General features: G+C 38.2%; 2 protein-coding genes across 2 annotated transcripts; one reads left to right on the top strand and one right to left on the bottom strand.

Annotated features, from left to right (window-relative positions):
- Positions 1 to 32577: 32577 nt before the first annotated feature.
- On the top strand, positions 32578 to 34254 carry DCI1 (delta(3,5),delta(2,4)-dienoyl-CoA isomerase 1). The gene is made up of 2 exons (XM_090015213.1): positions 32578 to 33315; positions 33898 to 34254. The coding sequence occupies exons 1-2, from the start codon at positions 32676 to 32678 to the stop codon at positions 34086 to 34088; spliced, it is 831 nt and encodes a 276-aa protein (XP_089871339.1). The 5' UTR covers positions 32578 to 32675; the 3' UTR covers positions 34089 to 34254.
- Positions 34255 to 35821: 1567 nt separating this feature from the next.
- On the bottom strand, positions 35822 to 61865 carry LOC149851485 (putative protein S-acyltransferase 7). Its single transcript, XM_090000910.1, has 6 exons — positions 61510 to 61865; positions 47671 to 47850; positions 37501 to 37746; positions 36695 to 36928; positions 36095 to 36593; positions 35822 to 35979 (listed from the first exon to the last, which is right to left on the bottom strand). The coding sequence occupies exons 1-6, from the start codon at positions 61597 to 61599 to the stop codon at positions 35933 to 35935; spliced, it is 1296 nt and encodes a 431-aa protein (XP_089857036.1). The 5' UTR covers positions 61600 to 61865; the 3' UTR covers positions 35822 to 35932.
- Positions 61866 to 72089: the final 10224 nt, after the last annotated feature.

The raw sequence follows: 72089 nt of genomic DNA, 5'->3' as shown, positions 1-72089 counted from the left end.
CGATGCAGCAATGTAGGATCGTCTGTTGGATGTGCACAGAAGTAGAGAGAGAAGGGAGAGAGAGTGAGAGGGTTGATGTTCATGGCCTTCTCCAGGAAGAACTCTTTGTTTTCCTTGATTTCTTCTCTAGAGAGAGAAAGGGTTTTACAGTGTTTTACGGACAAAGAAGAAGAAAACATGTTTGTCCTTTTTTTGAACAGAAAAAGAAGAAGACTTTGAAGAGTCAACATCATCCTCGACTTTCTGGATGGAGGACATGTTTGTCCTTTTTTTGAACTATTTGTTTTTTCTTTTTTGAATGAAAGGCATTTTTGTCATTTTCTCAAACCATCACTTTATGAGAAGAATAACAATAAAGGGTACTTAAGTCTTTGCAACAACACCAGAGTCCGATGCAAAGTTATGTCAACATACACGGGAATACGAGCCCCATGTGCTTGTATACGTGGTGCTCATTCAAAGCCCCGAACACAGACGTGGGATTCAGTGAATCATCGGGGGGGGAACATATAATCTGCTTTGATCAACAGGCAGGTGCATAATTTCATGATAAACGTGAAATTCAAGTTTAAGGAGTTTCTTAAAGCATTTTTCTCAGCTCCATCATTTTTAGATCCATTTGTGGCCATAATTTGTTTTTTATCATGGAGGTTAACAAAGATTGGTCTATCCAGGTGGAGCTCTTTGTCAACTAGGGATGGCATGAACCGGGGCCGGGGAGGGGGAAAAGGACTCCACCCCTGCCCCGTCTCAAAATTCTTCCCTCCATCCCCATACAGGTCTTGATTTTAATCTCCATCCCCGCCTCCATCCTCGATTCATGTCCTCCATCCCTAGTTCAAACAGAAGGAGGAGGGGCGAGGCCCCATTTGCTCTCAGTCCACTGCCATCCCTAAAGAAGGATCGGGGACAGGGTGGGGGCGGGGATTGGAGACGGGGCGGGGCAGAGAAAAGCGTAAGTCCATCCCCACACGAGTTTTGATTTTAACCTCCATTCTCACCTTCATCCCTGTTTCATGTCCTCCATCCCCAGTCCAAACGGAGCAAGGCAGGGCTGAGCCCGTTTTCTAAGGTCCGCTGCCATCCCTATTGTCAACCTATACGTTAAACAAGCTATAGTACATGCTAAATGCCTTTTGGATCCTTTTGTGATGGAAGCCTCTCAGAGCCAATCATCTTGCAGAAACTGAAGGAAACCGTTTGTCTTCAATTTGTCATTAATTATCACAAACTCATGTTTTCTCAAGTTCAAGGGATGCAACTTTGAACACATCAAAATTGAAATTATGGGAATGACATTAGATAAAAAAATTTAATTTACTCAACTTGCACAGACTTGTATGAAATATAAAAAGTTTGTAAAAAAAAAGACAGCTATTGGCTCTTGAACAACTAATCCAATAATTCAAGATTGAGGAAGAGGCATTTGAGAAAGACAAGTTCAAACTAGTTATTGTGCAGAGATTGCTGACTTTGATAAGGATGTGTCATTGTCAAGGCTAAATGAAAAGGAGAAAAAAAGGCAATGATCTTGCAAAATCATGATGTATAACAATCTTTTACCTCCCAAGCCACAATTTATTTAGGCCATTTTATGTTACAAGGACACGCCATTCAGGGTCTTGTGTTAGGGGACACGACATGACAAAAAGGTACACTCAAATGTGTGACACATGCAAGTATTATTTTAGTAAATTCTTGATATTTTTATATTTTTAATTAATAAGTAAATATTTTTAAAGTAATGCTATGGTGCTCCGGGAGTACCTACTCCCACCTACTAGAAATCATGGTTGTAGGTTATATGTTCTCAATTAAACCTGACGGATGTACTCAATATTTGATAGGAATCATGCTTTGGATCATGTTTTTTGGACATAGAAGTAAGATTTTTTGTCATAAAAATTTGATACATTGTCAGCCCTTGATTTTTAAAGATCTTAAAAAACATAAATATATGATATAATCACATGATCCAAAACTTGTTTTCTACTAAATAATGCTTATAGATCATATCTATTGGGCCTAATCACCTAAAAAAGTTTAAGAAATTTGACAATCTAAAGCTTTTATTAGGTGAGACAGTACCATTACCAATTTTTTTATATGTAAAAAATGTCACAAATTTATACCAATTAGGTAATAAAAAAACCTGTGTCCTGTTGTCCTATCTTGCAAGAAATCTGCAATTGCATGTCTCATTCTGAGGCCAAGTTCATGTCCATGTCTTTGTGACATATCTCTTAAGATTAATATGAAGATTTTGTCCATTAACAGTGACTACCATCCAAACTTCTCATAGGCAATATTTTTTTTTTACTGTGATAATTTTTCTTGCTTCCAAACGGGTCAAGTATTTCATGTGAACAACCGGAATCTCAAAGCTAGTTCTCTCATTTTCTCATCATTAATATTCAAGGTCAAATGGGTACAACTTTGATGAGGTATGCTGTGTTTATAGAGACAAGGTATAATCTTGAAGAGATTGATTCTCAATGGGTTATTTTGTATCATTTGGATTGTTTGAGCGGGGAGTCAACAATTGACTCGAGCAAGAGAAATAACACTTACACACCTCTAAGGCATCAAATTCACAAGAAGTTTCACTACATGGATGAGGGTTAAATGCGGCAACTCTTCAAAATCTCATCCATATTGATAAAGCAATAACGTGAGATTTTTTTTTCGCTAATTGATAGGCAATAGAAGAGACATAAGTATCTCGCCGGTATTACTCTACTACGGTCATAAATCTCGCCAGTATTAGCTTATCAATATCAGTCAGATAGATATCCCTGAAATGCCTTGCCCCAGCACATGCCTCTCCATTATAGGTTTTACTCTATAATAGTGACACTTATATTACCATTATAGAGTTATAAATAACAACAAGATTACCTGGCCACTAGATATTGCCTTTAAAACACTTATAGCTATATTTAATGGCTAAAAAATCTCATTGTTATAGATCAATGATAGTTATGTCGTAGTTATAGGTTTTAATATATAATGACAACAGTTATGCCACTGTTATATACTTTATAAAAGGAGCTTGACAGGCCCTTTTCATATTTTTCTCTTTGTGATCTGCCTCTCTCTAATCTCTCTCTCTCTAACCTTGCACCCGCCAAAATGTCAGACCTCCCGCCACCTCCACCCGATGCGGGATTCCGGCCACCCTCTATGGGACCACCACCAGTCATTCTCTCCCTCTGGTCTGCTCCCTCCGTCACCCGAATCTCTCTCTTTCTCTAACCCTCCACCCGCCCGACCACCTTTTTTTGTGTTTTTTCTATTTTTTTATTTTGCAATTGTTTGCATTGTTGTTTTTTATGACAGAATTCTAGAACCAAGTTTGAGTGCACAGTAGTTAGTTCTACCATGATTGAGTTATGTAGTTTTTGTCTGTTTGGTGGCTGGATGTGTTTCCACGAAGAGTTGTATTCCGGACCGGCTGGCCTCTTTGAGATTTGAATATATATGTTAGAACCCTCTTAATGTTGAAGTATATTCTTGTTGCATAATCCAAATAGTATTGGACACCCACGTTTTTTCTGCCTTCTCCACAAGTGGGTGAAGTCCTTGGCACAAAACACCTTATACATCCAAAGATGGTGCATATGCTCATTAAGGTCTTGGTATGGGGCTGGTTCTGTTGGGATCAAACCATGGCAAAGACAGGGTTGCATGAAAAGGTTATGTGAAACAACTTGAGCCCCAAATCTACAAACATATAATTACAACCTCTGGTTTAATTTCCCATTTGCATGTTAACAATGATATTAATGTGTTGTTCACCTTAATCTTGCTTCTTGTGATTGTGAAGCCTATGTGGCTGATCATAATTGTGAACTTGTCATTTCCTATTTTGCATTTGACCATACATTTGAATAGCTTAGTAGCTAAACATTTACTGTATGAACAATTTCTTCACAGGGTTGCTGATCTTACTCTTTACTTCTGCTGATATTGTTTGAGAACTCCAAGCTGCTCATATAGGAGCAGGTAATCTTTTTATGACATGTGTTTGTGTAATCTTCTATTACAGAAGTGAGGTGAACAACACATCGAACACATTGTTCACTATCTTCTAATTTTAAACTCAACTTTGGAAAGAAGGGGCTGACTCAAGAATATTCCATCCATGCTGCTAAAGTTGTAAAAACTGTGAAATTTTTGTGAATTATCTAATAAATAAAAAAAGATTTTACTGCAATTTCTGAATTAGCAACTGTTCAAAACTGAATAGGAATCTAAAAATATCAGTTCGAGCGAAATTAAATTTTTCAAGGAATTTAAAACTTGAAATTTAAGTTTGCAATTTAAAATTCATTTATATTTGGATTTTTAGATCTGGATCTCAAAAAGATCCAGAATCCATTATCTAAGGTAAGTGGATCCAGTATCTAGATCTGGATAGCAAAAAGATCTAAAATCCATTAAAGAAAATTATTGGATTTGGGTATTTGGATTCAAATATCAAGAGGATCCAAAATCTACATTGGATTTGGATATAGGATTGGTCTGATCCAAATAAAATCGGATCCAATATAGATTCAGGATCCAATAAAAAATATAAATCAAGGTTTATATTAATTATTTAATAATATATTGATATATTACTTAAGAACTAACCAATTATCTAAATGAATGTTCATAAAGATAATACAAGCTATTTAATATATAAACTATATGATTTAAACAAATAAACAAAGAGGGAAAGAGAGAAATAGTGGTCGCCCCTCCCTAGTGGGCCCCACCTTTAGTAAATAACCACACATGCTTTTATGGGTGTTAATGAAAGGAAGAGGAATGATAAAAAAATAATAATATAAGATATATATTAATAAAAGGTATTGAATATAATAAGTGGTCTTAAATACTTGAATGATGTGGGAGGTCAACCAACCCACATGTGCTCTTCCCCTTCCATGGATTCCGTATAAATAGGAAAGTCATAAAATTTTGGGGTCTTACTCTTTCAACCACTTCTCCCTCTTCTGTCTTTATCTCCATACCTCTCTTCTCCTCTCTCTTTCACCTAGTGGTGGCAAAATCTGACAGGACCCGCCAACCCCCTTCTTAGGTGGGTTTGGGTTTGGCTTAAACAAGTTTGTGTCGTAAATGGGTCAACCCGCCTAACCCATTTATTAAACGGGTTGGGTTCGTGTTAGGGGTATGTCAACCCGCCATTCCGGCTCACCTGTTTAATAAACGGGTTAGGCGGGCAAGTCAACCTGTTTACCCGAACCCGACCCGCCAACCTGTTTACCCGACACCGACCCGCCCGCTAACCCGCCAACCCGTTTACCCGACCCAACTTGTTTATTAAACGAGTTAATCGTGTCGTGCCGGGTTACCCGTTTAATAAATAAGTCAGGTTCGTGTTTGCCACAGCCGACCCATTTAATAAACAGATCGGGTTCGCGTTGAGGTATGCTGACCCGCCGACATGACCCACCAACCCGACCCGATTGCCACCCCTATTTTCACCCCACTATACTATACAGCTAAGGAGAGACACATTGAGTATAACTTGGCGGAGTTATCCGGAGCCATACATGTGATGCGATCGATTGTTTGTTTGTTCGGTCAAGCCGGAAGGTAGGGATCTTTTTCTAAGAATGCGTAGGTAATGAGCCAGCATGTAGGATCATGTTGGACCATCCTCGGCTATGCAGGCCAATCAGCCTCTTGGTTGATATGGACGACATATAGAGGATGTTCGAATCCCCGAAATGAGAACGGGCAATTCAAATTCTAGAAAAAAATATAGAGATTTATTTTGTTATGTAAATTTCTACTGTATCATCCTAAGCATGTTTGATACTCCAAACTAAGTCTCTCTCTCTCTCTCTCTCTCTCTCTCTCTTATATATATATATATATATATATATATATATATATATATATATATATATATATATATATATATATAAGGACTGTGTTTTTTAGTTTTCTTACGAAAAAAATGAAGTATTTTATCCATGGATCCACTAGCGTAAATATTATTGCTTCAATTGCACGCACTTAGCAAATTCTAAAATTTAAAATATATATTTTTGTGGCCCACAGTTTTAGGTATTTTCATCAGACCTGACCAACTTGGTCAGTCTGATCCGGTTTGACCCTATGTGACTGGCTGGACCTGGTTTGGTCTGACCGGCTGGGCCAGGTCAGTCACGCCAACCTGGCCCAGTGGTGCGACAGGGTGTGCTGCACCTGTGCCTGGTGCCACTGAAGTGCACAGAGTGATAGTAAAAAAAAATTTATTATCAGTTATGAAATAATCGGCTAACCGGCTGGGGTTAACCCCAGCCGGCTACCCATTTCATATACAAAATGGTGTCTGTTGCTACCCAGCATCAGACCGTTACCTAAAAGAAAATATTCATAAAAACATATATATATAAACTGAATAGTATATACAAAATGGTGTCTGTTGCTACCCAGCAGCAGACCGTTACCTAAAAAAATATATATTAATAAAAACATATATATAAACTGAATAGTAAAATAAACATACTAAAAAAATGGATAGCAAATGACTAGCTGGGTTGCCGACCCCAGCTGGCTGCCATTTAGTTGCAGCCGATTGGGGCCAGCTGACTCCAACTGGGCTCAAACTAAACCAGTGACCAGTAGGGGTGTGACATCCTGCTGGTGCACCATGGCTGTGGCTGCAGCAGGCTTCATGCCTGCCACAGGTCACCTGACTGCCAACCGGAGGCAGCATAGTGTTGTAGCACTGTTTAACACAGCAGCGTCAGACTGTGTTGAGCAGTGGCAGCAGGAGCTACACCCTCAGCAGAGCAGCCAGTTGGGACCCTAAAACAAAGAAAATAATAACAATAATGTATAGATATATATAATAGAATATACACATATACCATGTATGTCAAGTGTTTACGTTTCTGTAAGAAATAATATATATATAAAGCACATGGAAGAAAATAATTAATATAATATACATTTGAATTGGACTCTAAGAGAAATATAAAAGAAAGTTCATTTTGGTTGGAAGCGTATGACATCTACCCGAATAAGCATAAGCTCGAGTAAATTCAAAGTCCTGAACGATTATTATTCTGGATGATAGTCCAAGAAAATTTACAAATCAGATAAGTTTGCCAGTCATTTCATGCGAAAAGCTGCATGCGGGTGTAAGTTGGCAAACATGGTTCGATGACTGCTTTATGCTCAAATGAATATGCATTATTTAATGGTTTGCAAAACATAGAATATGAAAATTGTGATGTTTGCTTCTTCTACAAATGCTTTAAAGGTCATAATTGGGTTTCACTCACGGACCCTGTTCTATGGAATGTTTGAATTATGGATTTGCTGCTTTGCAATGAATCATTACAGGGTCTTGTTAAGACCCAAAGACGAGTATAAGGTTTCGCAGAACCTTTAGGGTGCCACACGAGTAGGGGTGGCAATCGGGTCGGGTTGGCGGGTCGGGTTGGCGGGTCAGCATACCTCAACCCGAACCCGACCCGTTTATTTAACGGGTCGGCTGTGGCAAACACGAACCCGACCCGTTTAATAAACGGGTAACCCGACACGACCCGCCAACCCATTTAATAAATGGGTTGGGTCGGGTAAACGGGTTTTCAGGTTCGCGGGTCAGGTTGGCGGGTTGACGGATCGGGTTGGCAGGTAGGCAGGTTGGCGGGTCGGGTTGACAGGTCGGGTTGGCGGGTTGACGGGTCGGGCAGACGGGTTGGCGGGTTGACCCACCCGCCTAACCCGTTTATTAAACGGGTCAGGCGGGTTGGCGGGTTGGCATACCCCCAACCCGAACCCGACCTGTTTAATAAACGGGTTAGGCGGGTCGACCCGTTTATTAAACGGGTTGGCTTAAGCCCAACCCGAACCCGCCTAAGAGGCAGGTTGGCGGGTCGGGTTGGCGGGTCGTGTCAGAAATTGCCACCCCTATACACGAGCACTCAGGATAATTTGTATGTGTTGCCTGGAATTGGGCAAATGATTAAACAAAATCAACGGGGTACGAAGTGTACGCCCAAGTTATTCAATTAATACGTACACACAAACCTAAGTAAATGTATTAAGGCACTCATTGATAAATATACCATGAGCTCACTTGTTCAGTGATTTAAATGTACTAAAGATAAATGTAATATTCTCGATTATACCATTGATGTAGTCTGCATTTTGGCATTTCATGTTGATATAATTGTGTACCCTTAAGAGGTACTCGGGTTTTTGAAACCATGATTTGCCCAACAGAGGTTATGAATAAATTACATTAAAAAGAAACTCAACCAACATTGGGCTACTTTAGACAAGTAGATGGTATAAACTTTGTCGCGCTGTTGTTGAAACATACAACATTTATTATTATGTTACGAGCGACAATAGCTTGATGGTCCTCCCACGGAATTAGGAAACCTAGACTACTCAATCTTTGTCCTAAATGTAATATTCTCGATTATACCATTGATGTAGCCTGCATTTTGGCATTTCATGTTGATATAATTGTGTACCCTTAAGAGGTACTCGGGTTTTTGAAACCGTGATTTGCCCAACGTTATGAATAAATTACATTAAAAAGAAACTCAACCAACATTGGGCTACTTTAGAGAAGTAGATGGTATAAACTTTGTCGGGCTGTTGTTGAAACATACAACATTTATTATTATGTTACGAGCGACAATAGCTTGATGGTCCTCCACTCACGGAATTAGGAAACCTAGACTACTCAATCTTTGTCCTAAACAAACTGTATGCTATGACCATATAGCAACCACAAATTCCACACAGTTTTCCCTACATCAAGAACTACCAATAAGTGACTCTTGAGCCTTGATTAGCTATAACCAAAGTACAACACATTGTGTAAGCAGCTACGCATGAAATCAATTGGGTGACTTGATTAGACTGTCAGTATACTGTGGGTGTGGCTACAACAGGCAGCATTATGCCTGTATTTTGGACATATATGTTATGACCATATATATAACAACCAGAAATTCCACAGTATTCCCTACATCAAGAACTACCAATAAGTGACTGTTGAGCTTTGATCAGCTATAACCAAATACAACACATTGTGTAAGCAACTACACATCACATCGATTCTGTGACTTAGCACTTAGATGGTCAGTTTACATTGGCCAAGCTTACAACATCTTGAACATGTGTGTTATGACTCTATAATTAACAACCAGAAATTCCACACTGTTTTCCCTACAACACATTGTGTAAGCAGCTACACAGCACACCAATTCGGTGTCTTGGCCCTTAAACGGCCAGTTTACTCTGGTCATGCTTGCAACAAGTAGTATTATGCCCATATCTTGGACATGTGTGCTATGAACAACCAGAAATTCCATGCAGTTTTCCCTACATCAAGAACTACCAATAAGTGACTCTAAACCATTGATTAGCTATAACCAAAGTAAACACATTGTGTAAGCAGCTGCACATCATGACAGTTGGGTGACTTGGCACTCAGGCAATCGGTTTACTGTGGCCACACTTGTAAGACTCTGCAAGTTGAGTTGTAAAGTTTCGTGAGCATTTTAATTGAAGAGAAAGGTAACATGATAATTTAAATCGGTTTCTCCATACACGAGAACAAAAATCTAACCAACTATGAAGCTATCTAATAATATCTAAAGAAAGCTGAAAATTAAAAGAAAATGCAAGTAACAGGAAATGAACTGAAACAAGAAATAATTGAACTAAATGAAAATAATAAATGTTGAATTCCAACTTAGCGCTCTCATGAATTCTTATCTCTCATCTATATATAGATGAGATGTTACAATCCCAAATTTATCTCGATAAACACCCAACCAAAGAAAGCAAATCATAATCCTACTAAACTATTAAAATAGAATACATATCAATGACTTTGATCCAATATCCATTAGGTCAAACCCAAAATGTGAAAATGTCTAAACTAATAAATATGGATATCAAATTATCCAATAAACCATGTGGACCGCATCATTCCCCTCAGGATGGAGAAAACTTGCCCTTTAAGTCTGGATCCCGCTTGTTTTTCTTCCAATCTCATTCGACTTCTAAGAACCATGAAAGTGATGCAATCTTCAATAGGTGTGGATCTATTAAACACCGAGCTAAAGAAGTTGTCAGTTCATCTGGAGAAAACTTGCCCACATACCTTGTTGCTAATCCAGTTTTTCACTGAAAAAGCAAAAACCTTGAGATTGACCTCCATTATGTGAAGGACCGTGTCTTCAAATGGTAGTTTGTTGTACGGTTCATCTCAAATCAAAATAAACTTGCTGATATTTTCACAAAACAATTACCCACTCCTCGGTTTCTTTCTCAAAGACAATTGTTAAGGAAAGTAAGGTGAATACAATTTTGCCTTGTCACCAAAGACGTGTGGAGACTTTCCTTCAAGAAAGGTCTAATGAAAGGACCTAGAGATCCTAATGAAGATAGAAGTCCTACACCTATTTCTGTTTTGAACTGCAATTGTTATTGGACTTCTATTTACGTTTTAGACTCCTCATAAGGAATCTGTTGATTGTAAACTCTGTAAGAGATCAATAGAAATCAAGCAAGCTCAGTGTGAGGGTTCCCACGGTGGTCGTAGCTAGGTTCTTTCTCAAGAACCGAACCATATTAAGATCATGTGTTTAGCTTTTCTCTAGTCACGCAGCTCGTTTACTTTGGAGCCATTTTAGGAGAGCTCTGCAGCATTGTGGGCAAGATCGAGGCCTTACTCTGATGTCAATTGATGTAAATCGGTTTACTGGCGTATGAGAAAAAAAATTAACCAACCATGAAGCTATCTAAAAATATCTAAAGAAAACTGAAAATTAACAAAAAATGCAAGAGGTAACAGAAAATTAATTGGAACAAAAAATAATTATGGATTCCAACTTAGCTCTCTTCTAGGTTCTTAACCCTCTCATCTATATATAGATGATATGTTACAATCCCATATTACTTAGGTTTCTATCTAGATAAACACCTAACTAAAAAAACGAATCCTAAACTCACTAAACTGTTAAAATAGAGTATGGATCAATGACTTGAATCCAATATCCATCACATTAAACCCAAAATGAGAAAATATCTAAACTAAAAAACATGTATCTCAAATGATCCAATAAACCAAGTGGACCCATATATGTGTCGCTTTGCTCCTACATCACATGAACTAAGCATTTAAAAACCTACATATGGTGTGGAGAGCAAGAGTAGAAAAGCTCAAGGAGATCTGTTACTTTCAATTGGCTGCAACTCTCACTCAAAAGAACGAAAAATGATTGTATGATAAAAATGATGCATTTTCAAAAAATGCTCTATAATTTACCAAATATGCCAAATGCATAAATTTGCAAGTTCTTGGTTTTTTAAGACCTTTTTACCCTTCTCATGTGTAAACCTCACGAATTTCGCAAACCCATGCAAATTTTCTCAAAAATCTGCAGAACAACCTTTGTTCTCACATTTATATCTCAGTCATCCGACATTGAAAACTCATATTTTTATAGTTGTTGGAAAGTTGAAACACATATCTCAAGCTTTTATATTTTGTGTTACAACCAAAAGCCCCTCTAGGGCTCTCATCTCTGAGATCCAAAACCATAACAAAAAAATATTATGCAGACTGTTACAACTGAAAAATCCATGTTTCGTAAGGTGTTTCTTTCCAACCGTTAATCATATCAATGTGATCTTGGTGGCATTGAAAAGTTAACATCTTGATCTTTATTTATAATTTTTTTTATATTTTTTCAAATTATTGGCACAGGTGATCAAAAAATAGCATGTAATCATCGGGATAGGTGCAGTTGCACCTGTTCATCTTTTGTTTTAGGAACATTCTTAGGGTTATTTCTCAGCGCCCATTTGTTGTTTTTCAGTGAATAAATATCGTTGAAAAGATATTTTTGTTTAGAATCTCTATTTTTTATATTTTTTCATATTCCTTTATTTTCTGGGTCAAAAATCAATGCCAAAATGAAGTATTATCGATGATGTGTTGTTGATTTATGTTTCATCAAAAATAGTCACCATAAACGAAATGTCTCATTTAATGTGACAGTAATTTTGCATCACCGCATGCGAAACTTCATGGATTCTGTAAACATTTTAGGAATTTCACAAACTTTTCAAGAATTTTGCAACCAACAACGTGAAACTCTTGATGAACTTTACAAGTAATGTCATGATTTTTTTACTATAGATGCAAAAATAGTGAAGAATTTTACAACCCTCATGCAAAATTCAGAATTTCACATGAGAGTTGCGAAATTACTCATGAATTTCACACAAAGGTTGCAAAATTAATCAAGAATTCTATATGAATGTTGTAAAATTCCTTTTTCTTGCAAAAAATCTTATTCACCTTATTCACATGAGATTTGCCAAAAAAATTTGTTGGAGGGGTCCAAAATTTGGGGTTTACGAAAATAAGGTATCTAGATGCAAAAAAAGGGTTAAGAAATGAAGTATCGCTTTTTCACAAAATGAAGTCGCTCATACATTTTACATTCATTTCATTCTTTTACAAAATAAAGTTACTCATACATTGCATTCGTTTCATTCTTTTACAAAATGAAGTCGCTCATATGTTGCATGGGAAGAAACCACCGTTGTTGTTTAACACATCTTAGGAGCTTTCACAATTCATTAGAACAGAGGCCCTCCATCAATTCTATATCATCATCCTTCACATTCTTTATGATGGAAACAGATTTTCAGCTGATCAACTTTTGCAATCATGAACAACTCACGTACGTTTGGTTTTCTATCCAACTCATACCATAACATCTCACCCCCGATGCTTTTACCGAAAAAGCTCACTATCAATGAAGTATCATCGATGCTTTTATCGAAAAAACTCATTGTCGATGAAGTGTCAGCGATCTTCTTATTAATGATGTTTTTACCTGAAAAAAATCATTGTTGATAAAGTACTACCTCATGCTTTTACAGAAAAAAAAACTCACTGTCGATGAGGTGTTTCCCATGCTTTTGGGGTTTTTTACCGTCGGTAAACCGTTGTTGATGAACCATCATCAATGAGGAATTTTCACAAAGCTGAAATATCACTGAAAGGATTGCGAACCGCCTCTTGAGGACCAAAAGAATCTTAGGGTTGCGAAAATAAAGCTTCTGCATGCAAATAAGGGTTCGAGAAAATGAAGCGTCATTTATATACATAAAATTTTGACAAGAAAAAAAAATTGCAATATCATTGTGATACTCCTTGAAAATATTGCAATATAAGACTTTCCCAAGTTTTTATTAATTTCGCAATACTTCATGTGATACTCCTTGAGAATTTTGCAAGGTAAAGAATTTTTGCAATAATTTTTGAAATATCACAATATCAGTTGTGCTTTTGTTGACAGGTTTTGCAAGTCCAACTTTTAGTGCCATGTCCTACGAAAATCAGAAATTCCACTACAAGAAAATAGGGGATTAGCGACGGATATTAGCGACGGAAAAATTTCGTCGCTAATTTGTGATGGATTAACGAGAGAAACAAATATGTCGCTATGAACCGTAATATTGACGAAAATATCGACGAAATAGATTTCGTGGCACAATCTATCGCAACGTAGCGACGGTGTAACATCGAAATGTTTGGTCGTAATAATCACGTATTTTTATGACGGATTGGGCGAGGGAAAGTGTGTCGTCACTATATAGCGACGGAATAGTTTCATCGCTACGTAGTTATATTATTTTACGATGGCTTTGCAACGGATTTAGGCTGTCACTAAATCCGTCGCTAAATGTCGCATAAATCCTAATCGGAGCCCTCTTTCTCTTTTTTGTTCCGTTGTTCTCGTCGGTCGCCCTCTCTCTCCTGCCGCCCCCATATCTCGCCTGTCGGCGTCTTCCCGGCCCCCACCGCCTGCCGCACGTCGCTCCCCGGCCTACCGCATTGCCCGTTGCCCCTGGTCTGCCGCCCCCGACCGACGTCTCCCAGGTTTTTCCGATAAAAGACATTTTTTTCTGATAAAAGGGGTGGATGCATCTTTTAGTTTTTCTGGCAGGGGGTGGGCCTCTTTGCCTCGTTAGTATTTTCTGGCACTGGGGGTGACCCCCTATCGCGTGTTGTGTTTTCCGGCAGGGGGGGTCGACCCCTGCCGCGTGTTGTGTATTCTGGCAGGGGGGCGACCCCCATGCCGCGTTTTTTATTTTCCGGCAGGGGGTCGGCCCTCTGCCTCGTTAGTATTTTCTGGCAGGGGGGGCGACCCTATGTCGCGTGTTGTGTGTTCCGGCAAGGGGGGCGATCCCCTTCCGTGTGTTTTGTTTTCCGGCAGGGGGGCGACTCCCCTGCTGCGTTTTTTGTTTTCCGACAGGAGGGTGCCCCCCTGCCGCATTTTTTGTTTTCTGGCAGGGGGGGCGCCCCCGTGCCGAAAAAAATAACCGAAGCAGGGGGCGACCCCCTGCCGTGTTTTCTGTTTTTGGCAGAGGGGCGACCCCCTTGCCTCGTTGTTTAATTTTGGCAGGGGGTTGCCCGCTTGCCCCTTTTTTTTTTGCCGTTTATTATTTTTTTCTGGCAGGGGGTCGGACCCTGCCCCTTTTTTCGGTATGTGGGGCGACCCCCTGTCTCTTTTTTTCTGGCAGGGGGTCGCCCTCTGCCTCATTTTTTTATTCGGGCAAGGGGTCGCCCTCGTGCCTCTTTTTTTTTTGGCAGTGGGGCGACCCCTGCCTCGTTTGTTTTCTTCGCCAGAAGGTCGCCCCTGCCTCATTTTTTTATTCGGACAGGTTGTTGCCCCCGTGATCCTCTGGTATAGGGGAGGGGGGCGACCCTGCCTCCTTTTTTTTTCGGCAGATGGTCGCCCCTCCGGCCTCTGTTTTTTTTTTTCGGCAGGGGGCGACGGGTCGTGGTTCAGGAACCCGACGCTCGTTGGGTTCTTAAACCACGTCATCACGCTGTGCCTGTCGCTTCGGGAGACCATCACTGCCTCTGGAGTGTCTTCATTTTAACACAGTATCTCTTGCAGATTTTTCAACGTATCCCGCTTGTGCTCCGTCACCCATGGTAAGTAATTGACAAAAATAATGCAAATCAGGTAAATACCCGTAGTGAGTAAGTGATGCAAGCCCTTCACATGTTATTTAATTTATTAGATGCAATATTTTATTGTTCACACACTCACTTAGTTGTTGATATCTAGGACTGCTTTGTTGGAGTTTAGAGATCATGCTGAGCATGATTTTAATGTACGAGAATAGAAGTGTTCTTATTTTTGGAGTACGGATTCCATGTTAGGCATGGTAGTAGTTAGCGAGATATTGAAGTGTGTATGTTGCAGGTACATGTTTGACATTTTTTTATATGCATGATTTCCATGTATTGCAATATTTGATGTGATTATATACATGCTTGCATGTAGTTAATTTCAATTTAATTATGACTTTCATGTGAAATTGTATAATGAAAGCATGTTTCAAATGATTGTATTGTATCATTAATAGTTTTGCACATGAAAATATTAAGTTATCAATGCATGCATCATAATTCTTGTGATTGTATGACACCATATATTGCATGATAAATTTGATATTTTCTTCATCATAGCATTCTGATGGTTCTCTTTTAATTGGTTAGGATACATTTCATAACATCATACGACAAAATGACTGCAAACCGTGAATGGATGTACCGTAGGGTAGTTGACAATGAGTTATCGCATAAATATATGGATGGTGTTAAAAGTTTTATTGAATTTGCAACTGCAAGTGTGAGTATAGTGGATCCCACAGGTCGGATTAGGTGTCCCTGTAAGATTTGTAAGAATAATCGATTTGTAGAACCTTATGGCGTTAGACATCACCTATACAAGAAGGGTTTTGTGAGTGATTATCAGAATTGGACGTTTCATGGAGAAGAATTTAGAAACAATTTTGATACACGGGTGAATGTGGTGCACGATAATTCATATATGAATTTGATATTTGATGCCGCAGGAACAGAACTTGGTTCTGCTATGGGTCCTAGTGATGTAAGAAGTGCAGTAGATGAAGAATCACCAAACGATGCAGCTAGTAGATTTTATGATTTACTTAGAGACGCTGATGAACCACTTTGGAACGGTTGTAAGAGTCACACTATTTTCTCTGCAGTTCTTCAACTAATGAATTTGAAGTCCGAGTATAATTTGAGTCAATCATGTTTTGACCGTTTGTGCATGATTGTGAAGAGTATGTTGCCCAAAGATGAGAAATTGCCACAAAATTTCTATCATGCGAAAGTTATGGTCAACGCTTTAGGTATGGGGTATAAAAAGATAGATGCTTGTCCAAATCACTGCATGTTGTATTTCAAGGATCAGGAAAATAACATATCATGCCCGTCATGTGGGCATCCTCGGTTCAAGCCAAAGACAAGAGGCAATGGTAGCACGAGATCAAAAGAAGTTGCATACAAGGCGCTCTGCTACTTTCTTATCACTCCTAGATTTCAACGATTGTATATGTCTTTAAGGACAGCTAAACACATGATATGGCATGCAAATAAAGTTTGACATGATGAAGACAAGATCACGCATCCTGTTGACGTTGAAGCTTGGAAGCACTTTGATCGTACTCATCAGAACTTCGCAATGGAGGTGAGAAATGTTAGACTCGGTCTATGTACAGATGGATTTAATCCATTTGGGGGTAGATCAACTCCAAACTCATGTTGGCCAGTATTTGTAACTCCATACAACCTTCCACCAAGCTTGTGTATGAAGCGTCCAAATCTTTTCTTGTCTCTATTGATCTCTGGTCCGACCTCACTTGGCCAAAATCTTGATGTATATTTAAGGTCATTGATTGATGAACTAAATGTACTGTAGTATGACGGTGTTACCACGTATGATGCCCACAAAAAAAAAATCAATATGAAGGTCGTTGTTCTATGGACAATTAGTGACTTCCCTACATATGGTATGTTATTTTGTTGGAACACACATGAGAGGTTGGCATATCCGTACTGCATGGAGGATACAAAAACTTTTAGATTGAAATACTTGATGTGATTGATTTGAAATAATTTGAATATATATTTTAACATTTTTTATTTGTTAGAATATGATTCATGGAGGTTACAGTGGTCGATCACCCAGTGGTAGCTAGTCTCAACCTTCATCTTCACGGGCTCCTTTGATAGGTATATCATTTAACTAATTGGATACTTGATTAGTTGAAATATGCATTCTGAGAATTTCTAACATATTTTTTTACAGATGATGTTGCGCCTATACATGACCCACGTACACCAGTTGGTCATACAAGTCAGGAGCCAAGACAGGATGCAGGGTCTTCTCAGTCTGACACAAGAAGACTCATTCGAATAGTGTATATCGATAATCGACCGTAAGTATTTCATTTTCACTTATTGCATATCTTATAAATATTGTATATTGATATGTATTATGTATCAATTCATGTGCAGCACGAGGTTTAAGCCACAAGAAGTAGTACGCGATATTAGGAATTCACTACTTCAACATCTACCAGGACCGGTCGCTCAATGGAAAGAGTATCCAAAAGAGGTGATAGACAGATTATAGTCCTCATTCACGGTATATAGTTGTTTGTCATAGTTAATGTGTTTCATATTTAATTTTTTGTTAAAGTCATGTCTACTAACTTTCTGAAAATATATATAGGTTTCGAATCGCTTCGCGACTACGGTTGAGGAACATGATGCAAGGAAGGTGTGGCAGAAGGTGGCTGCCAATCAATTTGCAGACATAATGCACAATATGAAGACTGGAGCCAAAAAAGCATCTGGCGGAATAGATGATTCATTACAGTGGAAGGGCCATGGCCCTATTACTATCATGAGAGATTATTGGGAGGGAATGTGTGACAAGTGGGCGAGGGATGCATTTTGAAACCACTCAGCGAAGGCTACACAAAATCGAGCGAAAATGCCCGGAGCCCATCTACACACAGGTGGATCTAGGACTTTTGAGAGCTACCAGAAGAAAATGGTTACTCATCAATATATATATATATATTGTCAGTTTTATAAATATTGTTGCAAACCTGTTAACTAAATCTTTAATCATTTTACTTTACAGAAAGCAGAAAAATATGGCATTGTGCCATACAAGGATGTGTTTGTTGAAACACATAAACGTAAGACCACAAGAGAGTTTGTATCAGAGAAGGCGAGAGCGACAGTGGTATGTATTTATTTTATTAATAAACATTATAATAGACAAGTTACTATGAATTACGTTATCACAAATATTGTAATTCTTAATTATTAATTCATATTCTAATCATTACATTGTAGGAGTCATAAGAGCAGCAAATGGTACAGCGATATGGCGATGACTCCACTCAGCATCCGCCTTTTGATCCTACAGCATGGGTGACTACAACCGGTGAACCCCAAAAGGGTCGTGTATACCAGTTTGGGAGTCACATGAACACCACACCAGTCGTTGCCTCCTGCAACCCGGGCCCACAGAGTTCTCCCACCAACATCAACTTTCAACGTCCAAATGACCCTGCTATGTCTTGGGATGGTGTCTTTCAGCGTCTTAAGAACAAAATACAGTATTTTTTAAATGAATTCATTCCCAACATTGTCCGTAATGAGTTATGCAACTTTTTTCAGGACAGAGGAACTTCGTCTGCATTCAACATGAGCTCCGGTGCCCGACAGGTATACAGTTTTTTTACTGCCTTAGAACACATATGAGCAAGATATAATCACATATGAAGTGTTTTTACTACTTAATAACACATATGAGGATGATGGAATCATATATAAAGTTATTTTACTGCCTTAGAACACATATTAGCATGATAGAATCACATATACAATTCTTTTACTGCCTTAGAGCACATATGAGCATGATAGAATCACATATAAAGTTTTTTTACTACCTTACAACACATATAAGCATGATAGAATCACATATACAGTTTTTTTACTGCCTTAGAGCACATATGAGCAAGATAGAATCACATATAAAGTTTTTTTACTACCTTATAACACATATAAGCATGATAGCATGTAATAACCTCAATTTTTGTAATTTATTTATTTAAATTTATTTGAAAATAACGAGTACTTTTCTAAATTTGGGCCTCGGATCCGTTACCGGATCCAGAAAAGAATGCGTAAATAACCCACCATGGGGTATTAAAACTATACTTATAATAGTTAAATAAATAATTAATAATAAAAAAAAAAGAAAAGAAAAGAAAAACCAAGTATTTAAGGTTGGATCCGTGTTTGGATCCAAATGGATCCAACATGTGGATCTAAGATCCATAAAATGGTCTTTATATTCATATCTATAATAAAAATAATAATAATAATAATAATGAGAATATATATAAATAAAATTTAAATTTTTATTTAATTATCCGAGGATCCACAGTTGGATCCATTCGGATCCAACTGATGGATCCATATAGTTGGGGGTCGGGTTACGGGCCTCGGGTCCGGACCCGAGCCGCGCCCCTGTAAGTTTTTAAAGGCAAGGGGCAACCCGATAAGGGTTGTCCGATAAAACCCTAGCAAATCAGGAAAGAGGGGGGGTTACACAGGCGTAACCGAAACCCCACCCATCTCGGAAGAAGGGGGGGTTCGGCGATATATGGGAGGTGGAAGAGGGGGTCTCACCCTCTTCCCTCGTCTCCCTCGTTTCTCCTTTCCCCCATCTCTCTCCCTCTATCCCTCTCTCTGTCGAGTTCGGTGTGCCGGAAGAAGAGGAGGTCGTCGGCGAGCTGCAGCAACTAGAAGCCATCGCCGACCTCCAGCGAGCTCCCCATCACGACAGCAACAAGGAGCAGCTCCAGCCGACCGTGCCTCCAACCTCCGATCGCCGGAAAACCAGCGAACAAGGTACGGGTTTTCCTCTTGATTTCGAGTGAGAAAGAGGGTGTAGATTTGTTTTCCCTGGAATATTTTAGGGTACTCATTAGGGAGAGGCAGATTTGGGGGTTTAATGTGCGGGAGACCCCAAATCGACAATTTTAGGGATTTCAGTCCGTTGATTTATGGAGTTTTGGGTTGTTGAACCATGACTCTGAGTCCTTTTGAAGGGAGATATACCCATACACGGTCCTTTTGAATAAGCCTCTGTTTATTAATTGGCGTAGGTATTATGTCTTCTGGTAAATTCCATTTAGATAAAGCTTTGCATGTTTAATAGTAGATCGATGTTGCTGTGAAACCTCTGAAGTCTTAATAAGTGTTGGAATAGGCTTAACACTTGCTATATACCGAAGTCTGGAAATTTTATGGACTAATTTCTGAAAGTACATATTCTTTTGTGTTATGAGGTTAATGAAAACCAAGGTAAATTGCAGACATGCTGAATGGTACCCTCCTATGATCAGATATCATTTATAAAAGCGAATTTTACTCGTTAATATGTAATAGGTTTTTGGATCCTACATGTTTCCACTCTGTTTTTGGTTGTTTATGCTTCTTTTTACTTGTTGTTGCGTTTCAGAATTGAAACTAGGATCTGCCCAAACCCAGATTCACATTTGGTTTGTAGTGTTCAGAGGAGAGTTTCAACTCTACTTACCTGTTAGCATTATGTTTATTTTAATCTTCCTATGTTTATTGCCGCCATTTCATTTTTAGGGTTGAACTAGTTCTCTTATACAAGTAATGCTTATAGTGCATACAGGCTAAGCTCAGAGGCGTATTACATCTATAGTTTTGATACTCGCTGAACCTGAGATTTTATTTTTATTAGAACTAGAACTTGAAATACATATTTATCTGAGTTCTTATTTACAAAACTTGGGTTACTGTATTTTATAACCAGACTTAAACCAAATCATATTGGGTCGGTTGGGCAATACCCAGTCCCTGTGAGGTCTGGCAGCACTTGCCAAAGTGTTGGCAGCTCCCATCTGTAACAATATATATATATATATATATGAAAGGTTTTGTTAAGGTGGGCTGGCTGTCAGCCCAGCCGAATTTGGCTGGCCTGACAGGCCGAGCCTGGTGGTTGTGGAGCCTCATCCAAGGGCATTGGCTGGGTCATTGCTTCTCGAATAAGACTACATTATACCGGTGTTAGTCCAGCTTTGCATGGTTATATTGTTTCTTTTTTTTTTATACATGGGTAAGTGGTCTTTTGCTTCATAATTGTTATATTGCTTAGCAGCATGATTGATTACTGCCATGCATCCTGTCATGTCTATTTACAAGGTAATTAAGAGGCATATGGACGTGCAAAGATTGTTAGGCATACACCCATGTAAGTTGTATGACACAAACGTTAAGGGTGTTATCCTAATTTAGCTAATCATGTAAATGTTTTCGGTGGTTATCATACAGGCTGTTTTCCAAGGCCTAACTAAATATGTTAGGCTGAGTTAAAGTAGCTTGTGTAAGGTTCAATTCTTCATGAAGTTTTCATATTTATGCTTACCTGATATTCAGACCTATGTGTATAAGAGCATGATGTGTTTTGTTTTCCTGCATTTCACACATTAAGCTAAAATCAAAGTATTTACTGCAAAGTTACACCTTATGCATATCCTACACTAACTTGATGTATTGACACATGCACCTTCATTTGAAAGATTCACATGCTGATTAAGATGTGTAATTTCATCAAAGTGTGTATATGACATGAACATGTTTATTAAAGCATACATGGACAGGAACGCATAGGCTAAATAAAATCATATATGGGATATGAGCATGTGTATGGAATGAAAGCATTTAATGGAAGCATGCATTTCTAACTTGGATATGTGCGAACTCATGCATATGTTTATAAATTTATTGTTTATGCACAAAAATTTGCATACACGAATGTGCACTGTAAAGCATGTGAAAAATAATGCATGGAAGCATGCGATTGATGATTTTTGCTTATGATTGCATTGATGGCCAATTGGATCATCAGGGGCCGGATGAGCCTCGAGAAACAGTTGTTCTCTGTTTAGTTATGTTGATGCATTGCAACAAATCAAATGTGATATTGTTGTTTTACCGCACTGTTCTATGTTGTCATGGGCTGTGGTCCCGTGAAAAGCTTAGCATGCTGATGTGCAAGCTTATGTTATTAATTCTGCATGTAAATTGGCAAATGTAAAAGAAATGAATTAATAACCTGATAAAAGAAAGTAAAGAACTGTGTAATTCACTTTCTCCTTGATGTCTCCGCTTTAGCGTGGGAATCTTAGATATTGTGGTTTAGGGGAAACCGTGAGGATACAAAAACTCTGTGTGCGTTTTGTTGCCCCTGAACCCGATATTGAGGTTCTTCTCTAAGCCACGGTTTTAGGAAGAGTCCGCTACTTTACCCGGGAGTGGTGTGTTAGTCACAACTGTGAGTTTGTTTTGATATACCAAGAAAGTGGCGCCAGTGGATGTTGTTTTCCATGGTGTCCCCGACTTTAGATGCTGTTTTCCAAGGTTCCAATGGATGGTGTTGTTTCCTGATATCGGTCGAGGGCTAAGTTTGAAACCTGGTAATAAAATACAAATTGTGTGTGAAGCTACCCCGGGAACCCTACTTGACCTCGGGGATTGTACCCGTTTGGTGTATCCGCGGGCAATGATAAATTAAAAAGAGAAACTTAAGGATTTGTGTGCATTTAATAGGACATGCATATGGAAAGAGGAAAACTTAAATGGAAGATAATAAATGGTTAATGCATTGCACATAAATCATGCATATTCTTGCTATGCATTAGTCATGCATGTTTACTTGTTCACTTGGTTGTTTATGTTGATCATTGTATGATGTTGAGCTCTTTTGCATTTAATTGCCTTATTGATTAAGTTGTGATCATTGTTATATATTTCGTGTTTCCTCCTGTTAAATGTTTAATTATGCATGAATGGTTAATTGACTTAGGAATTGAGTATAATCGTATTTCTCAAAATATTACATGGATCTTATTTATGCTCTTTTTCTTATTTGATTCATTAGGGAAACATGTACGCAGAATTCTTCGGATTTCTGACCCTCTTATTTTATTGGTTTTTCCCAGGCACAGGTGATCAGTGAAGTCGACTCGCTTCTGAGGGACACGAGGGTCGCATTTGTTTCAGACGGCTTCACTTACAGACAGAGTGGCTCTACTTGTGTTTTCTTTTAGTTCTTCTGATTTCCTGCAATTTGATATTTCACTTTGACATTGAACATATTACTCTTATTGATTCATTAATAAAAGAGTTCAGTGGATTGGTTATGATTGATAAATGTAAGTTTCTTTGTGGTGTGTGATTATCCAACTGAAATTGGAACTGTAGGGACCCCAGGTCTCTGGGAAGTTTTCCGCGACTCTTAGAAAAAAAAATATTCCGCATTTTTTCAAAGGTAGGAGTTGGGGTCGTTACAGGTTTGGTATCAGAGTCACCACAAAGGCTTACACTTTTATCATCTTTCTTGTGTTAAATTTCAAAATTTTGGTATATGAGCCCTGTCTTGAAGCGTCGACAAATGTGACTCATCCTCCAGAGCAGTCTTCTTCACTGGTATGACTATTTAATACTTTTACTTTAAGTATGTGAATTTTGTGTGATTGATTGAAATTATAGTTTAATATTCCTTGTTGTGAATTTAATAAGTCTTGGTATGTTTACGTGAACGATTATTGTTCGTGGTCAACCCTAAGAGGGTAGGATCAGTAGGAGTCTAATTTGTAGTAGGAATGTACGTTGTAGATGTCACATTATACTCGCAGAGGTGCTTCGTCCTCTACTGCTGCTCCCACGAACTGGCAGGAGCAAAGGGATTTCATGATGGAAGTCATTCATACCTTGACGGAGACCATGACGGCTCAAGCAACACAAACAGCGCAGGCACTGCAAGCGGCCCAGAACCTTCAGGCGACACAGGCTGCACAAACGGCGCAAGCGGCACAGGCTGCACAGGTTGCACAGGCAGCCGCGCAGGTAGCAGCGCGTGATCCTCCTGTCAATATTGTTCCAAACGCGGGTGGAGTTTCTTTCGAAAAGTTCCTGAAGTTGGATCCGCCTTCCTTTTCAGGAGAGGCAAACCCAGAGGCAACGGAGCACTGGGTTGAGGAGTTGGAACAGATGTTCGACGTCTTGTCTGTTCTTGAGGACAGACAGACATCTTTTGGCACGTACCGTCTTAAGGGCGATGCCAAGAAGTGGTGGGACACCCTGCGAAGGGTGAAGTTCGCCGATTGGGACGAGATCCCCTTGGAGACGTTCAGGGTAGAATTTTTGGACACGTATTTCTCCGCGTACGCCGAGGAACAGATGCAACAGGAGTTCCTTGATCTGACTCAGGGAACCATGAGTCTGGTAGATTACACTACCAAGTTCCGAAACCTCGAGAGGTACTGTCTGAACCTCTTCAGAAATGAGAAGGCAAGAGCGTCGAAGTTCGTGCACGGACTAAAGGATGGATTACGAGCTCGCGTACTGTCAGGTCGGTCTCCTACCTTGGCTGATGCGATTGAGTCAGCCACGGTTCTGACCAAGGACTGGGAGAGGTCTAGGAATGTATCACAAAAGGGAGGCACGAATGGAGGTGATGCTTCGGGCAGAAAGAGGAAGGACCCGCCGATAGGCGAAAAGACTCAGGTTGGCAAGAGGCAGCGAACCCAGGAAGGACGTCAGCATGGTGCGCATCAAGGACAACCTCAGCAGAGGCAACAGCAGGGGAGAGCCCAATCAATGTGTCGTAGGTGTAATGAAAGTCATCCTCAGGGTTTTTGTCCGATGTTCAAGGGATTTTGCTATCGATGCCAGCAACCAGGGCACATCGCTCCCTATTGTCCAAACCCGCCAGCAGCTCAGGGAGGACAGCAGCAGCTACAACAACAACAACAGAGACCTCAGCAACAACAAGGCCAACGAAAGACCAACGGGAGAGTTTATGTTGTTACAACTACTACACAGGACGATCAGGCTGATCTGGTCTAATGTATCGTCTTTGTTGTCAATCGTTAGGCTCGTATGATGTTTTATTTTGGCACTATTGATACTTACTTAGTACGTTTTAATTTCGAGGACAAAATTCTTTTAAGGGGGTAGGGATGTAATAACCTCAATTTTTGTAATTTATTTATTTAAATTTATTTGAAAATAACGTGTACTTTTCTAAATTTGGGCCTCGGATCCGTTACCGGATCCAGAAAAGAATGCGTAAATAACCCACCATGGGGTATTAAAACTATACTTATAATAGTTAAATAAATAATTAATAATAAAAAAAGAAAAAGAAAAGAAAAACCAAGTATTTAAGGTTGGATCCGTGTTTGGATCCAAATGGATCCAACATGTGGATCTAAGATCCATAAAATGGTCTTTATATCCATATCTATAATAAAAATAATAATAATAATAATGAGAATATATATAAATAAAATTTAAATTTTTATTTAATTATCCGAGGATCCACAGTTGGATCCATTCGGATCCAACTGATGGATCCATATAGTTGGGGGTCGGGTTACGGGCCTCGGGTCCGGACCTGAGCCGCGCCCCTGTAAGTTTTTAAAGGCAAGGGGCAACCCGATAAGGGTTGCCCGATAAAACCCTAGCAAATCAGGAAAGAGGGGGGGGGGTTACACAGGCGTAACCGAAACCCCACCCATCTCGGAAGAAGGGGGTGGTTCGGCGATATATGGGAGGTGGAAGAGGGGGTCTCACCCTCTTCCCTCGTCTCCCTCGTTTCTCCTTTCCCCCATCTCTCTCCCTCTATCCCTCTCTCTGTCGAGTTCGGTGTGCCGGAAGAAGAGGAGGTCGTCGGCGAGCTGCAGCAACTAGAAGCCATCGCCGACCTCCAGCGAGCTCCCCATCACGACAGCAACAAGGAGCAGCTCCAGCCGACCGTGCCTCCAACCTCCGATCGCCGGAAAACCAGCGAACAAGGTACGGGTTTTCCTCTTGATTTCGAGTGAGAAAGAGGGTGTAGATTTGTTTTCCCTGGAATATTTTAGGGTACTCATTAGGGAGAGGCAGATTTGGGGGTTTAATGTGCGGGAGACCCCAAATCGACAATTTTAGGGATTTCAGTCCGTTGATTTATGGAGTTTTGGGTTGTTGAACCATGACTCTGAGTCCTTTTGAAGGGAGATATACCCATACACGGTCCTTTTGAATAAGCCTCTGTTTATTAATTGGCGTAGGTATTATGTCTTCTGGTAAATTCCATTTAGATAAAGCTTTGCATGTTTAATAGTAGATCGATGTTGCTGTGAAACCTCTGAAGTCTTAATAAGTGTTGGAATAGGCTTAACACTTGCTATATACCGAAGTCTGGAAATTTTATGGACTAATTTCTGAAAGTACATATTCTTTTGTGTTATGAGGTTAATGAAAACCAAGGTAAATTGCAGACATGCTGAATGGTACCCTCCTATGATCAGATATCATTTATAAAAGCGAATTTTACTCGTTAATATGTAATAGGTTTTTGGATCCTACATGTTTCCACTCTGTTTTTGGTTGTTTATGCTTCTTTTTACTTGTTGTTGCGTTTCAGAATTGAAACTAGGATCTGCCCAAACCCAGATTCACATTTGGTTTGTAGTGTTCAGAGGAGAGTTTCAACTCTACTTACCTGTTAGCATTATGTTTATTTTAATCTTCCTATGTTTATTGCCGCCATTTCATTTTTAGGGTTGAACTAGTTCTCTTATACAAGTAATGCTTATAGTGCATACAGGCTAAGCTCAGAGGCGTATTACATCTATAGTTTTGATACTCGCTGAACCTGAGATTTTATTTTTATTAGAACTAGAACTTGAAATACATATTTATCTGAGTTCTTATTTACAAAACTTGGGTTACTGTATTTTATAACCAGACTTAAACCAAATCATATTGGGTCGGTTGGGCAATACCCAGTCCCTGTGAGGTCTGGCAGCACTTGCCAAAGTGTTGGCAGCTCCCATCTGTAACAATATATATATATATATATGAAAGGTTTTGTTAAGGTGGGCTGGCTGTCAGCCCAGCCGAATTTGGCTGGCCTGACAGGCCGAGCCTGGTGGTTGTGGAGCCTCATCCAAGGGCATTGGCTGGGTCATTGCTTCTCGAATAAGACTACATTATACCGGTGTTAGTCCAGCTTTGCATGGTTATATTGTTTCTTTTTTTTTTATACATGGGTAAGTGGTCTTTTGCTTCATAATTGTTATATTGCTTAGCAGCATGATTGATTACTGCCATGCATCCTGTCATGTCTATTTACAAGGTAATTAAGAGGCATATGGACGTGCAAAGATTGTTAGGCATACACCCATGTAAGTTGTATGACACAAACGTTAAGGGTGTTATCCTAATTTAGCTAATCATGTAAATGTTTTCGGTGGTTATCATACAGGCTGTTTTCCAAGGCCTAACTAAATATGTTAGGCTGAGTTAAAGTAGCTTGTGTAAGGTTCAATTCTTCATGAAGTTTTCATATTTATGCTTACCTGATATTCAGACCTATGTGTATAAGAGCATGATGTGTTTTGTTTTCCTGCATTTCACACATTAAGCTAAAATCAAAGTATTTACTGCAAAGTTACACCTTATGCATATCCTACACTAACTTGATGTATTGACACATGCACCTCCATTTGAAAGATTCACATGCTGATTAAGATGTGTAATTTCATCAAAGTGTGTATATGACATGAACATGTTTATTAAAGCATACATGGACAGGAACGCATAGGCTAAATAAAATCATATATGGGATATGAGCATGTGTATGGAATGAAAGCATTTAATGGAAGCATGCATTTCTAACTTGGATATGTGCGAACTCATGCATATGTTTATAAATTTATTGTTTATGCACAAAAATTTGCATACACGAATGTGCACTGTAAAGCATGTGAAAAATAATGCATGGAAGCATGCGATTGATGATTTTTGCTTATGATTGCATTGATGGCCAATTGGATCATTAGGGGCCGGATGAGCCTCGAGAAACAGTTGTTCTCTGTTTAGTTATTTTGATGCATTGCAACAAATCAAATGTGATATTGTTGTTTTACCGCACTGTTCTATGTTGTCACGGGCTGTGGTCCCGTGAAAAGCTTAGCATGCTGATGTGCAAGCTTATGTTATTAATTCTGCATGTAAATTGGCAAATGTAAAAGAAATGAATTAATAATCAGATAAAAGAAAGTAAAGAACTGTGTAATTCACTTTTTCCTTGATGTCCCTACTTTAGCGTGGGAATCTTGGATATTGCGGTTTAGGGGAAACCGTGAGGATACAAAAACTCTGTGTGCGTTTTGTTGCCCCTGAACCCAATATTGAGGTTCTTCTCCTGGCCACGACTTTAGGGAGAGTCTGCCACTTTACCCGGGAGTGGTGTGTTAGTCACAGCTGTGAGTTTATTTTGGTATACCAAGAAAGTGGCGCCAGTGGATGCTGTTTTCCATGGTGTCCCCGACTTTGGATGCTGTTTTCCAAGGTTTCGATGGATGGTGTTGTTTCCTGATATCGATCGAGGGCTAAGTTTGGAACCCGATAATAAAATACAAATTGTGTGTGAAGCTACCCCGAGAACCCTACTTGACCTCGGGGATTGTACCTGTTTGATGTATCCGCGGGCAATGATAAATTAAAAAGAGGAACTTAAGGATTTGTGTGCATTTAATAGGACATGCATATGGAAAGAGGAAAACTTAAATGGAAGATAATAAATGGTTAATGCATTGCACATAAATCATGCATATTCTTGCTATGCATTAGTCATGCATGTTTACCTGTTCACTTGGTTGTTTATGTTGATCATTGTATGATGTTGAGCTCTTTTGCATTTAATTGCCTTATTGATTAAGTTGTGATCAATGTTATATATTTCGTGTTTCCTCCTGTTAAATGTTTAATTATGCAAGAATGGTTAATTGACTTAGGAATTGAGTATAATCGTATTCCTCAAAATATTACATGGATCTTATTTATGCTCTTTTTCTTATTTGATTTATTAGGGAAACATGTACGCAGAATTCTTTGGATTTCTGACCCTCTTATTTTATTGGTTTTTCCCAGGCACAGGTGATCAGTGAAGTCGACTCACTTCTGAGGGACACGAGGGTCGCATTTGTTTCAGACGGCTTCACTTACGGACAGAGTGGCTCTACTTGTGTTTTCTTTTAGTTCTTCTGATTTCCTTCAATTTGATATTTCACTTTGACATTGAACATATTACTCTTATTGATTCATTAATAAAAGAGTTCAGTGGATTGGTTATGATTGATAAATGTAAGTTTCGTTGTGGTGTGTGGTTATCCAACTGAAATTGGAACTGTAGGGACCCCAGGTCTCTGGGAAGTTTTCCGCGACTCTTAGAAAAAAAAAATATTTCGCATTTTTTCAAAGGTAGGAGTTGGAGTCGTTACATAGCATCATGTATAAAGTTATTTTACTGCCTTAGAGTACATATGAGCATTTCAAGAATCACATATAAAGTTTTTTTACTACCTTATAACACATATAACCATGATAGAATCACATATACAGTTTTTACTGCCTTAGAGCACATATGAGCATAGTAGAATCACATATACAGCTTTTTTACTACCTTAGAGTACATATGAGCATGATAAAATCACATATACAGTTTTTTGCTTACCTTAGAACACATATGAGCATGGTAGAATCACATATACAGTTTTTTTACTGCCTTAGAGCACATATGAGCATAGTAGAATCACATATACAGTTTTTTTTACTGCCTTAGAGTACATATGAGCATGATAAAATCACATAAAGTTTTTTGCCTGCCTTAGAACACATATGAGCATGGTATAATCACATATATAGTTTTTTTAATGCCTTAAAGCACATATGAGCATAGTAAAATCACATATAAAGTTTTTTTACTGCCTTAGAGTACACATGAGCATGCTAAAATCACATCTACAGTTTTTTGCTTGCCTTAGAACACATATGAGCATGGTAGAATCATATATTCAGTTTTTTTACTGCCTTAGTGCACATATGAGCATGATAGAATCACATATACAGTTTTTTTACTGCCTTAGAACACATATGAGCATGATAGAATCACATATGAAGTTTTTTTACTGTTTTATAACACATATGAGCATGATAGAATCATGTATAAAGTTTTTTTACTGCCTTAGAACACATATGCGCATGATAGAATCACATATAGAGTAGGCTATATTTCAGTATATTTTGTTTATCAATACTGATATTTTTTTTCTCGTGTAGGTTGATAGTGATAATCAGCGTAGTGGAGCTGAAGGGACAGATCGAGACACTGAACAAGAGGACGCACAAAATCTTGACAATGATTAGATTTATGTGTTGAATTTGTTCTACCTTCTTTTTGTTTCAAAAATGTAAATGTTGAATTGTAAATAATTAGAACTTGCGAATTTTAAAGTGGATCGATTAATTATTTTAGTTTTCTTTTATATGTATTTTGCTGTGTACTTCATTTTTTATTCACAGGAAATATAAATTGTACAAGAGATATAAATTGTATCACGAGAAAAACTTTCTCGATATTTCATTTTTAAATATTTTTTTAAATTTTTTTCTTTTTTTACGACGGATTAGCGACGGATATATCCGTCGCTAATTAGTATGGGCGTTGAATTCAAAGACTGATTAGTGACGGCTATAAATCCATCGCCAAACCGAAGCCTCCGTTTAGTGAAGACGGACTAGCGACGGATTTTGTCATTCGTTATTCCGTCCAAATTTAGCGATGGAACTGGCGACAGATACAGTCTGCCGCTAATTAGCGATAGAATGGGCGACAGATATATGTCGTCGCTTATTAGCGTCGATAAATTCGCGATGAAAAATATTTGTCGCTAATCCGACGCTAATTCATTGCTAAGTTGTTTAGCGACGGATTTAGGTCGTCGCTAATCCATTGATTTGTTGTAGTGTTCATAAAAGCTTTCAGAAATATTGGACTTGCGAAAATCGTAAAAGCTTTCAGAAAAATTGGAAACATGCGAAATTGCCCATTTGACGGATTTGGTAAATTGTGGGGCATTGCGAGAAATGCATCAAATTTGTCATAAAGTACGGTCATTTTCCATTAAAAGAAGATACTTCCTGCTATTGTAACCATTGCTGGTGCTCACTTACAACATAGAACAGAAGATGATGCTAGCAACGGCTATACACGGTTTGAGAAAATCTCCTAACAAGAACACGGAATCTCGTGCTGCAGTACAGAATGAAACTATTTCCTGGAAAAGTTTAGTCTACCGAATTGCAGAGGAACTGTAGGCAGTGTTTGGATTAGTTAAAGTTGAACTGAAACACTTGGTGAATTCAACTTCCACTGAAACTGTTGGAATGTACATGACTATTGTTTTGCAGATCTAGGAAACTTGTCGGCTCATAAATGAAAATTTAATCCACATTTTTATGGCAGCTATACGACATTAATGGTGAATTAGTAAAAATAAAAACTCATAATTTTAGTTTGTTTATGTAGGCAAACTCAATTTGACCAAGATTGGACTAAGGGGGCTTTGTATGTGTGTGCTTGTGCATTATTGTGTTCTAACTAGTATCCAACCAAATCCTACTGGCAAAGCAAGTAGAATCTGATCAATTAATAATCAAGTTCTGATTCAGTTTAGTGTTTTACATAAGTCTGAATCTGGATATATTTGAAAATCTGAAATTTAGTTCTAACCTTTTCCATCTGAATCAAACTCCCAATCTGGTATATATCCAATTTTCTATTGGGTCAGACACAATAAGGGCTACATCCAAACTGAATCTAGTTCATTTACACTCATAGTCGTTAAAAAAAATTTGTAATACATGTAAGTTCAACACAATAATCTAACCTATCAAGATCACGGGGATGATATTGTTTGAATTGTTGGATCAATTCTAAAATACTAGGTTATGCTGAACTAACTCTTGCTTGAAACCTTGTGAGATCGAGAGCATGAATTACATTCTTTTTACTTTTATGTATATATATATATATATAGGGAAATGGGTTCCTGCTAAACCCATTTGGTGCTAAATGGGTTTTTTTGGTTTCTACGGTGCTTTTCATGTGATTCCGGACCCATAAATGTGTTGGGCATGGTCGATTTACTAAGAATGGATCATGTATTTTCTATGAAAAAAAATGATGTTTGGAGACTCCAACATTTACAAAGATTTTAGACCATTGATTTTTTGAACTTTACAAAAAACCCACCCTTGTGTTGGAATCAAACACTTCAAGAGTTGATCCCTATAAAATCAAGTACATAGATTACATATGTACGATGAGAATTTAAAATTAAAATGAAAAATCCCGAAAAACCCATTTAGCACCAAATGGGTTTAGCATGAACCCATTATATATATATATATATATATATATATATATATATATATATATATATATAGAGAGAGAGAGAGAGAGAGAGAGAGAGAGAGATAGATGTCGCTGGTTCTCCATCAAGCTTCTTCAAAAATCATATTTTTTGGTATTTTTTTCTCGCATCTATAACTATTCCGGAATCATACTTGTATACAGGTTTTTGTGTGGACTAAAATCAATGGCTACAAAGGCATCAATCTTTTTTAGCTCATAAAAATACATTTTTTTTATAGAAGACCCTGTCCCTAACGGAGCAGACAAGAAAAGAAGGCCTCATATGTTCAGCTATATACAAACGGGACACGAAACTTGAATACGGAAAATAGTAATTTAACTACGCTGCGGAAGTACGATCGTCCGCCATTCTTCTCGCAGAGAGAGAACAATTGCCCTTCGATGGAATTCAAAACCCTAAGGATCGTGCAGAAGGATCCAACCCTAGGGATCTTCCATCTCCTTCTCCACAACCCTTCTCGGAAGAACGCCCTAACCCTCGACTTCTTCGACGAGTACCCCCGCGCCCTCTCCTCCCTCGACCAGAACCCCTCCGCCCGAGTCGTCATCATCGCCTCCGATTCGGACCACTTCTGCTCCGGCATCGACATCTCCGCCCTGTCCACCATCCTCCAGAGGAGGCCCGGCGCGCAGGAGGACGAAGGGCGGGCCAGGGAGGCCCTGAGGCGGACGATCAGGCTGATGCAGGCGGCGGTCTCGGCGCCGGAGGCCTGCCGAAAGCCGGTGATCGCGGCCATCGACGGAGGGTGCATTGGCGGGGGGATCGACCTCGTGACGGCGTGCGACGTGCGGGCGTGCACGGAGGGCGCCTTCTTCTCGGTGAGGGAGGTGGACATGGCGCTCGCGGCAGACCTCGGGACGCTGCAGAGGCTGCCGCGGTTGGTGGGGTTCGGCAACGCCGCCTACCTGGCGATCACCGGCAGGAAATTCTCTGGCAGGGAGGCGAAGGCGTTGGGGCTCGTCCAGAGGGTTTTCCCGTCCAGGGCCGCCTTGGAGGAGGGTGTCTGGAGGATCGCCTCCGGTAAAACCCTCTCTCTCTCTCTCTCTCTCTCTCTCTCTCTCTCTCTCTCTCTCTCTCTCTCTCTCTCTCTCTCTCTCCAGGGCCCCGCCGTTGGCCTGATCGCTGGACTATGCCTGCGATACTTACAGTCGCTTCTTCTGCGGCATAAAACCGTAGCACACACCCTCAGGGAGGCATGTCACGGGGATTCGAACTCAAGATAAAGAGATATCTCCTTATCCACGAGCCCGAGACGATGTGGGCAACCTCTTGGGATCTCTTTTAAGCGGTGCATCGGCTGTCTCTCTCTTTCAAGTCTTTAATTTGGTTCGCTATAATGTGTGCAAAAGCAAGTTGAGACACCACCATAACTTTCATTCATTTGGAATCCAAGAAAAAATTGTCAACTTCTGGTAAGAAGAATTAGAAGTATTAGATTTTATACTTGCAAGCTGTGACTGGAAAATTTTAGTTGGTATAACTATCTTCTTACAATCATGCTCCTATTGTAGAAAACACTTATAACAAATCGCAAAAAACTGCCACCAGCATGGTTTGTTCCATTTGTAGCATACATGTTGCTGATCTTCATTTTTTTTACAGAAATTGCAGAGAAATCGCCGCTTGCTGTAATGGGCACAAAGGCGATCTTGCTGCGAAGCAGGGAGCTAACTGTGGAACAAGGTTTGGACTATGTTGCTACTTGGAACTCGGCGATGCTTCCTTCCGATGATCTGAGGGAAGCCGTTGAAGCTTATGCTCAGAAGAGGAAGCCTGTGTTTGCAAAACTGTAATTGCCAAGTTGTTCACAAGTGTTGGGAGGGATGTTCTTTCTCTTTGTATTCCCAACCTTTATGTGCCTTATGTTATCAGCTAAACGTTTGTCTCTCTTTGTGTATTGAAGCAAAGGTATACTGCGATAATAGCAATAAAGTTTAAATCTATAAACTGTCTTTAACAGATTTTTGCTCCCTTTTTGTGTGGTCATGTATATCTGCTAATATGTTGGAGATGAGTCACCTCATGAAATATCTGTGTTCCAAGAAATCAATTATGACTTACAAGAGACTTAGGGTGCGTTTGGATACAATGGAATTATAAAGAGAGAATTCTCATTTCTCACAAAAGTGGATTCCCATGTTTGGATGAGCTTGAGAATTTGTGGAGAATTCTCAATTCTCCAGAATTTCCTCATTTCAAATTCCCACCTGAATTCGCAAATGGGGGTGGATCATCTCTCTCTCTCTCTCTCTCTCTCTCTCTCTCTCTCTCTCTCTCTCTCTCTCTCTCTACAGGGCCCCTCCGTCGGCCTGAATCTGGTAGGCGACCTGCCTATGGCCAGGATTGGCTGGACCCCTACCCGCTGCAGCTGCAGCACCGGTGATGGCGGATTGGTGCCAAACCCTAACCTTCGCTGCCTGCCCTCTCCTCTCCAATTAGCCAGGAAGTTGAAGATTGGGAATGAGAATCCACTTATGGGAGGCAGATACTTTTCACATTAAGGTCATGATAAAACAAGCAATGATATATAAGCTCTCAAACGAAAGGTATGAGCATGTTTGCATCAATGGAAATCTAAAGATTGAGAATTCTTTTTGTTGGTATTTCTATTTTCATGAGAATTCTCCTCTAAAGTATCCAAACGCACCCTAGCAATATAAATAACATGGCAGTTCAGTTTACATGTCAAAGAATGGTAAAGTTTGAGTGACTCTGTATCATATTGCTATAAACTTAAAGTTGAGGGAGACCCTGACTGAAACATATGTGCTGATTCGAGGACGGTTTGAGTGCAGACATATGCATTATAGATGTTGATGCCTTCTGCTTAACCATTGTTAAAAGAGTGAGAAATATGATTTTCTAAACTCTCATCTTATAAAAATGATTTGAATATCAATAAATGGGGCATTTTCTCCTGCGCGAATGAGATCTCTTGATGACCAACTTATTGTACGTTGTCCATTCGAAGATTGGCAGCCTGGCAGCTGTTCAAGAAACATACCAATTGCTGGATGGGAAATGCTGCAAGGGCTTAAGATGATGGAAGCACATGAAACTTCGGCATTTGGTATAAGTGCAGACTGAATAAGGGTCTCCAGTATATAAAAGACTTGAATTTCTCTAGTTGGTTCTCTCCATTGAATCTGTTTTTTCATTTAGCAGTTTGTACTTTCCTTAAATGGAGGGTCATTGCTTGGTGCAATGGTAAAGTGCTTGGGCTGGAAGGAGTTTGAGTGTAGAGAGCAGCTACTTCTTGCAAAAGGTAGAAGGTTAGGAGTGTCTTTAGTCTGCCTTTAAGTGTAATCTGACTGCAGAGGTGCTTACGGTATAATTTTAGCAACCAATGATGCACTACTTTTTATGTTAAACTAAGCCCTTTTCTTGATTATCAAAAAAGCATGAAGCTTTTTCAATTTTTATAGGTATATGAGATCCAGCAATCCCCTGAATATATTCAGAAAACAAAAGCCAAGATGCTCCACATCCATAAATTAAAGGATTGATATTTATTTAAAAGAGCTACTCAAAAACCAAAATTATATACTAACCAAATCAACAAATGTAACACCACTCCACAAATCGTGAAAAGAACATGCTAGGACTCACATTGATGTACACTAATATCCCAACCAGTTTACCAAGAGGTGCTATCCCTTCTACAACACGATGAACCAACCCAACCTAGCAGACAAACAAGTTAGACAGGTAAAGAAAATATTACCAGTCGCCTCGTGGGGCCCAAGAAAGCACTGGGTCAGTGAACAATCAACGACGAGCATGTTCATTCTTTACAAACCTGCAGTAGGATGGTTGGATCGGTTTGGCTCACCAACCCTGGCTGCCAAAGCTAAGACTTCAGGTGATATCTCCCAACTTCCACTCTTTCGGCCCCAGCTAGAACGCCTTGAATGTGTTATTGCACGGCCCTCCAGGCCTGCTGCTGGAAGTGCAGTCCGCTCGAAATCAGGAGATGACATGCCACCAAGAGTGTCCTTGCTCTCTGAACCGTCAGTACCAAACCTCCTCTCAAAATCAGTTATCCCTCCACCAACATCATTCCATCCAGGCTTGCCACCCATCTCAATGTCACTAACTGACTTCCCCACGTTGGGACTAACGAAACCAGCTTCAGCTGGCCCTGGCTGCATGCCTGCCTCCAACTGCACCCTTGACCTAAATTTATTCTTAGAAGGAGCTATTTTTGAGAAGAAAATTTCCTTGAAATTCTCCACCAACCCTCTGTTATAAGGGTTAGCTCGTAAGTCATACCGATATCTAAAGTTTTCATAAGTCGTCTGAAAGGAAAAAATAAAGCAAAATGAGAGGTTGATCTTATATGAAATTTCCTTTATTTTTTATCTTTGCTGAAACAAAAACAATCACAAAGGCAAATTACCTGGTTTGTGCTAATAAGATACAAATGGAAAATGCTAAGTCCACCCACAAACCATACAGCTATGAAAGTATAGACAATCAACACAATTGAAGCAGGTGTTTTAGCCATCGCCTTCCAAATGCTGGTCTCCTCGGCATCCATGATCCTCTTAATATACACACAGCAAAACACGAAGACATATACGCATAGCATGGTTGCAGAGAAGACAAACATGAAGAAAAAACGATAGTTCCTCTGCATGAAATCCAATACAGCGGCACAGTGTTAAGCATGCAATTTTGGGCAACATTTTTTGTACATCAAACACTATGAATATCATCCAGATACTATAAAGCAATGACTACTAAAATTGGATATCTGTATAAAAGATCATAAAGAAACATACACAGCTGCAATGGAAACATTGGTCTAAGAGAAATTTGAACAGTTCTTGCACATCGGACTTCAAGCAGATTTTTAAGGATCAAGACATACGTCATTTTGGTTCAGGGTAGAGAAAAAGGAAAATAGAACCATCAAGAGACAAAAGTCTTGAGAGTTGAGACAGGGACTTATTAATGAGAATCAAGTCTAAAGCATATCACATCTAAGAACGACATCAGCTAGGGATTATATGAATTGGCACTCCAGAAATAGGAGAGTACACTGAAGAAAGACAACTTTATATCTTCTCCATGACATTGCTGCCAGCAATCAATTCATCTCAAAACAGCACATCTTCCAGATCAAGTTCCAGTAATGATGCCTAAGATACATGGACGTGGTGAGATACAGAATAAAGGCCAAGAGCACTCAAAGATATTTACCAGCCCGATGCATTGCCCAACCCAAGGACAATGGTGGTCGAAACGCTCCACACAGTTATCGCAGATTGAACAGTGAGAACAGCGAGGAGGGCGAAATAGCATACAGGTATCGCAGTATTTGACCTTTACAGTGATGCCATTTACAACCACATCCCGCACGCGAGGTAGACGCAGCTGTGGAGGATGGGCATTACGAGGTATTATACCAGGATCCCTACCAGAAGTTAGAAGGAGAAGACATAAAATCTGCAAAAAAAATATAAATACCAAATTATAAAATATCAACTGTGAAAAAAGGCATAGACCCCATAAAGCTTATCAACAATGATTGAAAAATTATCTATCCAAGCACTCAAACTGTTCAAGCTCAAGACCGCAGTCTTAATACGTATCATAACTACAGATTCTCTCAGACAGTTGTTATTTGAGGAGTATAAGGAAACAATTAGCACTGTCAGATTTAACAAAAATGAATCACAAGAACGTTGGGACAAAAAAATGACATTCCAGTATAAGTGTAATGGCAGGAAAGAGATTCTACAATCACAAGCATCTGCCGTCTGCTATATATATATATATATATATAGAGAGAGAGAGAGAGAGAGAGATGTGTGTGTGTGTGTATTAGAATATATTTTAGGATAAAATGTATTTTTATTTTTATTTTTTTTCTTTATGTAATATGCCCCTTTTATAAGAGGCATTTGTGTCCTTTCTGCTAGCTGGCCCAACGGCTAGCTCTCTCTCTCTCTCTCTCTCTCTCTCTCTCTCTCTCTCTCTCTCTCTCTCTCTCTCTCTCTCTCTCTCTCTCTCTCTATTTTGTATATACTATATATAGGGGATGAACCCCCTCTCTTCTATGCTTCTCTTGAGCATTTTAAGAGTTAATAAAATCTATATTTTTTATCTTGTGAGTGTGGCCCTTTAGTGGCTTGTGTGTGCTCTTGAGTGGTGCTTTCTAGCCCTTAGTGGCTTATGTGTATGTCCCTTAGTGGACTTGTGTGTGTGTGTGTGTGTGCACATTTATTCCTTGTTTCATTACAATGATTACATGGTATCAGAGCCAATAGGCTCCTGATTCTATTGGTGTCCTACATGGTGATTGAGCTTCGTCTTGGATAATGTAACAAGGCCTCAAATCTTCATCAAATCTCTCTCTTGCCTCATCAACTTTCTTGCTCGTTATGGAGGAGTGTGTTTGTCATGCCTATCAAATCAAATATCTCCAACTATCGTAGTTTGGCCTCTACTATGGAAAATCATATTCTTTCCAAAGGCTTCATCAAGTACATCAAGGGAGATTGTCCAGAGCCTCAACTCTCATTCACAAAGATTGTGAATGGGAAAATGAAGTTCCTCAAAGATGACGAAAAGATTGTTGTTGCTCTTACGTTCGAAAGAAGACACATGGAGTGGCGAATGGACAATGCAAAGATTCTTGCATGGATTGTTAGTGTTGACGCTTTCATTCTTTATAGTGTGGCCCAATTTAAAGTGGCTAAGAAAGCATGAGAAATTCTTAAGAAACATGTATACTATGAAAGACATGGCTCATTGGTGGAATCTCCATAAGAAAATGATGTCATTAAAACAAGGAGATAAAACCATCCATGAATACTATAACGAGATGACCTTCTTTGGAAGGAACTTGTCGTCTTAGAGCCTAAGTGGGAAACCACCGGAAACTTATGCTTTAGACAAGAACAATTAAAAAGGAAACAAATTTTTGTGTTCCTCAACAGTCTAAGGTGTAAATTCGAAGGGGTAAAGGTGATGTTGCTCCACAAATTTTCTCTTCACGAGACTCACACATAGTTAAGTATGGAAAAGATTGAAGGAGGAAAAAAGAGAAAAAAATTTGTGATATCGTTCTTGACGCTTCCAAACTCGAGGCAACCACCAAAGCATATAGGCCTCCATACTTTGAAAAACAAAACTTCGGAGGACCTAGGAAAATCACTTGCCACTTTTGCAACGAGCCAGAAGGCCCAGAACACATAAAGCCAGTTTGCTCAATAAAGTAGCTTCTGATGGAGACTCCTCTAAAAGAAGTAATGATGTCAACAAAGGAGGTGAGCTTAAATATCTCTCAATTGCACAATTGGCCACAACTGTATAACAATACTTGAAGACTTCTACTACTACTTCTACACTAGGTGCTCCGGTATCATCTTCGTCTCCAACAGGTATGTCACCTTGGATCCTTGACTCGGAAAATTCTGTTCACATGACATCTAATGTGTCTATTATCTGATTGTCGCACCAACAAAAATTTTTCTAGTGTTTCTACTGCTAATGGCACTTCTCTAGAAATTACAAGTATTGGGAATTTAAAAAATAATTTCAAAATTTTCTTTGTTCTAAAAGTAAGAGTTATTCTCAAACTAAATTTAAATTTACTTTTCGTTTATCAAATATCCGATTATGGGTATGAAATCTCCTTCTCATCTAAAGGTTGCTTGGTGCAGGATCGTCAGTCAGGAAAGCTAATTGAGAATGACCATAGAAGAGGAGATTTATACTACATCAATTTTTTATGTATACCAAGAAAATCTTTTGTAATTATGCCCAAGAAAAAAAATATTGATACTTGGCATAGAAGACTAGGTCATCCAAGTGTATTCAAACTTTCTCTTTTTTCTTTTTTCGGAAAATTTTGTAATGAGAAAAAATTTGTGTGCACTAAAAGACATTTTGAATTGGTGCACTCAGATTTATGGGGGCCGGCTCCGATCATGTCTAAAGGAGGATTCTACTATTATATTATTTTTATTGATGATTATACTAGATATACTTGGATTTATTTTCCAAGGCAAAAATCAAAAACTTTTTCTTTCAATGAATTTCACAACCTAGTTAAAAATCAATTTCAAACTAACATCCATACCTTTCGCTCGGATTCATGAGGCGAATTTCTATCAAATGAATTCAAATATCATTTAAAAGAAAATAGAATTTCACATCAAAATCTTGTCCAAAAACTCCTCAACAAAATGGTCTTGCCGAAAGTGAACATAGGCACATCATAGAAACCACTATAATGTTACTCATTTCAAAACATGTTTCTAAAAGCTTTTAGGTTGAATCCGCTCTCACCACGATCTATCTAATAAATAAAATGCCATCTTCCGCTTTGAAAAACAATTTTCTTTAGAAAATCTCCTTGATATTGAACTAGGTTTTAAAAGACTAAGGGTTATTTGTTGTAAATGTTTTGTGCTTTGTGAAAGAAATGATAAGTTGTCTGCTAAGGCCATTGAATGTGTCTTTCTTGGTTACGGGGAACATCAAAAAGGTTATAGATGATATGATTTAAAAAATAAGAAACAATATATTTTGAGAAATGTGATTTTTCTTGAAGATGAAAATAATTTTGAGAAAGATAATGATTACTCTTTCTTATTTGATTGTTTGCCTAAGGAAGTAAATGAATCATCAAAAATTGATGAAGTATATGTAAATGATATTGATAATGGTTGCATCACTAGTGAACTTAGTACTAATGATTATCATAATGATATTTTTCTTAATGTCTCTTCGAATATCGTTGAAAATGATAACAATGTTAGCAAGACAAATGATGTTCAGGAGCTTAAGGTCTATTCCCGATGAAACAATGAGGAACATCCCATGTGCACTTGATAAGTATGCAAAACCAATCCACAAATAAGACATACCTTAGGAGAACCGATCGAATATCCAAAGCCCCTAGTAGATTTGTGTCCTATGAGTCCTCTCTTAAATATAGAGCATGTCTAATAGCTATTCATGCCTTTTATGAACCATCCACATACAAAGATACCAAGGATCATCTTCATTGGGTAGAGGTTATGAAAGATGAATTGGATGCCCTCCATGGAGCAAAAACTTAAAAAATAGTGAGTCTTCCCTTAGGAAAGAAAACCATAGGATGTCGATGGGTATTCAAAGTTAAAATTAAGAGTGATAGAACATTAGAAAGGTACAAAGCTAGGTTAGTACCTAAAGGATACAATGAGAAATACGGAATTGACTATGAGGAAACTTTTTCACTTGTAGTTAGAATGACAAGTGTTAGAACTCTCATTGCAGTAGCCTCGATTAAAAAATGGCTTATTTACCAATTAGATGTTATGAATGCATTTATTAATGGAGACCTTAATGAAGAAGTGTGCATGGATCCTCCAACCAAGTTAGACATCGATGAAGGTAAACTATTTCGGCTTAAGAAAGCCTTATATGGTCTCAAGCAAGCTCCTAAAGCTTGGTATGACCGTTTTAACAAAGTAATAATTAATCTTGGTTTTAATTCTTGTTATATTGGCACTGCTCTTTTTGTTAAAAATGCAAGAACAAGTATTATTATTTTACTCTTATGTTATATGTAGATGACATAATTATTCCTGGTAGTGATAAAAAAGGAATTAAAAAATTTATTCTTAAAAATAATTTTGAAATGTTTGATTTTGGTTTTTTGAGGTATTTTCTAGGTATCGAAGTTGTATATTCCCCTCGAGGGTATGTCTTATCTTAAATGAAATTGACATCTTAGATTGTTATTAGGTCAGGATTGTCATGTGAAAAGGTTGTGGATACACATGAAGTCATCAATGCTAAACTGAGAGCCAACGATGAGATCCCTTTGGACGATTCAACACCTTATATAGAGTTGATTGGATCTGTTATTTGTCTAGTACTCGACATGACATAGCACATGCAGTCCACAACGCTAGTCAATTTCAACATGCAGTCACTTCAATTCATATGAGTACAGTCATGTGGATCATCTGATACATCAATGGCACTTTAACTAAAGAATTATTTTTCTCCTCTTCTTCTTGTCTAAATTTAATTGCTTATACTGATTTAGATTGGGGAGGCAATCTTAATGATCGTATTTCTACTACAGGTTATTGTATTTTTCTTGGTGATTCTCTTATTTCTTGGAGGTGCGAGAAGCAAAAAAATGTGTCGCTCTTTTTCACTGAAGTCGAGTACCGTGCAATGGCAACTACCACCTTAAAGATTGTTTGGCTGAAGGGTACGGGCGTTCTCATATTTATTTCATCGAAGATGTGTTGCGACAACAAGAGTGTCATCTACATCGCTAGCAATCACACCTTTCATGAGCGTCTAAAGCACAAATAGATGAATTGTTACTACATTTGCGAAGAGTTCCTAAGAGGCACTATTGAGCTTCCCTATATAACATCTGAATATCAAATCGCGGACTTCTTCACCAAGCATTATCGGCTCGTTTTTCCTTTCTCCTTAGAAAACTTTCAGTGATTTCACTGTTATTTTAGGGGGTGTTATATATATATATATATATATATATATATATATATGTGTGTGTGTGTGTGTGTTGTGAAAAGCGTTGAGGCGTTCCACAAAAACCGAGGCGATGCATAAGCCTCGAGGCGTAAAGCGTAAGCCTCAAAAAAAAATGAAAACTTTAAAAAAATTATAAAAAAAAAAATATCTGATTTTTAATCGGATAGTAAAATTTGGCTACCAAATCTAACTTATTGGATTTGGGTCAGATGTCAGATTACATCCTACTTGTTGAATCCTTAATTTGAGCTTAATATTGAAGTAGGATCCAATTAGATCCAAACCAAGATTCAATTAAAGTCCTGTTAATTCATAAGCATTTTGTTTTTGTTTGTGTTTTTTTTCAAAAAGAGTGGTTTTACCTGACTAGCTTGGGTTTGGTTCTAGCCATGTGGACCTGGACATGGTACAGGCGGTTCAAAATCAGGGGCGGGTCTGGACATATCATGCTGACTTGGTTCTTCACGATAGGAACCCAAATAAGTACTTAACCTTCAACTGGTTGCCATCAACTCAAGTGGACCGAGCCTTGGAGAGGTCCACAAAATACTAATTGAGTTGGCCCAAAAAAAGCAGTTCAGTTATATATCCTCTTCAAGTCCAACTAAGTTAGCCATAAAGTCCACAACACCGAACCTAGCCACACCCACCCAAGCTTAGGTCAAGCCACCTGGAACCTGAGTAAGTCAACAGTCACTAGAACAGTCAACATGTAATATTTTTAAAATCATGATATTATCGTTTAGATGAAAATATCATGATTTTATTATGATATTTATGGTCATATCAGCACAACATGATTAAACTATCAGTTGTTTTACCTTGTATTTAATGTTTCGTTTTTTGTAGTTTAAAATTTTATTTAACATTTCGTTCTTTGGAACCAAGGAGATAGAGAGAGAGGGGATGAAGCCATCCCTCAAGTTTCAGGAGGAGCGGAAGCCTCTCCTGAGGGTGAAGGTCCCCCTGAGAGTCCTCAACCTCCCCTTCCTCTCCGGCGTATCAGCCGAAGATGCAGTCGGAGAGCTCTGCATTAGCTTTGCCTCCGCCTTCGATGCTGGCCCCTCTGTCCACCTCTCCTACTAGCCCAACGACCCCGCCAACACCTTTCACCTCGTTGTCAAGACCGGCATCGGCCCCTTCAATTCTTCGTCCTCGCTTTCAATTCTTCGTCTCCCCGCTTTCCATGAGTGTCGGGTTCGACCTCCTCCACGGTGGCCGCGACTCCAAGTTCTTCGTCCAGTTCAGCCCCTGGGCAGGCAATTTCTCCGTCAATAAGACGGCCGGATCGCCGTCGATCGGATTCTCCGATGATCCCGCCTTAGGCTTTAGTAATTTTTTTTTGTGCCTCAGGATTGCACCTTGAGGCACAAAGGGCCGCGGCTCACGGCGAGGCGCGCCTCAAGGCGCGTTTTTGATAACACTGATATATATATATGTGTGTGTGTGTGTGCGTGTGTGTTATAGAATGTTTATTTATTTTTTTTATTTTTCATGTAATATGCCCCCCCCCCCCCACACACACACACACACACACACACATATATATATATATATATATATATATATATATATATATATATATATATATATATAATCACTAGAATATGAGAACCAAGGTTATTAAATGTGATGAGGCGAAGCGAGGCGTTGAGCCTGCGCTTCGCCTCTGAGGCGTACGCCTCAAGTACTGAGGCGTACGCCTCTCACAACATGAGATGATTTCAATATTTTTAATATATGTTTATTTTTTACACTTCTTCGTTTTTTTTTTCCTCGTAGGGTATGGGCCGATAAAATATTGAAGTGTACGCCTACCTGATTTCAATATTTTTAATATATGTTTATTTTTTACACAGTACCTGATTTTAATATTTACCTTAGGCGCATCACTGCAACGCCTCAGTACCTTCAGCATGCGCTTCGCCTCTGAAGCATACGCTTCAGGTACTGAGGCGTACGCCTCTCACAACACTGATGAGAACTAGAAGTATGGCCATTTCCAACACTTTTTCTGCAAATCCAACCATGTGGATGTGATTGGCATGGTGAATTTGCTAGGAATCAACCATTGGGTCATGTATTTTTTGATGAAAAAACATGATTTTTGATGAAAAAATATGATTTTTGAATGCTTTAATACAAGGTTGTAAGTAGCGTATCGTTACCCATATCGATCAGGCCAATAATAACATTGTATCGTATCGTAAACTTATCATAAATTTAAAAAAAACAAAAAAAAATAGTAAAAGTTCTAAAAATGTCATATCACATCAAATAATGATGAATTGCACAAAATACAACCATAAAATCACATATAAAGCATTTATGCCTCTATGAGTTGCATAACACATCATCAAACATCAACTATCTCACAAGAACAATGCAAAATATTAAATATCTTGCAATTAAGAACATGCCACAAGACTCATACTTTAATACTACATAAACAAAAATATTATGATAATAGTAACACTCGATTTTCAATTGGTTTTCACTCATTACTTGAGTGCCCTAATGTTATATCGGATCATCTAATGTCATCTTTGTTGGAGTGTGGAGCCTGATTTCTACCTTGATATAAATCTTTAATTTTTGCAGATAGTAGCTTGATAATTTTACTCATAATAAAGATTTTTTTACCAAAACCTATTTTGAAAAAATGGTGAAAATGCATTTTTTTATCTTAACCCACTTCTTTGGGTGAAAAAAAGTGAAAATGCACTTCTAACGGCCTCTAGACAAATGAAAAAGTTGGCCCTCAAATGGTATTTAAAATTCAAAATGCAAAAAAAAAAAGTTTGGCCTTTTTAAAGTGCGCCAAAGGTATATCGTACGATACGCCTTGTATCATATGATAATACAACAGGATACAAAGGTGTATCATACCATACACCCGATACAGGTACGATACACACTCGTATCACGATATGTATCATATCATAACCCCCAAAAAGTAGCGATATGTATCGTACCGCATCGTACGGTATGGCACGATAGAGACAACCTTGCTTTCATATTTATGAAGATTATGAGCCATTGATTTTAAAGCCTTAAAAAAATATCATTTATGCATCAAAATCGGATTATTCAAGAGCAGGTTCTTATAAAACCAAGCATGTAGATCACATCTGTACGGTTAGATTCAAAAGAAAAGACCAAAATATCCATGAAAATTACGGTTCACACATTAGTTCTCATACTCAATTCTCATATTCTAGTGACTCTCTCTCTCTCTATGTATATACATATAAAGAGAGAGAGGGGGAGTAGCTGCCAACCCCCATCGCTGATGATGAATGGTGAGGATGCACCCCACGCGTGCACAAAAACAACAATTAGCGGTAGGCGCTAGCCATTGCTAAAAGTCGTTTTAAATGACTTTGACGAGTGCATCGTTCATCGCACGCGCGTTGGCTCACGTTGGCAGGGAAGGGTGTTGGCAGCAACTATATATATATATATATATATATATATATACACACACACAAAAAGTGCCAGCTTCCTTTAGAGCCAAAATACTATTTATACATGTTTAACAGGGACAGCTAGAAACTGCCAGGCACATCAAGGCATGTTAAAATGGCAATAGTAAAGATTGTAGAAACTGGAATAACAACATGGGACACTTCTTGGCAAATGAACCCTTTTACTTTTGATGAAAGAAATATATATATCAAAAGTGCCAGCTTCCTTTAGAGACAAAATACTATCTATACATGGTTTAAGAGGGACAGCTAGAAACGGCCAGGCACATCAAGGTGTGTTCAAATGGCAACAATAAAGACTGTAGAGACTGGAGTAACCAAGGTTGTTAAATGCGATGAGGCGAAGCGAGGCGTTGAGCCTGCGCTTCACCTCTGAGGCGTACGCCTCAGGTACTGAGGCGTACGCCTCTCACAACATGAGATGATTTCAATATTTTTAATATATGTTTATTTTTTACACTTCTTCGATTTTTTTTCCTCGTAGGGTATGGGCCGATAAAATATTGAAGCGTACGCCTACCTGATTTCAATATTTTTAATATATGTTTATTTTTTACACAGTACCTGATTTCAATATTTACCTTAGGCGCATCACTGCAACGCCTCAGTACCTTCAGCATGTGCTTCGCCTCTGAAGCGTACGCTTCAGGTACTGAGGCGTACGCCTCTCACAACACAGGGAGTAACAACATAGGACAGTTCTTAGCAAATAAACCATTTTCCTTTTGATGAAAGAAACCCAACATTCTTGGCACTAACATGTGCATAATGGGATATGTTATATAATGGTTACATTAGCAAATTACACTGAAATTTAGATGCAAACTATCTTTTATGAACAAGCTATGGTTTGAAAACAATGGCAGATGGAACATCTGTGGTCCATGACTCCATGCTTGTGTCTTCTTCTTACACACAAATAAAGAATGCATAAAAGAAAGCACTATGGCCATAATATATTTTTCATCAGAATCCATCATGACGAATGTCCATTTGTAAGCATGTGTACATATAAGTTCATTTATGTACATAAAAACATGTAGTGGGTGGTTACCACAAATGTCATTTGACACGTCTAGACTGCCCTTGATTTGAGATTTATAAACTTGAAAAAGAAAAGGGAATATCAGGAGTTCAGTCACCTAGTGCTCTGCTGAAGTAAATCAATCTAGTTTTACAACTCATACTACCTGTCATGACTCATAGATCCGAATGCATAAGCACAAGCCAAAAGGTTTTGGTGATAAGTAACTACTAATGCAATCTTACATAACATGAGAATGCAGCTGAGGAAGTAAACTAGTACACTAGTGACAATAATTTCTCACCAAAGGAAAGGAAGAAAGAAAGGCATCAGTCAACTACTCACATATACTGTGAACACAACAGCTACTATCATTATTGATCTCCCATGTCCTTGAAAATTATCCATTAACTTTCTTGCAACAAACACACAGAAGATAACCACAGGAGCAGCAATGAGGAGTATGGTTAGAAACAGCGATCTTACATCTGGTCCAAAAATGAATCTGCCCTTAAGAAAAAATATCTGCAGAAAAGATGAAGATCATATCAGAATAATGACTGGTTTCAGCTTGAACCAAAGGGATATGGTCCAAACCCAATACATCAAGGAACAATTTTGAGAAATACAGAACATGCGCCAAGCAACCACTTTCATATGTAGAAACCAATTATAAGAGTAAAACCAACTGGATAGCAGTACCATGGCAATGCAACATAATGATGAAGAAAGGAATAATGCCAGGAACAATTTGATTCAGTGAAAAGAGTAAGATATGCCATAACTGTCAAATGCTTGCAAGCTATGACTGAAGTATTGGCCTTGAACTGAGAGCTAAAAAAGCAGTTTGCTGAAAGAAGAATTTAAAAAAAAAATACATATGGAAAACTTGAAAATCATCCATCACAGGTTTGTACAATGGTTCTCACTTCTCACTCTGCAAAGCTCTGCACCTGATGCATAGTCACAAACTTATGAAATGCAAAACTGCACCAACCTCCTTGTGCAATCAATGACACTAGTTATGACGACCAGGAGCAACCCAATGGCCAGTTGAAAATGTTCAATCAAAAATTAGTTCTCGCAGCTATCCTTCTTTTATCAAACCTGTTAACTATTAACGCAGATGATCCTTTCATAGTTGTACTATAAATTAGGGCTTCAAGTTAGTACTAACAGTAGTAAAAAAGGCCTTCACCACAAATTCAACAGGAAGTGACATCAAGAATCAATTTCATGCACGCTCCCCAATGTTGTAAAAAGCATATCGGAACCAGTATAGAAAGGGCTAGCAATATGGGTGTAACATACAGTATGGTACCATAGTGTATCCTATTGTAAGATACAAGCTCCATTTTAAGAATTACAAAAAAAAAATCAAAGGAATACACAAAATATCAGAAAAAACTCAAAAAAATCAGAAAAAAACTAGGAAAAATATAGGATGCAATAAAAAATCAAATTTATGCATTATGATCGATTACAAACATAGATATGCAGTACTTAAACATATGTAACGATCTGTAATAACTAACAAAACAAAATATTTATTATTAAGGGCTACATTAAATTAAAAAAAAAAGAAGAAAAAACATTCAAATCACCTGAATTTTGTTGATCATATAAAAAACAATAGTAAAATGGTTACAATACAGTACGACACATCACTATATTGTACAATACAGGCTGATACAGTTTGATGATTTGAACCTCGCAATACTTGATATAGTTTCATAGCAGTCTGAGGCTGATATAGCAACATAGCATATCATATCATAAGATATGATACCATACAATACCGATGATGTTGATGTTCCAAATCCAAACAGCTTGAAACTAATTACCAGGAATGCCAATGGCCATAACTAACCATGTTAAAGATGATGTATCCTTCGATCTTGTGGATTTGTTGGATTATTGTTTGGGTGGGAATATATTGATCATCATATCCTTCAAGCATAAGCAAGCACCAGTATTGTGCAAGCTTCCCAACAACTATAGCCACTCGCCATAGAGTGGTTACAATTCCCATAAACCTTTGAAACAATGGATAGGTGTGCAAATGTCATCTGGCCATAAACACCAACTACACTAAACGAAGACAACCAGTAATCCATGTGAAAAGCATGATCACTAGGACAAGGATATTGTATTGTTAGGGCTGATCAGCAAGCCAGCCGCCCCAGCCCAACCTGGTTTATTGAATAGGCCGATCCTGGTACCATCAATTTTTTGAGAGGACAAATGCCATCGATTCGGCCCATGGGCCAAAAGTGGGCCAGGCTAGCCATCATTTCAGAGAGAGAGAGAGAGGTCCTTTCTGATTGTTGAGTCACTGAAAAAAAAAAGGTTCTGCTGCTGTTTGCCCATCACCGGAACAGTGCCTCACTCGTCCATCGGGGAAGATAAACTAATAAGGGTTAGAGGGGGTTACGGTTGTACTAGGTTAGGTAACATCTTTTTTTCTATTCTTTATTTAATTCACAAGTTGGGCCACTCATGTTAGCCAGCGGTGCAGGCTGTATCTAGCCCATAAAAATCCATGTTGGCCTAGGCCTGGTTTGGTCTGGGCAAGCTCCAAAAACCTAGCCCATGCCTGGCCTGGTGCCCCACCCCAAATTTTTATTGGCCACTCCATTGAAGCTAATTGCAGTTGTATCTTTCTCCAGCTATAGCTCGTGTCACAAACATTGCTGATAATTGTATAAATTGGGTCTATTTGCAATATTGTGACCATGTTTTTTTCAAAAAAAGGATCGCAAGATACTCCTTCCAAAGCATATCCAAGAACAATATTCGTGATGAAGATTATAGTTTTATCATTTTTCATGGGTATTTTAGACTTTTAAGTTAGATTTCCTTAATTTTCATACTTTTATATATTATTTTATGATGCCCACAAGGGAGTCATTCATCTAGTAGTGGCGACTTGTGAATGTCACCAAGTTGACAGGATGTCACAAGTTCAAAACCCACGGGTGACTTCCCTTGGTGCAAGGTCGAAGCTGGGTGTACTCCCCCGGTGGGCAGCCAATGTGCAGTTGGTGATGGGAGGGGTTTTCCCCTTGGACTATCCAAAAAATATATTCTTTTATGATTCTAAACAAATTGTTATGGCCATTGTTGATCTCCCTTCTCTCATACACAAGTTTTCTTCACAATGGCACTAGGATACGAGTCATTACATGCCTAAGGACCCCAATAATCTAAAGTACCCTACATCAGAGGCCTATATAACCGTGACACGGCTACCCAATAGCCGTACCTATGTCAACACGGGCATCAGTACGGAGTGGGTCAGGTCCCGCACTACGTCTCATTTTGGGTCTTGCATAGACCCAAAACCACATACTAAAACCATCGGTCAAAGGAGTGGGGCCATTTTGGTCCTGCCCCACCTGACTCTTAACCTCTAAAGCACCTCCCTCTCAACCCAAAACCTAACCCCTCCCTCTCCCTCCCTCCCTACTCTTCTCGGTCCCTCTGTCTCCCTCCCATTCTCGCTCCCTCTGTCTCACTCCCCTTCCCGCTCCTTTGTCGCACTCCCCATCTTTCTCCCTCCCTCTGTCTCGCTCCCTCCCTCCCTCTGTCTCACTCCCCTTCTCGCTCCCTTTGTCTCTCTCTTGTTTCCCTCCTCCCCTTTTCTGTCTCTCTCTTTCTACGACTGCAACTCAAAGACTCGAAGGAGATCACCTCCGGCAACATTCGACGACCTCCGGCGAGCCGTGATGAGGTAGGACTAGCATATTTTGTCTTTTTCTTTTGTTTTAGGGTGACTTTCAGTTTAGGTTTCCAGTTTATATTATGTTTGTATTTAGTATATATTTTCAGTTTAGGTTTTGTATTTAGTATATATTTACATATATTCAGTTTAGGTTTTCAGTTTGTATTCAAATTTTCAATTTATAAATTATAACTTTATCGTTTATATTCAGTGTGTATTCAGATTCAATATTTAGTTGGGTAATATTGTTTATATTCAGTTTCTAATGTCGTTTATATTCGGTTTCTAATTTATATTTTCAGTTTAAAATTTAGATATATTTAGTTCATATTTTCAGTTAATATTCAGTTTATAACTTTACAGTTTATATTCAGTTTCTAATTTTCAATTTGTATGCAGTTTGTATTCAGATTCAAATCATAATTTAGATATAATTTGAGTTAATATTTGGCTTATAACTTTATAGTTTATATTCAGTTTCTAATTTATATTTTCAGTTTATAATTTAGATATATTTAGTTTATATTTTCAGTTTATATTCAGTTTCTAGTTTTCAGTTTATATGCAGTTTGTATTCGGATTCAAATTATAATTTAGATATATTTTCAGTTAATATTCAGTTTATAACTTTATAGTTTATATTCAGTTTCTAATATCGTTTATATCATTATATTCAGTTTCTAATTTATATTTTCAGTTTATAATTTAGATATATTTAGTTTATATTTTCAGTTAATATTCAGTTTATAACTTTATAGTTTATATTCAGTTTCCAATTTTCAGTTTAGATTATTTAGATATATTCAGTATGTAATATATTTTTTAGATATTGCATATATATTTATATTATTTCAGTTTATATCAGTTTACACTTTATATAGGTTAGTTCTTGATTTTGTCATGTATCATGTATGGTTTGTTGATTTATTTTATTCTTATGTGACATTTTTGCTTTGAATTTTTTATTGTGTGATAGGATGGCTGATAAAGGAAAGGAAGTTACAAGTGCACCAAGTGCTAGTAGCAGTGCAACAACAAGCTCAACATGTGCTTCTAGTTCAGTACCCGAGGATCAGCCATTGTGGGCCAGTGTAACAAAGTTGGGTAGATGTCCTGGAGGATGGGGGGATTTTGTAAAGTAGAGTTTAATGGATCATACACAAGAGTAAAAGCTCATCTCTTGAAGATCAAAAACTAAGGTATTAGGCAGTGCTCTCGTGTTGATGATGATACACTTAAGCAGTTGAAGAAGGAACAATAAAATGCTGGAAAAAAAAAAAGTCTATGGTGGCATCAAGTTGTATTAACAAACCACTATCTAGCCATAAGAATGGTGAGGCTACTAATTCGAAGAGAAGGAAATTAGATGTTAGCCAAAAAATAATTGAAGGTTCGTTTAATGAACATGGAAGGGAGGAAATGGATAGGAAAGTGAGCATATTCTTTTTTTTAAGTTTCATATCATTCAACGTAGCTAGAAATCCTTATTGAAAAGATCTAGTTACATCCTTGGCAAATTCTAACTTGAGTGGGTATGTGCCTTCCGGTTCTAAGAAGTTAAGAACAATCATTTTGGGAGAGGAGAGAGCAAATGTGGATAGATTATTGGAATATAAAAAGTTTTCTTGGGCTGAAAGTGGTGTTTCTATAGTGTCTTATGGGTGGACTGATATACAGAGGCGCCCTTTGATAAATTTTATTGCAGCTTCAATAAAGGGGCTAATGTTTTTCAAACCAATAGACACATCTGGGGAGTACAAGGATACAAAGTATATGAAAGGACTTTTCTTAGAATGCATCAAAGAAGTTGGAGAAGACAAAGTTGTTAAAATTGTAATAAAATGGTGGTCTTCAACAAATGCACAAATAACTCACAAACAAGTGTCTATTGGAGACACTACAAGCATGACCCTTGAAAGGGTATAAAGGGAAGAACACTTGAAAAATAAATAATACTTTATTCATGAACAAAATGCTTAAGAAGCATTGTACATTACATTGAAGGGGTTCACCCCTATATATACAAAAAAATGGGAGAGAGAGGAGAGCTCATTTTGAGCTCTCCAAAAAGAGACGTTGGATTCCAACGTCTCTTAATATAGCTATTGGACTACAGTCCAACATCATTTATTATTATAGTTGTTGGACTATAGTCCAACAGCATTTATTATAGTTGTTGGACTACAGTCCAACAGCTACTTGCACAGTCAAGTTCCAACAGGAACTTGACTGGATCAAAATATCTAGTTTCTATTGAACTAGATGCTAAAAAAGAAAATAAAAAATAGAAAAATATAATAATAAAAGAAAATATAATAATATTAAATAATATATATATATATATATTGCAGCTTACATTTTAACACTCCCCTTCAAACTTACGGTACAATGAGCGAAAGTTTGTCTAAGAGGAAGTGAAATCTGGGAGCAGCGAGAGGCTTGGTGAAGAAGTCTGCTAATTGATATTCTGATGTAACATATGGCAGATCAATGGTTCCATGTAAGTATTCCTCTCTGACATAGTGACAGTCCATCTCAATGTGTTTAGTGCGCTCATGGAATGTCCGGTTGCTTGCAATGTAGATCGCACTTTTGTTGTCACAACACATCTTTGAAGCTTGCGTTGCTTTAGCTCCCATATCCGCTAGCAATCGTCTGAGCCAAACAACTTCCATAGTGGTGGTTGTCATGGCTCTGTATTCAGCTTCGGTGGAGGAAAGAGAGACTTTTTGTTGCTTCTTGCACCTCCACGAAATTAAGGTTTCACCTAGGAACACACAAAAACCAGTAGTTGAGTGTCTATTATTGGGATCACCTCCCCAGTCAGCATCAGTATATGCAATTAAATTTAATGAAGATGAAGCAGACAAGAAGAGTCCTCGTGAAAGAGAGGATTTTAAGTATCTAATAATACGCAAAATCGCTCCCATGTGCACGGAGGTGGGAGCATGCTGAAACTGACTGACTGTATGAACCGCATGAGTTATATCTGGCCTAGTAATGGAAAGATAAGAAAGAGCTCCAACAAGTTGTCTATAAGGAGTAGGATCATCAAGAAGTTCTCCATCATCAATTTTCATTTTAACATTGACAACTTCTGGAGTGTCTACTTTCTTATCATCTGTAATTCCAGACCTGGAAACGATATCAAGAGCAAATTTAGATTGAGATATCAAATACCCCCGAGGGGAATAAGCAACTTCAATGCCTAAAAAATATCTTAATAAACCTAAGTCAGTCATTTCAAAGTGAGTTTTAAGAAGAGATTTGATATTTGCAACTCCCTGTTTGTCGCCTCCGGTGATGATCATATCGTCCACATAGAGAAGAATAATGATGCCTGCATCAGATTTCTTAACAAACAAAGCAATGTCAGTTAAACAAGGTTGAAAACCAATATCAAGCATAACATGACTAAATCGGTCATACCAGGCTTTTGGAGCATGTTTAAGACCATAAAGAGCTTTTTCTAGACGAAGAGCTTTACCCTTAGGGATACTAATACCAGGTGGGGCTTCCATGTATATTTCTTCAACGAGATTCCCATTCAGGAAAGCATTTTTGACATCTAATTGAAAGATAGGCCATGTTCTAATGGAGGCCAAGGCTATTAAAGTTCTAATAGTGGTCATACGGGCCACAGGAGCAAATGTTTCTTCATAATCGATGTCATACTCTTGAGCATATCCTTTTGCTACTAAACGGGCCTTATATCTTTTCAGGGTCCCATCACTTTTGGTTTTGACTTTGTATACCCACCTACAACCTATAGGTTTCTTACCCGGAGGAATATCTTGTATCGTCCAAGTATTGGCCTTTTCTAGTGCATCCAATTCTATTTTCATGGCTTCTATCCATTCTATATGATTTTTTGCTTGAGAATAGGATGATGGTTCAACATATGATTGTATTAACGTAATGGCGGCCCTATACATGGGTGAAAAAGATTCATAAGACAAATTTTTCTGGAGGTTTAGAGATTCTAGACGTTCTTCTAGGTGAGACTTCAGAGTATTTTTGTAATGCATATGGAAGATTTTGCTCTCTACGTCTTGAATATTGTAGACTAACATCCCTATGGATTTGCTCTTCATTATCATCATTTTCAACAACAATAGGACTTTGATCATTGTCAAGGTCACATCCAACATCACATTCATTGGATTTTGAAGTTGGATCAATTAAAAACGAGTATTCAGTGACATCCTTGGATTTTTCAAATTCAAAGAAGCTTTCTTTTTCCAAAAAAAGATACATTTCTTGACACATATAATTTGTCATTTTGAAAATCGAAACACCTGTAGCCTTTTTTATTATCAGCATATCCTAAAAAGGCACATGGGATTGCACGAGGAGAGAGTTTATCATTTCTGTTGGTGAAAACAAAACATTTGCATCCAAAGACTCTTAATCTAGAATAATCTGGAGTTAAATTAACAAGCTTTTCTATTGGAGTTGTATTCTTTAATGAGGAAGATGGCATCCTATTAATGAGGTAGGTGGCAGTTAGGACCGTTTCAGCCCAAAAACTTTTTGAAACTTGATTTGCAATTAGCAATGTCCTAGTAGTTTCCATAATGTGCCGATGTTTGCGTTCGGCTAGGCCATTCTGTTGTGGAGTGTGTGGACATGATCTTTGATGTGTAATACCATGTAAATTGAGATAGTCTTTGAATTCGTTGGACATAAATTCTCCCCCTGAATCAGTGCGAAAAACAGAAATATCATTTTGAAACTTATTTTTAACCATTTTATGAAATATTTGGAAGTTAGCAAAGACATCAGATTTATGTTTAAGAAAATAAATCCAAGTATGTCTAGAAAAGTCATCAACAAAAATGACATAATATGTATAACCACCTTTGGAAATAACTGGTGCGGGGCCCCAAACATCCGAATGTATTAACTCAAGTGGTCGTGAGGAAACAAAAGTTCTACTAAGAAATGGTAACCTTTTCATTTTGCCAAGAATGCAGTCTTTACAAGAAAAATTTTCAGAATTACAAAATTTTTCCAAACTTGAAAAATATTGAATTTTAGACATATGAGGATGGCCAAGCCTTTTGTGCCATAAATCCAATTCTAATTTCTGAATATTATAACAAAATGCATTCTTGGGTAATTCCAAAAAGTCCATGTAATAAAGTCCTCCTTCTCTATGGCCTTCCCCAATCAGCTTCCCTGACTGGCGATCCTGTACCCAACAACCATGAGAAGAGAAGGAGATATTACATCCATAATCAGATATTTGCGAGACAGATAAGAGATTCAAATTAAGTTTAGGGATATATCTAACTTCTGGGATAAAAAATCTTTTGGATTTTTGAAGATTTTCAAAACATCCTATTCCTTTTACTTCGAGAGATGTGCCATCGGCTGTAAAAACCTTTGACACACTTGAGTTATTTTTAAGACATTCGGATAGACTATTAACATTTGGGGTCATATGAAAAGAAGCACCAGAATCTAAAAGCCAAGGAAAGTTACCTGGACCGGAGAAAGATGCAACTGCCGCTCCAGTTGAGGCTTCGGTTGAGGAGGATACCCCTTTGAGAAGAGGTTGAAGGATTTCCATCAGTTGAGCCATAGACACAGGTGCATCTTGATCTTTTGACTCAGATTCAACAGATGCAACTCTTTTTTCTTCTCTTCTTTTTAACTTTGGACATTGAGGCCTATAGTGCCCCGGTTCATGACAATGATGACAAATAACTTTTCTTTTATCAAAGTCGTCGTTTTGCCTTCCAAAATGAGGCGGCTTGTAAGTACGAGTATGATTCCCCGGTCTAGATACAGCTAAAACGGAGTCATCATCAAATTTTGAAGTACTTTTTCTAAATCTATTTTCCTCCATAGTGAGCTCTTCTATAGTATCAACAATAGAAGGAATTTTTCCACGATGTAAAAGGGCTGATTTGGTGGATTCAAACTCCGGCCTTAGACCATTCACAAATTGATAGAAATGTTCCATATCGAGTTGCTTTTGGCGAAGCTCGATGTCTTCGGCACAATGTCATTTGGGCTCAAGAAGAGCCAACTCTTCCCAAAGTTCGGACAACTCATTATAATATTCTCGAATAGTTTTATCTTTTTGAGTCATTGTCCGAACTTTATCTTGTAAATTGCATACATGTGCAATATCTTTAAGGGAATACATGTTTTTGAGGTATTCCCAAGCCTTATCGGCATGCTCAAACTTAGCTAGACTAGAGCATTTTTTAATGTCAATGCTATTGATGAGCCATGACATAATTTTTGCATGCCCTATCCTCCATTCTTTTCATTTCTTTTCATAAGTGGCTAACGCCTTACTCTTCTCTTCTTCCGTTAGAGGAACCTCTTTATCACCCTCTTTCTTGGTAAGAGATAGTTTAGGTTCCAAATCGGAACCATCCACTATACCCCATAAACCTTTTCCCCAAATGTGGTGCTTCATAATCGAAGCCCACATTACATAGTTAGTATCATTTAGCTTCATAGGAATGATGGTGATCTTATCATTGTCATCCATCTTTTACAAGGGTAAGAGAGGAATAAATAGGAGGAGAGAGAGAGAAAAATAAAAAGAAAAGAAAAAGAGTAGACAAAGGAATAAGAGAGGATACAAAACCAAATTTTTTTGTAGCACAAGTTCGCCTTTCTTCAAACAAATCTTCTTGAGCCAAGAACAAGGTGATGAAACACCTTTTGTAAATGTGGCACGGAAATCGAGGCGGAAGCACTTCAAGATCTAAGGATTTCGTAGCTTTGATACCATGTAATAAAATGGTGGTCTTCAACAAATGCACAAATAACTCACAAACAAGTGTCTATTGGAGACACTACAAGCATGACCCTTGAAAGGGTATAAAGGGAAGAACACTTGAAAAATAAATAATACTTTATTCATGAACAAAATGCTTAAGAAGCATTGTACATTACATTGAAGGGGTTCACCCGTATATATACAAAAAAATGGGAGAGAGAGGAGAGCTCATTTTGAGCTCTCCAAAAAGAGACGTTGGATTCCAACGTCTCTTAATATAGCTATTGGACTACAGTCCAACAGCATTTATTATTATAGTTGTTGGACTATAGTCCAACAGCATTTATTATAGCTGTTGGACTACAGTCCAACAGCTACTTGCACAGTCAAGTTCCAACAGGAACTTGACTGGATCAAAATATCTAGTTTCTATTGAACTAGATGCTAAAAAAGAAAATAGAAAAATAAAATAATAAAATAATAAAAGAAAATATAATAATATTAAATAATATATATATATATATATATATATTGCAGTTTACATTTTAACAAAAATCATTACTGACAATGCACCAGTATGTAAAGCAGCTGGTATAACTGTGGAGGTTGAATATCCTAACATATTTTGGACCCATGTCGTGGCACATAGTTTAAATTTGGCTCTTAAAAGTATATGCAATCCACCAAGCAAGGAGCAAGATTCCATTGCTTACGAGTTATGTTCATGGATTCAGGAGCTAGAGAATGACATTAGGAACATTACAAATTTTGTAGTAAACCACCATAGGGCATTAGCTATTTATAATAAGCATTCTCATATGAAATTGTTAAAGGATGTTGAGACTCGATTTGCATCCATCATTGTTATATTTAAAATAATTAAAGAAGTGAAGAATGCACTATTTCAAATGGAAACTGATGATTGGGTTTTCTATTGTTCTGATGATGTTGCAAAAACCCATGCTATCAAGAGATGCATTGTTGATGACATGTGATAGGACAATGTCATTTATTTTCTTGAGTTCACAGAGCCCATTTGGAAGATGTTGAGGGTTGTTGATCGAGATGTACCTATGCTGCATAGGGTCTACGAGATATGGGACACCATGATTGAGAAAGTGAAAATTGTAATTTTTAAACATGAAAAGAAAAATTTTGCCCTTGAAGACTCAACTTTTTATAATCATGTGCACAAATGCATGACTCATTCATTGAATCCAAAATACTATGGAAAAAAGTGGCAAAATGAAGGTATTGGCCGATTGTCATTACATAAGGACTCAGAGTTAGCAAGAAATAGGGTTTTATGTTTGAATAGAATTTTTTGAAATGAACAACAAAATATGAATGTGCATAATGAGTTTTTGAAGTTTTCTATGAAAAAATTTGATGGGTTGGAGGGGTTGATAGGTAAAAATAATGATTATCCTCTTACATGGTGGGTCACGTATGGATATGACTACCCTTTACTTCAGCATATTGCTTTCAAGCTACCACTATAGCATGCTACATCTTCTTGTTGTGAAAGAAATTGAAACGCATATGCACAAATTCACAACATTAAAATAAACAAGCTTACTAGCAAGCGCGCAGAAGATTTGGTGTTCGTGCATTCTAATCTTCGATTGTGTTCACGAAGCAAAGAAGAATATAAGTATCCAAATTATAAATTTTTGTGTTTACTTCTTAGTAGTTTGTATATCAAGTTTTATGTTTTTATTGCATATTAAATACGTATGATTTAATTTCTTTGCAGGTAAGGGAGCATCAAGTTTTGAGATGTTAATGCTAAAGATTTTGATATAGAAGGGAATCATGACTTTAAAACTCTGAACATGGAATTAGATGATCTTGTTCTTTCATCATCCATTGATATGGGTGATGATAATGAAGAAACAAACGAGCCATGACTTTTTTGTTATGGCTTTTTTGAAATTTTGGACTTTTTTGTCTTTTTGGTACGCTTGTTATCTATTAAGTTGTTAACTTGATAGTTGTTATGTAAATGAATGCTTTTCTATATTTCTTTTTGCTAAGTGCTAGTTGTTACTTGTTAGGTACTATTGTATGAAATTGTTATTAGATTGTTATTAGCTTGTTATAACTTGTTTCTCCATTTGTTAATTAGTTAGTTGTAGCTTGCTTCTCAGTTCTTACTTGAATTTTGATTCTTTGAATAAAAGTTGTTAGTTAGCCTATTACTAGTTTAGTTGTTAAATGTTAAATGTTGAATTTATGTGAATTTAGTTGAATTTTGATTCTTTGAATAAAAGTTGTTGCTAGTCTCTTACTAGTTTAGTTGTTAAATGTTAAATGTTGAATTTATGTGATATTATATATATAGCCGTGTCCCCATACCCACATTTTTTGGAATTTCCGTGTCATACCCTCCGTACCCGTACCCATGTGACATACTCAGAGGCACAGTTTGTGGAATAACAAATCATTTCCAGCAACCATCATCAAATTCATTTACTATCTACCAAACTCAAGCAAGAACAGTAGAACACCCATACAAATCACTTACCATGCATGATCCCCACTCGGCCTATTTAAAACACATTAATGCAGATCAGATCTGCAAGACTCCAACACCCAGAGTAGTTCACTCGCTATGCCTTTCACCCTTTTATGTTGGTGAATACCAGGGACTTATTAAGTAGGCAGTCGCTGCAACCTATGACACATGGGCAGACAATGTTTCCTTTTTGTAGCCAATAATAATGTCTACTGTTTGAAATACAAGACAGTGAGCAAACACCAAAGGTTCACCATACATAGAATCGATATACTACTAGATTGTCATCAAACTCCTTTTTTATGTGCTTTTTTATGTGGATCTGCAACCTAAACATTTGGTAACAATATCCAGTTAGTGATAGTTTAGTTGTATATTTTATCTTTCCCGTGTATATATTCAGCCATGATCCTCTTTACAAAAATTCTGATGTCATGCCACAAATACCTACATACAAGTCCATGTGATCTAGGTCACAAGTCCACCCATAGAACTCATAAGTCCTCCAATTATGGAATACAATTAAAGAAACACCACTCTACGGTAAACCTGTAAGAAACAATGAAACTCTAGTATTCCATTAGCAAGTCTGCAACAACATCTAATCTCCATAAAAGAATCTATAGACATTCCCCTGATAACAAGACCGAGACCACCATGCTCAAGTAAGGAATATTCAACCTATCTATTCTCCAGCCAAACCATAAATTATTTCAATGTCCATCTAAAAAATCCACATAACCACAACAATCAAAAGAACAAATCTATCATACCAATAAGACAAAAAAAATACAACTCACTTCCTAATCATATACTCTGAAAGGCGTTCCATTCCAAACCTCAACAATCACTTAAAGTCCGAAAAGGCATCAAACTAAAGCAAAATTAGTTCCTTTCTACTACACAAAATCTCACTGCATCCATACCATGTTGCGCAAAACTCGACGCCACAATTTAGATCGCATTAATCAAATGAAGAACGAAGACTAACACTCCCAAAGAAACAGAAATTCAAAACCTAGTAGCTCAACCACCAAAAAACCCAAAACGCTATCAAATTCCAAGCAAAAAACAAGCAGATAGCTGCAATCACGCATCGAAAAACAGGTTCCCGACCCAAATACCAAACCAGAAAAAAAATATAAACCCTAAAAAATCACCGAAAGAGAGAAAGAAGGAAGCCGGAATCGAACTCACGTTGCTGCCCTTCCACGCCTGGTAAACCATCGGCGCTTGGCCAGCGCCACCGCTATCGTCGCCGATGTTAGGCGGGGGAACGACGTACATATCTCCGATATCTCACCGGGAGATATATGGCAGAGTCGCCGGAATCCGGCGGAAGAATGGAACGAAAACCAGAACGGACCAGGAGAAACAGAGGGAGACAAAAGGGCGAAGGAGAGGAAGACAGCACAGGCTCTAGATTTCCGGATACCGCATCAGGCCGTCGATCGACCGTAGACCGTCGGATAGGCGGATCCCGGCGGACGGAGTGTACGGAAACGGGAAGGCGACGTGAAAGAACCGCGCTCGTTTTTTTTTTCCCACCTTTTGTTTTTGCTTTTACCTTAACGGACTTTTTCAGTGTCTATAGAGACTCAGATTTGGCCGGATCGTTTCGGATTGGTCTTAGTTGAGAATCGGGTCAGCTCAGTGGCTCAATTGGGATAGGGTTTTGAGTAGGGGTGTCAGCGGATCGGGTTTGGTTAGGATCCAGGTGGAATCAGACTTGGACCCAGTTTTGGGGTATGGTATCAGGTCCAGACCCAGGTCTAATCGGGTTTACTATAAGAGAAACCATACCCAAACCCCATAAAAACTACATGAACCAGACCCTAACCATACCCTGTCAAATAATATTGTTTATCATTTTTACATTGAAAATTTGACAGTCTTAATTGAAACTCAGGTCGAGCCTAGGTCTGGTATAAAATTTTACAAACTATACCCAGATCCATATATTAACCGAACCTTCGGTTCTGGACCTGGGTCTTAATCAGCTCTTCTTAAGCCTATAGGGTTTGGTCTGGCAGATCTGGGTAAACCAGACCCTTTGACACCCCTAGTTTTGAGTCTTTTGACTCAATCAGCTTGACTAAGTCTAGGCTTCCAGGCTTTAGAGTTGTTCATGGGTGGGGACTTGGTTGAGACAAACTTGGCCCGAATTCAATCGTTGAATGGAATGGTTCTGCTAGAATGTTTACCTCTAAGCGAACGAAACAATTTTTTTTTGAAAGTCAAGCTGGGTTAGGCAGACTTTTACCAGTTATACAGCTATACCATTGGGTTTTGAATCTGCAATGTCCTAACACAAGGTGATGTGCACTAGCTGTTCCTACCACTCAAGCTAACAAAAAAATTTTATTAGAGCTTTTTATAATAAAGTAATTCAGATCAGATAGGAATGGGTTCTTTTACCAATCTTCTAGACTAGGGATGGCAGTGGACAGGGGGAAAGCGGGGCCCCGCCCCATCCCCGCCTCCTCATCCACGCCCCGACCACTTTTCCCCGCCCCGCCCCGCCTCATCCCCGTTTGAACCAGGGATGGAGGACATGAAACGGGGATGAAGGCGGGGGTGGAGGATAAAATCCATCCCCACCGGGGATGGAGGCAGGTGTCGAGGATAAAATCTTGAGGCGGGGCGGGGGTGGAGACCTTGTCCCCCGCCCCCTCCCCGCCCCACTGCCATCCCTATTCTAGACCCCAATATTTAAGTTAGCTCATGTTTTTCACATAGAATTGATCCAATGGTCAAGTATACAAAAGGTCGAGCACGCAATGGAAGGAAGTTTGGTCTTACCACCAACTGGGGTTCCACTTGTCTGGTAGGAGCAGCTAGTGCACATCACCTTGTGTTAGGACATTGCAAGTTCAAATCACAATGGTTTCATTGTATAACTGGTAGGAGTCTGCCTAACCCCAGCTTGCCTTTAAAACAAAAGTTTGGTCTTACCATGGAGTCGGATTGAGCCCTAGTCTTACAACAACAGATGAATCTAACAAAAAACAGAATGGATCAAACATGACTTTGCGAAAATAACTCTTAAGCCTCGCTTGATTTCCCCAGATCTTAGATTTTGCGAGGATTTGAGATCTTAAGATACGAGAAAAAGCGAGTCGGTTTAACTCTTGGAGACTGGAAGTCATCTGTTCTTGCTGCATCTGGTTCAAGTTCAATTGGCCAAAAACATGAAAATGTTGTTTCCAAACACATGATTCCCAAACAGAGTTAAAGGGCATTCTTCTTGGTTACCGATTCGTTATTTTGACTCGTTTTCTGAACCGAATCGGTGTTGCATACTGTATTAGATGGCTGCCTTTGTCATCTAACTATCCCTCTCCCCTATTTTTCCCATACATTTTCAAAGTCTCATTTTCACATCTCTCTCTCTCCCTTTCTTTGAATCGTTTTTTTACTGGGAAAAACAGTCTCAGGGGCAGATACTTAGCCACCCTGGCTCAGCCTACTGTACTTGCTGTTTATGTCGGCATAAAACTCTGAGGGCTTACCTTTCGACTCCGGGAAGTCGCCAACTCAGGGGGTGGCGCCCATGAGATTTGAACCTAGATTGCCCGTCAATAATTCTAGGCCTCATCAAACTAAGCCAAACCCCTTGGGTCTCCTCTCTTTCAATAGTTTCCCACATAAGCATTTAAAAAAAAAAAAATTAAAAATACTACATGAACATTATTCCAAAAAGAATAAAAGAAAGTGAGAAAAAGTTGCAGTTAAGCCATATGGACTCAAATAATTGGTAAAACTTTGACATATGTGGTCCTTCAATTTGGCGTTGACCGGCACTAAAGTCATGCTGATGTCATGGCGGCAAATGTTCTAAAATGGCAACTTATGGACCATCGGGATATTTTTAAAACTTTTTTTTTTTGTGTTTCTTAAGTTTTTAGCTGTTATTTGTAAAATATCAGAACAAATAAAATGCAAAAATAAAAATATAAAGAAAACAAGCAAGAACATTAAACACTACGCAAAAAAAATAGCTATATTCTAACGATATTACACCGATATAAAACACATAAATTTTGTCAAATTTGATATCATGCTGTTTTGATATGTATATGATAGTTTGGGTGTTTAAAACGGTGACTAAAACATTATTTTTTAATATTTTGAAAATATCGCAGATATGTATGAGACCGATTGATGGTGACTTCAAGGTCGCACTTGAGAGAAAAGAAAAAATTTGGTGAGAGTATTTATGTTCGATTGAAAGACCCATGTGAAATTTTGAAGCACTGATTTGGTGGTGCTTTGAAGTTAGGGGTGTCAACGGGTCAGGTTTGGTTCAGACCCATATGAAATCACAGACCTGATTGAGATATTGGTTACCGGTTCGGTCCTGAGTCCAATCAGACCCATCATAAGAGAAACCATACCTGAACCCTATAAGGACTACATGAACCAGAACCCGACCATACCCGGTAAAATAATATTTTTTGTCCTTTTAAAAGATTGTGATCAGCTAGATTGTAATCGGACCTTCTTAATTATCAGCAAATTCTGACCCTATAGGGTTTGGTACGGGTCGGATCCGGGTCAAACCCAATCTATTGACACCCCTACTTACTTCAAGGGCACACTAAAAAAAAACTTTTTGTGAGAGTAATATTGATATTTAATTCTCTCTCTCTCTCTCTCTCTCTCTCTCTCTTTGATCTACTGACTAATCCTATTTTAGAGTCTTAGACTTCCCTATTTTCTTTTTAGTGACCTTCATGCCCTTTCAGATTTTATGTAGGGCTGTCAACCGATCAGATTGGTGTCGACCCTAACCCACCCATATAATTAATTTTCAGGTTCGGTTTTGATGGGTCATAAAAATGAAATCCTAAATCCGAACCTGAATAATTTCAGAATTTTATTGTATTAAAATATATATATATATATATATATATATATATATATATATATATATATAATATTTAGGTCGGGTCGGGTACTAAGCAAAATTCATTACCCAAACTCGGCCCACATATTGCTCGGATTGGGTTTAGGTTGACCCATATATTATTCGACATTTTGCAGGCTCATACCTGAGAATTCAGGTTCAGGCCAGGTTTGGTACCCGATCTATACCCAGCCCGTTTTGCAGGTTCATACCCGGGAATTCAGGTTCGAGAATTTTGTATTACTCTTGGTTGCTTAAAAAAATTTAATAAATAATAATTAAAAAAAAACAGTTTTTGTTTGCTCTCACCTCCCTAGTGACAGCGGGCTTGGGGAGAAGTTGCTGAGCACGAGCTAGCTCATTTACTGAAGTATATATTTTTTCAAAGTTGAAAATAATAGAATTTGAACCCTACTAAGCCTAGGGGTAGGCAACGAACTAGGTCAACAGCGCCGTGCCTGATCAAACTCAGCCTGTTAACGAAGCGGTCCATAAGCCCAGTTTGGGCCAGCCCGTTGCCAAAAGTTTGGTCCACAGCCCCACCAATAGGCCCGTTTGCCGGGTTGCAATGTCTCAGTCCTGCCTGGCACATAGCCTCACACACACAGACACACACAGTCCCTAACTCTTGAAATTTTAAGAGATGGGCTGGGACAATGTCAGCCTGCGGCCCAGCTTATGTCGGCTGTCAAGGTCCAATTTAAAAGTCCAGGTTCGGCTCATGCCGAGCCACCTGGCCCATTGCCCACGTGGGGCAAACAGGGGTGTAGCAAAAAAAAATGGTGTGATAGTCTGGGGTTCGGGGGCAGCGGCCCCGAATTTTTTTTTTTGAGATAAAATAAAAAATGGCTACAATTATTAATAAAAATCTATTTCATATGGACAAATCAAACTATTTGCTGCAGTCAGGGCTGGGCTAGGACTGGGCTACAAAAATGAATAAAAATCTATTTCATATGGAATCAGGGTTGGGCTTTAAAAAAAAAATTAACTGGGCCAGGAGGCAGGGCTGGGCTACAGCCTCCTATATTGTTTTTGGTAACCCTGGCTCCTGTCCCATGGTGCCCATCAGTAGTGGGCAAACAAGTCCTACTGAAATGGGCCAGAAGAGTGGGTTGTGGGCGCGGCTCTTTTTCAAGAGACACTCATGGAAGATGAGTGTTCATCTGGTAGACCCAAGGGGTTTGGCATAGTGGGATGGGGCCTAGACTGTTTGACTGGCAGTCTAGGTTCAAATCCCATAGGGGTCATCCCCCTGCTTAAGCCGAAGTTTGGTTAAGCCCTCGAAGTTTTAGGCTGACATGGACAAATAGTGTAAGTAGGGCAGGTTGGGCCAGCACGGCTAGGTCTCACGCCTAGCGCGATTTCTTCGAATAAAAACAGAAAATATGAGGTTCCCATCCTAGTCTCTCCGATACTAGACTACCCCTCAATGCACCCTTAGGTAGGCACATCACATACATGAGCATCATAAGAGACATCCCAGCACGTAAGGCAGGGTGGTTGTGTTACCTTGGAGGGAGGTGGGCCCATTAAGTGACCCAGTCCTCGGTGAGAATTTTCTTTTTCATAAAAAAGGGAGACATCTTAAGTTTTGGGATTCAAGCAAGGATTTAACCTACCATCGTCCTCTGGTCAAAGTTTCTATGTGCCAAGGGTGTGCCATTTAGGTTGTGTTTGAATCAAGGTGTGGGCCATGCTAGATCCAAGTGCTCTGAAAAGGAGGATCTCAGTTCCTCATATCTGAGATTCATAAAACCATGAGAATCAATGGATTTTTAGTCCAAAGGCACATTGCAGTGATCAAACACCGCGTTTATGGAACGGTGTTTCACCGTTCCACACCCCCCAGTTGCGCTGAGAATGGGACCGAGGGATCACTAAAAAAAGGCAAGGGGAGGAGGGTCTCTCTCTCTCGTGGCCAGGCCATCGACGAAAGGCGGGTACAATAGCCTGGTCTCTCCTTCTCCTCTCTCTCTCTCTCTCTCTCTCTCTCTATATATATATATATATATATATATATATATATATATATTATGGCTCTTATTAGGGTTTTAATTAAAGCTTTGATTAGGGCTCCGAATAAGAAATTTCTTTGACTAGTTTTTTTTTTATTTGATTTAGGTTTTTTGTTGATTTTATTGTTAATTTGTTTAGGTTTTTTATTTAATTTAATTAGGGTTTTTTATTTTTTATTAGAGATTTAAATCAAAATTCTTAATTAGGGCTTTTTATAGTTATTTTGATTAAGGTTTTTCTTTGATTTGATTATGGTTTTTTATTTGATTTTTTTATTAGGTTTGAATTAGGACTTTTTATATTTTATTTTATGGTTTATATTTTATTTTATAGTTATTTAGGATTTTTTTGTTTATTTATGTTTTATTTTCTTGCATTTAAGATTGTAAGATTTATTTATAGTTTATTCATGGTTTTTGTATTTGTATATAAAAGAATATGAATTCTTATTTTTTTCTCAAATTACCCAAATTTAAAATATTTTTTGTACCTGGATTCAGTTTGAGATCCATGTTTGAGGCTAAAATCCATAATATTTTTTATAAACTTTCATAATTGGATCCAATATGACACTAATTAAAAGCATTTATATATATAAAAAATATCAAGTTCTTATTTTTTCTTAAATTACTCAAAATTCAAATATTTTTTAGTTTTTAGGTCTAATTTGAGATCCATATCCAAGGCTAAGATCCATAATAAACATGTTAAAACATTCCAACATATCAAGTCGTATGATCCAAAATAAAGTTATCCGACCCATTATCCATATGTGTCTAAGTTGTCCACACAACATAAAAATCAAACACTTAACACAAGGAACACAACTTCTTGTTCAGTGAAAACAAGTATTGGATGTAGTATAATTATTAAAGAACAGACATAACATGTGTTATATGTATGTTACCCTGTATTATTTTGTCCAATCTTGAACGAGCAATCAAACACACCTTGATTGAACTTTGGCTCACTTTGATCATTGATAGCAAATTAGAACATAAAATAGAAGATTGTTCGTGAAATTGTTGAAAACAACTGCTTGATGTAGAAAGATGAGAGGCATCAATCAAGACTAGAGAGAGAAAAAAATTAATCCATTAAAAGTGGTTTCCATAATTTTCTGCAGTCAATGCATCACATTTTCAACTCTTATGCAAATTATGGTTGATTTTGTCAATAGTATACCAATGCCATTGGCATCATGGACGAGCTTGTCATGGTTGGTCCCACCAACATCCTCCATCTTGAAGATGGATGATCCTAAAGCAAAGGGTAGTTATGGTTGGTTGCCTACAACTGTCCTACATTCAGCATTTCCCCATCCGTTGATATGGACTGATAGCTAGAAGTTGGCAAATATTGTTTGTCCTTGACCCCTTTAACATGATCTTTTTTTTTCTCATTGTTTTATGCTTTTGTTTGGTTAGGCCAACAAAAAACCCCTAACCCACATTGGCAGTTCTCCAATTGGTAAAACACTTAAGGGTACTTTTGGCCTTGTTTTTGGGGTGTTGATAAAAATTTTAAAGTTTGAGAAAGATTTTACTTACCTGAATTCACAAAATCTTTTTGAGAAGGTGAGGATGCCGTTTATAGATTTTGACTATCCTTCACCTAACGGGAAGGTAAAGCTTAGACTAGTTTCTTGGTATCCTTAGCTTAAAGTGCACCATCAGAGATTCAAATATCCAAGTAAGATCATAACATGTATGTCTCTATTGAACAAGTTAAATAAATTGAAGTAGAGGATTTAGAAAAATATTTTTTTTCAGACTCGAGGGTCCGTTTAGCTTTTTACATTTTTTTCTTATCCATCAGCACCTTCGTATAGGTACTATGGTTAATCTTCAATGACTTCAAGACATAGTGTTGGCAGAGTTAGAGTATACTTGTTCTGCAGGACCAGTACTTCTGTATCTAATTTTCAGATCATCATGTTATAGGAGTGAGCTCCTATTTATAGAGTTTGAAACAAGATACATATCACTAGATTTTCTTAGTCCAGATCTGATCTAGGTCTATCCCAAATAGGGATAAGACTCACCCGGACGAAAGCTCATCAAAGAAAAGACCTACTCTAAAAAATGTGCAGGGTAATTGAAAAGAGATAGGGATAAGCCATATAGCTTATCTACACATTCAACGCAACAGATGATAAAGCATCTATATTGTTCCATAGAGGACGGCACTCTGTTTATATATCCCAGAGTAAATGGTGGTATGTTCTGCTGTCCCATAGTGAACTGATTGGACACAAACGTAACACTATTTTTCACCATTTTAATTAGTCATGTTCAACAATTTACTTGTAAATTTGTGATCATGAACAAAATGACTCCACATCTTAATTCAAAATAAATCGGTTGAGGAGGGAAAAGGTTTTGTTTAGGGTTTTAGTTAATTATCATATGGTTCTCTTGGGAATGAATGATGTATGGGTTTTGGATGAACACCTTCTTTAATATGCCACAATTAGTGTCAAGTGGAGTTGGACCTTCTTTTCACGTGGTTTTAGGATGTAAAGAATCCATGTTTATTTTTTATATTAGTACCTTAAGTTGTTTTTGCTTAAAGGTTATATACATAATTACTTTTGTTGCAGTCTTATAAGCAACATACTCATATAGCACCATTTGTTTAAATATTATTAATTGTGTTGTCTTAATATTAGTTTAAGTTACTTTCTTGATTGACAAAAAATTATCCATGTATTTTCATGCTTAGGCATACATGCACTTAGTAGAGTAACTCCACTTTTTTTTTTGAAAGGCAAGCTGGGGTTAGGCAGACCCCTACCAAATCTCTCTTAAGCCCCATGCGGCAGAGGGATTCGAACCTGGGAATTTAGCTTGGCACAGGACTCCGCTTACCACATGGGATACCACCTCAGTAGAGTAACTCCACTTTTGCCATATGGTGGTGTGATTGGTGTTTTTGGATAACTGGGTATACTTGGTCCAGGATTTGAAGTGGTGTTTTATTTCTTGTCTCACTTTAATAATATTATTTTGCATGTTTACCTAGTAGCTTAAATTGTAATCCAACTTAAGTTTGGGTTAGTTGCAACATTTGCACTTGGTTCAAACTAGTCAGCATTTGGGTTTTAACTGAAAGATCTCTAATCATGTTTTTATAGTTCCAAGTCATTCTTCTATTTTGCATGCATTATTCATGTACACTGGCCTTCCAACTGTGGGAATATTTTTTTTTTACTTTAAATGAGTATTGGTGATAGTCTTAGTTGTCACCAATACTCATAAGACTGCCGCCAATACTTTTTTTTAAAATTCATTTGATAACTAGTGACGCCATCACCAATAAAGCATATGATGGCTGGTCTGTCACTAATACCCATGAAGGTGTCACATGTGTGGACCTACAGTGACGGTCAAACAAGGGAATAATGATGGCTTCAAGTAGTCACTATAAGTAATAGTGACAACTTATAGTGTATGACACTAAGCCGTCACTATTACTTATAGTGATCTATTACTTATAGTGATGGCTCCAACCTTTTAAGTGATGGATTGAAGCTGTCACTATAGGTTCTTTTTGGGGTAGTGCACTTGGCACTTTGCACTACCTTTTATCACTCAGCTTCTCGCTTCTGCTTCATGCATTGCTTCTCTTATGCATTTGAGTACCACCCGGCTCTATCTCTTGGCTGGGCACTTCATTTGCGAGACTGTTTCCTCACCTAAAAATTGTATATTCTTTGTATTTATGACGAATCCTCTTCGTCCATGTTGATTCTCTGTTAATAATATTCACTTAAAAAAAAGATATGAACCACATTAAATATTCTTATTCTTATTATTATCATTATCATTATCATTATGGGTAGTTAGCATACAACCCCTCCTATGGTACCACCTTTTTCATGGGTCATTAATGTTTAAGTCATCATGTTTTTACCATCTTTTTATCACTTAACCGTCCTACTAATTTAATTATTATCATGGAGTCTCTTATTGAATTGTTGTAAGTGGTAGACTCACAAAGGTATAAAAAGAGAAAAGGTAGCAGGAGATCTGAAGTATCTTTCCACAGCCTTTGCAATGAACCAACTCATCGCCGCTTCCATGAACTTTAATTGAGGTGATTGGCCTCAAAGCATAGGCACAAACTGTGAAAATACATAATGATATAAAGACAGAAAAAAAAGGAACGTAGTGTGTAAAAAAATAGATAAAAGATTGTGGACAGTAAGCATGAGAACTGGTTAAGTTCTCGACAAGCACATTGCTAAGCAAGGTAAAACTCCGGGTTGAGGACACGACCTCCCTTTTAGATCATACTTCAGATCAAATCGTTTCACAATCAACATAATGATAGAATTTAGAATAGGTATCAACACAATAATCATGATTAACAGTCGATCGAAACATAAACAGGAAGCAAACATGTCGATCTTCATATTATACCAAAATTCAGACGAATGCAAATGACCAAACATATGCATAGAACACAATAAAAACAACAATAACATGTTAGAATTATGCAATAGGCTAAGGCGTATGAAAGTACTTCCCTTAGAGAAGATTTGTCCCTACATACGGTGCAAATAGGGTGTCTGACGTCCTTCCCCCATGATACAATAGCCTCAACTATCTGGATCGCTGCATTTCGATGATAGATTGTCCTTCGAAGACAACCTCTCGAAACCGCTGTTACAGAAAACTCATTTATGGAAAACACATGAGAGCGAGAGGGAGATAGCGGCAGGGAGAGAGAAAACAAAGTTCACAAGAGTCAAGCGACTTCGTGTATCTGTAACCCCAACCGTAACCATGTTTTATAACCCACGAACGGTTACAAAATGTGGAAGAGCCCCGTTACAGAATACGAG

The sequence above is a fragment of the Nuphar pumila genome, chromosome 1 (assembly GCF_984573655.1).
Source record: "Nuphar pumila chromosome 1, dmNupPumi1.hap1.1, whole genome shotgun sequence".
Taxonomy (NCBI): Eukaryota; Viridiplantae; Streptophyta; class Magnoliopsida; order Nymphaeales; family Nymphaeaceae; genus Nuphar; species Nuphar pumila.
This window is presented reverse-complemented; position numbering and strand designations above follow the sequence as displayed.

What these genes read in the sequence shown, in the direction of transcription:
- DCI1 (XM_090015213.1), top strand. Translation starts at nt 32,676, where the DNA reads ATGGAATTCAAAACCCTAAGGATCGTGCAGAAGGATCCAACCCTAGGG. An exon ending in TGTCTGGAGGATCGCCTCCG is followed by an intron (nt 33,316 to 33,897) that starts GTAAAACCCTCT and finishes TTTTTTTTACAG; the next exon opens with AAATTGCAGAGAAATCGCCG.
- LOC149851485 (XM_090000910.1), bottom strand. Translation starts at nt 61,599, where the DNA reads ATGTACGTCGTTCCCCCGCCTAACATCGGCGACGATAGCGGTGGCGCT. An exon ending in CTGTTGTGTTCACAGTATAT is followed by an intron (nt 37,747 to 47,670) that starts GTGAGTAGTTGA and finishes TTTTTTTTGCAG; the next exon opens with ATTTTATGTCTTCTCCTTCT. An exon ending in TTGGGCAATGCATCGGGCTG is followed by an intron (nt 36,929 to 37,500) that starts GTAAATATCTTT and finishes GATTTCATGCAG; the next exon opens with AGGAACTATCGTTTTTTCTT.